We start from the raw sequence: 58611 nt of genomic DNA, 5'->3' as shown, positions 1-58611 counted from the left end.
GTTTACTGTTGTGATTCATCATGATAAATTAAATAAATATATTTTTGGACAATTATATAGTTATAAGATATGCTGACCCAGTGTTTTAACATTTAATAACTACTAAATTTTTAGTTTGTGCATTTTTTCAAAAAGGATTTATTATTCTTATTCTTAATATTGAAGAGAAAAACGATTTTTTAAATCTAATTGATGAACCATCAAACAGATGAAATATAATAAATAATTTACAGAAAACTAACTGGTGGAGGATCAACATCAAATGCTTGAAGATGGCATTTTATGTGTAAAAAAAGACAACACCAACAAACCAAGGGAACATTGCTCAACTCTGCATGGTGGTTGTTTAAGTTTTCTAAAACCTCAAGATACACATTGTTGAGGATCTAAACATGCAAGTTAAATAGTTTGACATATCAATGGTGTGTGTGAACACATCTATGATGTCAACGATGACAACGCAAAGTGAATAAGCCATTGTCATTGTTTTGTAGTAAATAAAGTTCTTGTTTCCTAGATGACAGGGAACGCGTCTCTGGGCAGTGTTGCCAAGACAACAGGTAAACTCACGACTGACAACAGACGGAAGCTCTCATCGTGGCAGCTCCTAGAGCCACTTCCGGTGGCAACACAAACTGACGTGTAAGAGGCAGTTGCCAAGGTTTGAGGCAGCTGTCAGTTGCCACAGCTTATAACTTATAACCTGATATTTATACGTAGTTTATGAATGTTTATCAGTGTGTTACTGTTGTGTTACAAACCACCTGTACCAGAAACTCGGTGTTTCCACTGTTTATGTGTGTATGTGTGTGTGTGTGTGTGTGTGTGTGTGTGTGTGTGTGTGTGTGTGTGTGTGTGTTTGTGTGTGCTGTCTGGTAGTACACACATATTTTAAGCATTTTATTGGCCCATGTCATGGTAATTCTTTAGTTATTGCCTACTGATAATTTATAAGATGTACCCGTGCCACACTTCAGACTCCTAACAGCGACACAGAATAAATAACATAATTATATTTTTGTCTAAGTCAAAGAAATCCAGTCTCGATAAAAAAAGAAGTTGACCAGTCTGCACCTAATGTAGATGAGCACACTCGGTTTCCCTAAAGATCAAGGAGAACAAGTTAAGATGTTATTTTTGTCCTCTTAAGAATTTTGTTCTCATATTGCTTAGCTTAGTAATGGTGTTTTTTGAATATGCATTTAAAAATAAGTTATATTACCGTTACATGACATGTTCTGCTGTCAAAACACTTTGGAGGACATCTTTTTTACCTTGCACTGTAACAATGTAAAACAAGTGACATATGAGATGTGTGACGTGGTTTTGGTGAGAATATCTAGATAAGAGTGAAATTATTGCATATTTTTCATAATTAAAATGTTACATTTTACAAAATCACGTTTTCCCAAACTAAGTATTGTAATATAGCCAACAGGAGACCCCGGATGTGGGACTTTTGTGAGACTACACATTATTAGTGTGAAGTTATTGAATATTTTTGTAATTTCTCTTTTCTATGTTGAACTGGTTCCTGCGCACTCATCTCACGGTGTCCCTGGGGACCAGCTCGGAGGACGACTCTTATTGATGAATCTGCTGGGAAGGAAGCCGCGGTTGTTGTTTGAACAACGTTTCGCTCATGAGTCTGATCCGGGAAGTTCGAATCTGTGAATATGTTTCGGATCTCTTCCAAACAGCGTGGCCCAAAGGCAGCTGCCCTTAAACCGTGTCGCATCAGAGGCAGCTGCTGTTACATCAGTGGCAGTATCTGTTGCCACCGGAAGTGCCTCTTCGAGCTACCGCTGCCACGATCTGAGCCTGTCCTCACCGTGAAGACATGGCGCAGCTGGTGAAAGTAAAGAGTGAACATGAGGAGTTTCATCGGGACTTGTTCTGCAGAATAAGGCACGTGTCTCATGTGGTAGCACAGCGGGGATAGATCACGTCAGCGGAATCGAACCATCACGTTACCTGAGGTGTCAGACGTGCGTTGGGTTCACGTCAGGTTACCTGCCATAGGGCATGTTAACGTGAGCTCTGCGGCTCTCCGCTGTACAACCCTGCTCGTTGTGTTTTATATGACATTGTTGTGTATTAGAAGTTGGGCTTGAATTCACAATGTAACTCAACTGCAGTACTAACACCACTTTGGAGCCACGATACGTGTAACTGTTTGCAGATGCTAGTGTTAATATTATGGGATATGAATGAATTTGAATATAATACACAACAGTGACACAACGTAGCTCTAGTGCACCGTGTTATTGTTGTGCCTGGTGTGTTTCAGCCAAGCAGAGGAGAACAGGCAGAGGGAGAACCAGGCGGCCACCAGGATCCAGAGCTGGTTCCGAGCCTGTAAGGTGCAGGCCTATGTCAGGTACAAGATGTATGGGGGGTGGTGGGTGTGTATTAGCCTAATGAGTCGTTGGTACTGTGTGCCTCAGGCAAAATTTCTAAAAAAAGAATACAAGCCTTAATAAACCAGTTACATATACCAGTTTAATGTTTGCTTTTCCCTCTGGGAGTTGGACAAAATTCCGGCCCGGAGTTCATTTTAAGGGAACCCCTGGTACTTGCTCACTCCCATAATTATCCCACTTGAAGAGCTTTGCAAATGGCCTGGAGGAATAAGTGTCGCTTGCACTCTGTGCTCCTTTCACACACACAGAGAAATAAATGTCTCTATCTCCGCGCCTGTTCCTCCGCTGTGACCCCGGCACCATTCTGCAGGGTCAGCAGACAAACGTCCAGACAGTAGGTTAATTCAGATTACTTTAGTTAATTGATCAATGCGTTAAGTGGATAATTAGCAACAATTTTAGCTGCCTAAGTGCAACTCCAGGGTTGTGCTATACCCACTATAAGCATTGATTTCCTGGGCATATAAATGGCCTTTTGGAAATTGATGGCCTCACTGGAGGCAGGGGATCGCAGTGGACTTGCATTTAGAGTATGTTTGAGGATGAATACAAATTCGCGCCACCCACTAAACGGGGTGAAAGGCTCATCGGACATGATCGAAAAGCCTGGAGGATCAGGAACATTCTGTGTGTGTGTGTGTTTGTGTGAGAGGATGTATTTGTAAGCATTATGTTTCCCTGATCTTTTAGTTGAGGTCCTTTACAACTTATTCATTGTTTATAGAACTCCTCACTCCTTTCTCCATTGGTTCCTCCCTTGTAAAGAGATCACTTTTCTTTTTTTTTTACAGCTGTAGTAATCTTTTGGTTATATTTTGCTTGAATTAATTACTGTATATCCTATTATAAAGAGGGATTTTGTTCTTTTAGCTTTTGAATTTTAGCAGGTTCTAATTTTTTAGTTTCTTAGCATAAACTCCCAAATGTTCAAATAAAGAAACCCACAGTTAAATTTACATCCATCTGCTTCTAAATAACTTTCTTCAGCGTTTTGCTCCATTTAAGCCACAGAAAAATAACCATCCAATCATCTCCCCAATATGACTTTATTACAGCCATCTGCACAAGAAAGCAATCATTATCCAGAAGATGTGGTGGGGCTTCACAGCAAGGGCACGTTTCAGACAAATGGTGAAGGTAAGCCACAGCCTGGAACGGCTATAGATATATTGATTATGTTATGATAGCATGCATTAGAATTCAATTGCTGTATTCCTAAGTCCCTGCGTCTGACCTTAAGAAAATGTAATTCACTCATTACACATTGGGAAATTAGCACTTAGGAAATATGATGCAATATGATAAGGAATTCCATCTATATGGCAACCGCAATAGAAAAATTGTGGAAAAGAAAGAGGGCAGGAAAGAGTGGGAGAGTTTGTGCGTGTAATGCATGTGTATGTTTGTGTGTGTGTGCTTTAGTAAAACAAGGCCCCATTTTTTTTTTTTTTTTTCATATTGCCTCCAACTGCTTCTTAATTGAACAGATTGTTGATACCGGATCCAATACCCAGCGCTCTCATGTATAATTTTCCCCTGGATTGAGTTTTGTAAACGTATCACAACAAGCTATTTATCATGCCTGTAAATTGACTGTTTGTTAAAGCATAACTGCCAGCCACTGTTTGGGAGGCGTTCAAGAACTGGAAGTGGTGGTTGGGGGGGTAGGGGCTTGAAATAAAGGATGAAGGATGTGTCTCAGCACACATATGGGCTAAAAAGAGGCTGTTTGGTCTCATTTGGAAAGCAGACGAGCGCTAATTTGAATCACTCAAAATTGCCACAGTGCACTATTTTGAATTAGCCCTGAGAGATTCAGTTTCAACCCCTCCTCTCTCTCTCTCTCTCTCTCTCTCTCTACCTCTCTCTCTCTCTCTCTCTCTCTCACTGTCTGTCTTTTTCCCCCCTCCCGCACTCTGGCAGACCCTATCGTGTGTAAGACGACATGCTCAAAGCCTCATCTCCAAACATCAAGCTGAATTTACAGCCTCCTTTCAAGTCTTTGTCTCCCTTCGCCTTCCTCTCTTCCCCCTCTCCGTGTCGTTATTAAAAAAGACATGTTGCGATAGGAGCCCATTTTATGGCCGACTCTCCGGTTTGCTCCTGAAGTGTGCCCCCAGTGGTCGGCCCGGAACGTTTGGTGTGCGGCGGCTCGTCGGCTGCGCTGCTGAATATCCTCTGGCCCTTTTGTTAGTCTCTTCTGGCAGCGCTGTCATTGATTATGAAATCCAGAGGAGAGCGTTTGGCCGTCATACATCTCCATTAGCTCGCTGCTTGACTACCATAGATTTTCTTGGCCCTTGTCTGCGTTGGTGTATTAAGAGAGTACCGTCCTCCCCTTGATACGGAGTCCCACTAACCACTCTCTCGCTTTCCCTCCTCTCTCTCTCTCTTCCCCTCTTTCTCTCCGTTCTCCTGGCTTTTCACTGCTCCTCTTGTCTCTCTTGCTCTCCTTTTCTGCCCCCCCCCCCCCCCCCCCCCCTTCATTGGCCCTATATGTGCTGCCTCTGTGCAATGTATTATGTATAAAGAGCTCTTTATCTTTGACGCCTGCTGTGGACAGATCAGAGGGCTGGGAGACAAGGTGTAATGCCATCTTTTCCTTTGTGTTCACAGGCGGCATATTTTATCATGAAGATGAATTTCTACGAGGAGATGGCGGTCAGGGTAAATATCACCACAGTGTCTTGTTTTAGCAAATGGAGTGTCGTGGCGGGGGGACTCTCCCTGTCTCTGTGTGTGCTGGGAACGGTTGGCCCCTTGAATATCAGCCCTTCATCACACAGTTTCATCGCTTAAATGTTTTATTTATAAATACTTTAATCTTACATACTGTTATTATTTTTCAAAGGCTTTTAATTGGAGTCAAACAAAAGCAGAGACAGGAGCGAGGTTAAAAGCTTTATTATGCGACTCGCAAATTTGGAATTTGACCAGTTCAAGTGGCGTTCTGCAGTCAGTCAGAGCAGGCAGGCGGGCGAAGCTTCAGGCTTCCTGTTACGGCGCAGGTAGTAATAAACTGATCCAGTGGTCTGATGAGACAACTGGGTGTGACTGAGCAGGCAGGAGAAGGTGATCCTCAGGTACACCAATCAGGTGGAAGACATGAGGCTGAGGCAACAAACAAAACGTACTCCAAACGAGACAGGAGTTGGCTGAATGATCTGTCAGAATCTTGTTGAATGAGCCTGTTGTAGATAGAGATAAAGAGTGGTGGCCTTTGCTGCTGGACGAATCCCAGGTATGCATGTGAGGTGGCGGCAAACCGGTCGATTGATGCCACACCCAGAAGGGAAACACACGACACACTCGGGCCATGACTGAGAACAAAATGGGGACAGACCACACACTCAAGGGCAGTGGAAAACACAGAGGAAACAAAAGGATCAGGCACTGGGGCTCCACGTCCCAACACATGCAGGTTTACAGAGTTTTAATGTTGTTTATGTTGACATCCCTGACCCGTTTCATTGGCAACATAATTAAAATAAAACGCAAAAGAAAGAAATTCTGATAATGCTAAATTATGCTTAGTTGATCCTCTGTAGTAACAACAGTGTTCACTTTTTATAAATTACCTTAATCATTCATTTTTTTAATGCACGGTGCTTGGTAAGAAGCCCATTACAAATCAAATCAAATATTACAAAAAATATTTTTCTTATCAGTGCTCATGGTCATCAATTGTTCCCTTTTCCCAACTCAGCTGCTACAACTCATAAATTACCGCAACATGGCTGTGACCGATTCTTTGGCATTTTTACACACGGATATACACAGAAACCTTATATTTTTACAATTCCTTATAGCCCACTCTTTTGCTAAACAGTTTCATTCGGCCTAAACCAGTAAAGGGTTTTATAGGCCCACAAAAAAAATCCACTATTGTTTATTGAAGACAGTCTGTCCCTGTTCGGTTGGTCATATTTTCACATCGGTGGAAAAGTCTGGAATTTTAAGGCTCAAGGTTTTACACTTAATATAAATCCAAACAAATAAAGCTGACCACCCTGTTGTTGTGTCACATTATAGAAGACACATGCATCCAAGAGTGATGTTTGACCCAGCTGTTTTAAGTCAAAGCATGAAAGGTGATATTACCATGGAGAGAAAAGTGGAAGCTTCTGAAGTTAGAGGTCTTTATTACCCACACAGATATAACCACAGTTTCCTATAGGAGTTTTAAGAGAAAATGAAATGTATGAGAATTGGATGTAAAGTGGCTCAGTGCTTTGCAGTGGCACAAGATACAGATTTTGGTCCCCATAACAATTTTCTTTGTTATTGCAGTTTGTGCATTTTTTCTCTGTTCTATAGGCTTTACAAATACTGTAATAAAACGGTATAGAGAAAATATTGCTCCATAGATTTTTCATATATCCTGCTAAATTTGTTTTACTGTGTGGGCTACCCTTTGCCAGCTCTGACTCTAAAAAGTCTGAGTCTATAGTCTTTGTTCATGTGTATGAAAATGAATTATATAGAAAGGGAGAGGAAGACCCTGGGCAAAAGTAAATGAAGGACATCTGTGATCAAGAAATATTTAATGCGTAAATAAAGAGAACGTGGGACGCAAAGGGAGAAACAATCATCTCAGATCCCCCTCATGACACTCGTCTTGAATCAATTTTGTTTCTATTCTTTTTTTTCTCTCCTCTCCTGTTGTCTTTATCAGGGCACGGTCGCTAACAGAGGATAATGTATTAGGGCCGTAATAGAAACCAGTGTTTACATAGCGCACCCTGGATTTGTATTAGATTCAACAGCATTGATTTCACTAGTCAACAAAGGTCAGCCAGAACTCAGGAGGCGGCAATTACTTTATTTAAAATTATCTATTGACTGGCAGATCAATGCTAATTCTCATTTTGCTCTTTGTTGTTTTTTTCGCCATCCTCCACTCCCTCTCTTCTCTCCTCGTCCCTCTTCTCATTGTGTGATTATTCTTTTACCTGCCATTGTTTTAATCTCCTAATTAGCCTGAAGGACATCCGCCCCCTTGCTTTAAAATGGTCCGCCGATGTGTCTGGGTGTGTGTACTAGCTAATCTGCAGCCTCCACAATCAATGTGAGCTCATACAGTTAAATGTATGAGGCTGTGACAGCTGTCTGTTCCACCTTGGACTGTCCCTCCATCACTCCAGAGGGAAAAACAAAAAGTGCCTGCATGTGTTTGCACTGTTCAAAAAGTTTTATGATTCTTTCTGTGAGAGAAGAGAGAGAGAAAAAAGCACAAATAAGGTCTTTGACATGAAAAGAATGCAAAATCCCCATGACATATTACTTTGATTTTGAATTTAACTTAGGTTTGTGTTTGTGTTTCATGTTAGTCACTGGAATTAGTTAAAATGTGAAACTATGGATTTCTTTCAACTTCATAAATAATGAAGTATTTAGTTGTAACCCTGTCATGCTCTAATTCCTCACAGATCCAGCGGAGATGGAGAGGATACTTTGTGAGGAAATATGTCCACAACTTCTATGCACGCCGGAGATATCTGGAAGGACTCTCCAGAAATAATGAACTTGTCAGGTAAAAAAAAAAATTAAAAAAAATGCTTCTTTATATGGAAGAGCAGACAGTTTACTTGTGGTTGTATTGAATTTTTGAAATGGATGTTGTACAAGTAAAAACTAAATGCTTCACTACTTCACTCTTTTTCCCATTTCTCATCTCCCATTTTTCATATTGTCTCTGTCTCACTTTGTTTAATATCATTTACCCTTCATGCGTTTATTTAAAATATACAGCGTTACCCATCGTCTACTATATGAACTGGAAGGGAGTCAGCTGGTACATGTCAGTCAGGATTGACCTGATTAGTGTATAGGCAATTGGCTAAAAGGTGTACTTGTGTACCCGTAACCTTAAAGAGTGTGTGGGTGTGTGAGGGAGAGAGGTGTAGGTAACATCTGCACTTCCATAGTGTTACCTAAGAGGGAGAGAATGGGGACAGGGGGAGAGTAGAGGAATGAAAGAGACTGAGACACATAGTGGTAGAGTGGAATGAAGAGAGAGAGAGAAGTCCTCTAAAGCGCTCGGGGCCAAGAGAGAGAGAAGTGAACGATGTGAAGAAATTAAAAATTAGCCTCTGATTTGAACCACAGCTCGTGCATTAATAAAACACCCCGTGCTCCAGGGCTTACTACTAGAGATACGCTATCTTTTATTTTTGACAAAAAAAAACGATCACGTTTATCTAATAGTCACATTTTTTATGTTCCTAATATATTTTACCAGGAAATATCTTTAGGCCTCTGCTAAAATTAAATGTAAATTTGTTAAAGTGCTCCTTGGATCACTGACTTCTCCCTCATTTCCCCACAAGCGTTCCACCTTTCCTCCACACTCCTTGCCCCTTTTAGAGGTTGGTGGCGGGGGGGTAGGCTGTTTAAGTCCATTAAGTGTTGCCACCTCAGTTTTATGTCACACAAAAACAAACACACACAAGGATTTAGAAATGAAACCACTGATGAAAGACGCAAAACATGATACCACTGATAAACAACATAAAGGTAGTCCAATTTCTTAATCAAACGACTCATTACAAAGCTTTTACATTTGTCAAGCGTGAAACTATTTTTGTGGATTATGTGTATTTAAACCAATGAATACACATTTTATAAAAACGAGAACATAAAGCTGTAAATTGGTATTTAAAATAGTATTTTACGTCTCAGCTTATTTTTGAAGATCAGCAAAAAATACTGCAGCCCATAACAATAACATGTCCAGGCAAATAGTAATGTATATTTCTATAATGTCCTCCACATCTCTTTCTACCTTTTCTACATGCTATATTTCTAGAACAGCTACATACAAAGAGCAGAGATGAACTAAAGAAGTAAAGAATTATGCGAACAAATTCGAGTTTACAACGGAATAGAATTTTACCGCTTTTGTTGTATAATTCCACTATGAATTGCCTGACACCTGCAGTCTCTTCATATATTTATATATATATATATTTATGTATATATGTCCCTACACACACGCCCCTCCTCCACAGCGGTTTGGGGTGTGGAGGTCACTTCACTTCTCTAGTTAATGACATGTTTATTTAGTGCGGCTGGGGTCACGATCAATTAACGCTGTGCTGGTATTTATTTAAAATATCCTCTCTGTGTTAGCCGCTAAGCCCTCGGATCGCACGCTGCCTGATCACTCACCCCGCAAAGGCCCATTTTTAATCCAGCAGCATGCTGCCTCCCTCTGTCGCTCTGTCTCTCTGTCCGTCCGACCCGCTGCATAAATTATTCAAAGTTGGACTAATGGTTCCCATTTAGTGCAGGCTGGTCGGCTGTGCATGGTAATGATATAGGAGTAATACATAGACTGCCGAACCTCTCTCACTCTCTCTATCTCGCTCGCTCTCGCTCTGTCTTTGACTCTCTGTCTCTCTTTCTCCCTTGTGTCAGATCTCCCCCGCACAAAACCATCTGTGTCATTTCATTAGGTACAGCATCCAGCTAATATGTGCTACTTACACCAGCCTTTCCTTCTATCCCCTGCCCTCAGCTCACCTCTCTCCTTCAATCTTTCCTCATGTCCTCCTCCATCCGTTTTGCTCTATACCTTTTTCTCCCTCTCCGCCACTGGTTCGCCGTGTCTCAGTGTCCATCCTCATCCATCCTTTCTCTCCTTCTGCATAGCCTAATGAAGTCAGGACCCCGGCGCAGTCCCCACTCTGCCACAGTTTTTCCTTGATACCCCAACAATTTATCACTTTGTCAGGGAGACACTTAAAGTTCCCGGGCTTTAATAAGGGCATTCAGTGGGACGAGGGGGGCAATTAGGAAAGAGGAGCGAGTCGGCTTTGCATATTTACTAAATGTGCTGGTGTCATCGCCGCCGCCACCAACACGGACTGTTGACTGCATGAATTATTCCTCTATCTGCAATAAACAGCTGGGTAATTATTACTGCCATAATCAGATAAATAATTCTTCCTGTGATGTCGCAACGACATGGCAAAATCGTTCAACTTATCCTAAAGAGCGGGAAAAAGGGAAGCTCGGGGAGAATTTACAGACTTTTTCCTTTTCTTTTCATTCCTCTCTTCTCTTGCTACGCTTTCTCTCTTTCTTTTTTTACTTTTTTTTCCTGTCTCTTCGTTCCTCCCTCTCTTGTGTTCCTCTCAAGGACATTCATGAAAGGAGAGCTGCTGTGGTGGAGAGAGTGCGGGCCTGCCTGTATGGCTGCCCTGCGATCACTCTCCGCTTCTATGCGTCAGTCTTTCTTTTTGCTGGTCTTTCTTTCTGATCCAGTTTGGGTGGAGACAAGTTCACTCCTTCAGTCTGATTGGATTTGTATATTCAGTGTGTGTGTGTGTGTGTGTGTGTGTGTGTGTGTGTGTGTGTGTGTGTGTGTGTGTGTGTGTGTGTGTGTGTGTGTGTGTGTGTGTGTGTGTGTGTGTGTGTGTGTGCGCGTGTGCTTGTGTGTGTGCGCGTGTGTGTGTTGAAGTATAATCTGGGTGCTGTGCTCTCTCTGCCTCTTTAGGAAATTACTTTTGAGAGTGAAACAGTGAAGAAAAGTACAGAAGATGTATGAAATTGAAAATCTTTCTCTCTTTTAGAATATTAGAAACATAGTTTGGGCATCATTTCAACACTGGATTGGTTGTTTGCTTCCCCCTTTTCAGTTGCACTAGTTTGACTACTTTAGTGAATTAGTTAATCAATCAGTAAGTCACTTAAATGGAAACTGTGTGTCATGAGGGTGTTGAAGGCTCAATACATTGAGCTGGTCACTGTCTAAATTGACTGGCTGACTTCCCCCTCTTTGCCAGCTATTGAATCATTTAATTGGAGCAATTAAAACAGCCAATCAGGTCAAGTCTCCATTAAATATTTAGAACCTGGCCAATTAGCTGCTCCGGTACTGGACCAGACGACCGCAGGTTTGGCCTGCTGTCCCACAATGCCTCACTTTCTGATATCCCATCAGCCCTTGACCCCCCCACTGTGAACCAGGGGGTAAATAATTGAGGAAGATGTGACAAACGTAGCTTTACTGTATTAGCCATTTTAATAAGTTAACAGTGCAGGGTGAAAATGTCAGTTAGGATTCCAGTTATTTGAGAGTAGTTCAAGTTGATTAGCTTGTCCAACAGTTCAGCAGCCATCTAACGTAATCCATAGTCTGCTCGCACTGCCTCATATCGTGACTTTATCAGAATTTAAATCAATGAACTCTTACAGAATAATGTCCACATTCTCAGTGTGTAATTGAAAGTAAACTTGAAAAAGTAATGGATTACAGTCGGGTTGTACCTAAGAACGGTTTTGTCAAATCAGATTTGAATGTTCAATACATTCAGCAATTTATTATTATTTTCCGCTTTATCGAACTGCCAGATTTTTTAACAGCATTTGGCAGAATGTTCAGGGTGACAGCGTCATTGGTGCAATTAAGTAAACAAACCAATTTATCCTTCCCAGCTAAAACAGGCTAACTTACAACCTTACAATGGATTTGAAATAAGCATATTTTGTATTGACACTAGATATCAAACAATGAGATATAGAGACACAGAGACTTTACTGTATTAAGTTGCTATAATTTGACTACTACGCAGAAGGCAGGAGATAACATTACCTTGGACCCTGAATTGTCAGTTACCTCTGTCCTGCTCAGTCTAAAGTTTGACTTGAAGAATCACAACGTTGTCTGACGTGCGTCCAACTGACAATTTAGTTTTGTCCCCTTTCTTTCTTTCTGTCGTCTTTTTTTTCACTCAGTCAAACGCACACACAAACACACAAGCAGAGAGCACTTGCGGCGTGCAGAAGAGGGCTAATGAGGGTTGTATGTTGTGGCGGCTGGTTGGGTCGACACAGATCGAGGTGCCTTCAGCCGTTACAAATCTGTTTGGCTTTTGTCCACTACACAGCAATTAATAACACTGGGGCTGGGGGCAGGGAAGCAAAGGTCAGCCATTCAGTCAGACATGCACACACACACACACACACAAACACACATACACACGAGTAGAGGTGTGTGCACATGATGCATGGACATTGATACACATACATGAACATACACACTGATGTAATCTCCCTTTAACACTGCATACATATACAAACTGGTTGTGACCTCTGGAAACTGCCTGTTTTGAAACAGTATGAGTGCATGAACCAACAAAAATAAACACACTTCATTTATATTTTAATATACGTATGCACTAATTGGTTTGTGAACCTGAATGTTGCACAATAAGCCAAAACTTAAAGTTAACCAAATAGGGGCCAAGGAACCTCTATATATAAACACATATACACAGAGACATACAGTACAGTCCCAGATCTATACACACAGTCTTAAATAACTGTGCTTTATATTACAGACACACACAGAGGCACATTTATAGACCTGCTCTCATTCTCACACCCTACACACACACACAAATACATGCACACACACACATGCATGCACAGCGCTCTGCATATTTAATTTATTTTGGAATTTAATCTGGTGCTGAGGAAGGAATGGGAATGCAAAGGCAATGACAAGGGTGTTGTGATTTCTTTATAAATGTCAGTAGCTGCAGAATGTGTTAACCTCACATTACAGACACACGGTGAACATTCCGATTTGTGATTTGAGGTTTTTAATTGAAAAGAGAAGTTGGGCAGAGAAAAGGGAGAGTAAAGAAAAAGGAGAAAGGACTAAGGATTGTTGATGAGCTTTGACTAAACTCTTATTGGAACTGCTCTTGTTGAATTAGATTGGTTTTACTCGTTGTTTTGTGTGTGTGTGTGTGTGTGTGTGTGTGTGTGTGTGTGTGTTTTCACATTACCATGGCATGTGTGTTTTAGTAATTGTTTCCACTTCCCTTTTTTAAGTTATTACCCCCCTGCAACAATACGGCTGTGTGATTGCGGAATGAAATTGCTGTGTATGGGCTTTTAATGCATCCCATTTAGCCAGATTCGCTTAACAGATGTCACAGACAGACCTGTCCTGGCTGCTGTGATGAAATATATCCATCATCCTCCCACTTACAGCCTCTCGCACTCTCATTTAGCTTTTTTCCATCCCTGCAGTCTCATTGCCTTGTTTTTCTCCCACAGCTTCTCTGTCTTTTCATGTCCGCACCAGTGTCTCTGTAACCGTTAGATAGTTATTTATTCATTCTAAGGAATCTCAAGGGAATTGACACATTTATGATTAAAAATGTGTTTTATATACAGTCTCACACATGCACCAACCCACCTTAAGTTTACATTGTACACATGTCTCTCATTTTAGTATACAGTTTTAAGATGTAGGCTAATATGAAATATAACTCTTTAAGTTATATGCAGTATTTATAGTTATATCGCATATTACTTGGACTTGTTTAAAAACGTTTAATCAAAAGGTTTAGTCTTATATTCTTATAGCAAGTAATGTAGAGCTAAAATTAGGTGCAGTATCCAATCAATAATTGTTATTTAGCAAACAAAGATGTGTTATACAGGGAACTATAACTCAAGCATGATTTACTAATTTAGTTTATGTTACTATAAAACAATATGTAAGTGTAATTATTAATTATTGTTACTTATTCATTGTTTTTGTGCTGTAGAGTTTGTATTTATTATATTTATATTGTACTTTGATGACTTTGCCATCATGTACATTGGAATTTTTTTTTAATTTAAATTGCATATTTGTTTATTGTGTGTTTTGCCTGTAGGAGGGACCTGGATGAGCTTGAGGAACTTCAGAAGAGAGAGCGAGATTGTCTGCAGGTCGTAAAAGAGCAAACAGACAGGGTTTACCAAGCGCACCGGTTGCATCACCTCCTCAGTACAAAGCAGGTTGGCTCTCACACAAATATCTGACCAGAGGCCAATATCTGACCCCATAACCCTAACCCTTGTCCATTAGTCTTGTGGACCGGATGTAGCCTTGAGGCTGGATGTTCCCCACCACTGCTTTAAACCTATCATAATTTAAAAAAAAATCTAAACTGAACAGTAATTGTATAGTTATGGCTCATGTAGAGTATTCATTAGTAGTTACTCATGTTACAAAATAATATCCACTTTATCCATTATCTGTAAGTGCAATATTGAATTTCAATGGTGAATGAGAGATCATGTCAGATACACACTTACACTTACAGCAAATTTGTCATTATCTGGTGTCACGGTGGTCGGTTAAAACGTTTGATCTCGAGAACTCAGGCAACATCACAGACTCACTAAACTTTGTACAAGGGCAGTCATGTAGACATGGCAGTACGTACGTGCACATGAATGCACATGCGCAGCTAAACATGCAGCGACTTAAACAGGTAATGAGGTACAACTAGGGAGTTGCTTCACAAACTGGCTGTAGTTTTGTGTGAGTAAGTGTGTGTCTTCATGACTCTTCTGATGTGCTGAGTGGATATTTCAGTGATTCCCCTGGCACAGGTGTGTGTATGTGTGTGTGTGTGTGTGTGTGTGTGTGTGTGTGTGTGCGTGTGTCTCTGTGTGTGTGTATGTGTGTCTCTTTGTGTGTGTGTCTGTGTGTGTGTGTGTGTGTGTGTGTGTGTGTGTGTGTGTGGCATCCACACATCTCTCTGACTCCCTACTGGGATCATAATGAAGACAAAGCACACTGGTCACTGTTGATTCAGCACCAACACTCCTCTCACTTTCTCTATCTCTCTCTCTCTCTCTCTCTCTCTCTCTCTCTCTCTCTCTCTCTCTCCTGCATACATATGCAAATGGCATCGTCATCATCTGGCTCACTACTTTTCTTCCTGCGAGTATCCTATGTTCTTCTGAGATGCTCACAGACTCACAACTTTAAAACGGTCAAATATGAAAATAGTGTACGCTGGAGTGCAGCAGAGTTTGCATTGGTTGTGTCATGTTTGATACTGCAAATGCTGGATCGGATCGGTTTGTATCATTTCGCATATGAACTATTTGGGATAATTTATGAAACATGGGAATAAAGAAAGAAAGTAGAAAAGTTTGTCTGTTCTTCCCCGCCCTCTGTCCATCTCTTTCTCCCAGTATATATCTCTCTCTCTCTTTCTCTTTCTCTGCATATGGCAGGGGACTCTTTCCCTTCGTGGCTTTGACCTTGTCAGCAGTGAATAGATGGCTCTCCCACACAGTTCATCCTTCCTCACTTCTCGAACCCAAGCCCACACACACATGCACGCAGGCACACACACACACACACACACACACACACACACACACACACACACACACACACACACACACACACACACACACACACACACACACACACACAGCTTACCAAAAGGCCCCAAGTCCCTCTGACAGAGATAGAGAAGGTGTGTTCCTGAGGTCAACATCATTGCTCTTCCCGTAGCTAGGTTGGTACTCTTAGGCATGTGTGTGTGTGTGTGTGTGTGTGTGTGTGTGTGTGTGAGTGTGTGTGCCTTTAGGAGTGGTGAGATTTACGTTTGTGTATGTGTTTGTGTGGTGTGTATGTCCCCATCCTTCTGTCCTCTCCCGTTTGAGGTGGATCTGTGCACTCATCTCTAATGCATTATGTAAACTGATGGTGAGCAGTAAAGAAATTTTGTTTTTTTGTAGTATGGTGGTTATTCAGTCACTGCACAATTTGAAAAAAATCCAATTGACAACAGTTTTAAGAAGTGATCCGCCCATCATGACACATCACAATGATGCATTAGTTCTTCTGTCAGCTTCATAAGATTGAGACGCATCAGTAAGAGATCAGCTCCTCCCGTTGTGTCTACACCCATTGGGACAGAAATTAGGGTCAGTGGAGTTGAATTAATATCTTTCAACTCACTTGACATTTAAAGTGCTCATTGCCCAATAATGAAACATTTACTAATTAACCAGTCTGTTAATATGTTATTTTAAAAGAGTGAGGTTTGGGTCGATATGGTGGGAGTAATTTCCCACTTAAGCCTTTTCTCTCTTCTCTCTCTCTCTCTCTCCGGTGTCCAAGTCTTTTAGAGTGGCCTAAATAACAAGCGGTGTTATTAGCATATAGAGTAGATACAGAGTCCTCCAACTCCAAGCTTTGGTCTGGTAATTAACTTACAGCCAAAAGAATCACTGTGGTTTGAAAAAGTATTAATGAGTCTGTCTGTGGCAAATCTCTACCTCACTTCAGAACAGCGGAGGAAACGTATTAATTGAACCTGTGTACACGTGTGTATTTGTGCTTTTGAGAAATGAGATACAAGTCAGGCCACATTTGAGACAGATGCAGTTGTCCCTGTAGTATTTTACCTTCGGTTGGACTAGTTCCCAGGTGTGTGCTTTAAGGCTCAGACAGACAGGCTGATGTTGATAATGCACCACAAAGTTGATTGTTTAGAACGAAAAAGTGATACAGATGTTCAAATAACTGTCTTTGAAGACCCTTACGGACACAGGTTGATGACAACCTTTTTGTCATTGACTCCAAAGTTTACTAGTATGTGAAGCTTTACAACTGTTGTCAATGGGAGCACATCTTTTTTTTTTTTTTTCACAGATTTGGGGTAATATTAACATATGAAGGGCAATAACAGGTGAACCATACATGAAAAACTGCATGAAGAAGTTATTAACAAAACTGATGTTTGAAATTACCTCAGAATATTGACCGTAACAGTTTAAATGACAAACTGTTATCTGTTTCCCTTTAAGCTGTCCCAGGAGCCGGCTGTTCTATAATTTTGCCTAAAATGGTTCCCCTGACAAACAAAATTACTTTGTGGTTTCCCCAAACTCCAAATGGACTTTAACACAATGTTGTGATCAGGGAGTAAAACACCCAGGAGCATATGTAGGAGCCACAAAATCCAGACTTTACAACTGCAGTGTCCTTGGTTTGAATCTGAGTTGCAACCTCTGGTTCATCCTTACTCTATTTTACCTGATACTTTCAGTTTCAGTTATTATTTCTAACATGTATATATAATAGCCAGTGAGACATACCTGTACACATCTAATCAAACCACATTGCTCATACTGATACACTGTCTCCCTCAGTCCCACAATGTCTGTGTTATACAGGGTTAACGTCTCTCCCTCTCTTTTTCTCTCTCTCTCTCACTCCAGTGCCCAGGGATCTTCAACTCTCCATCCAGGCGAGCCCCCCATGAGACAGAGCTGCTGCTGAGGCAGGTCAAGTACCAGGCCCCCACCAGACTTGTTCCCATAGGCAGGGCTGGTCTCTTGGGCATGCCGGACTCGACAGCCCCAAGTTTCCGTGGGAGTCTTGGATCCCCGAGGATCAAACCCACTAGAACCTGCTCCTTCAAGCCCATTTTGCCCCCCATTGCCAACAGGAAACAGCAGGTGAGAGGTTCAGAGCTATAGGACCATGACAGACACACTCAGGTGGAGATAGATGACAATTATATAAATGAGAAACTAGAATGACAGATTGCAAAACCTCTTGCAGATGCTTTATTCCTCCTCCTTTCCTCATTCTTCCCCCTTACAAAGTAATGTACTAATTATTAGAGCTCTCTAACGTTCCCTTCTTTCTTTATGGAGGAGGGTTCTTGATGAAAGCACGGAGCCTTTAAAAGTCCTTTTAAAGTAGAATGACATCATTAAAACATGGCAGACAGCTCTCTTGGGGGCTACAGCTCACAGGCGTTTAGTGTATTTCAGTGAGCACTATATGTGTGACTGTGTGCCTATGTGTCAGCCTCAACTGTAGCTTTACCACAGTGCACATACACAGCTCACGTTTGTGTTCCTCATCAATACTATGTCACCTATTCCACCGCTATGTTCTGTGCTGTGATAGGCACATGTGATTTGGATGTAATATTACTTTAGTGTGGAATTCTGTAAGTGTATTGCCTTCTACCAAGGAGGTCATGTTTTTTGTTTGCTTTTCTTTTATCCAATCGTATTTTTAGCAGGATTATGCAAAAAAACTGTCGGACATGTTTGGGTCAGGAAAGAGCCCATTAATCTTCGGTGCAGATCCGGATCAGGGGGCGGATCCAGGATTTTTTTCCCTTCACTTTAACATTGTGAGATTAGGTGTTTTTTCAACATGTTAATTCCTCGGATAATAATTCATGAATCTTGATGAGAAATTCAGGCATGTTTGGAGGACTGATATTTATGAGTGATTGAAATGTGGTTTCATAAAGGGACTGTAGGCTGTTGGCAGAGGTATGCACTTGTACTGAGTGCCCTTCTAATGTTAATATAGAATTTATTTTTAAGGTACTGGCCAATTGAAGCATACATATAGTGTATAATATGCATCAGAGAGACAGACATTATTAGAAAAATTTCATTGAAGTTTTTTTTCTTGATAAGTGTTGGATGCATTGTTGACTCACAACTCACCTTGAATGAATAGAACTGTTATTGTTAATGTTATTGTTTTCCCAACAATGACCTGCTAATTAATTCAGTCCTAATATCAAAACCTCTGTATGTTCAGCTGGTGCAGTAAAGAGTTGCTGTCAGCTTAGTATTTATCTTATTACAATTTACCATAGTCAGGTTGTGCATCTGTGTCAATGCAGGTGTTAGATTTTGTGCGTACTCATGTGTGTGTGTGTGTGTGTGTGTGTTTCAACAATTTGATGAGGAGTCACTTCAGCATTTGTGTTATTTACGCTCTATAGCTCTTTATGGCAACGTGCTTTCCCTATTATTAGTTTCTAGCAGTGTAAAACATACAGTAAGTGAGCAGAAATGAGGCATGGATTTGTCTCATTTTATTAGCTGCACTTCACGCACGTACACACACACACACACACACACACACACACACACACACAGACAGCTGGCTGTAGTTTGAGCTAGTTCATTAATGATGTCAGGAAAGTCTCCTTGTGCTGACATGGAGGAGAATACATCACTTACGTTTTTACACAGAGGTCTTCCTCCGCCTCGGCCTCCCTGTGTTTCTTTTGTTTTATGTCTGTGACTCGTGCAGGAAGTCCCCTTCTCTTTCTTTCTTTCTATTCCCCTCCCCTCCCCGCTCTCCCCCTCCGCCTCACCCCCTCCCTTCCCTCTTGTGATAACTATCTGGTGGTGATGGATAAGGTTGAGGTGCTGGCTGTAGAAGTGGTCAGGCCAGGCCACCGATCCTGTGGCGATAGGAGCAAGGACAGGGTCCTTGTCCCTTCCTCTTTACCCCCCCCCCCCCCCTCCCCACCAACCACTCCCCCCATCCTCCCTCCTTGTTTAACAACAACAACTGAAGGTCACCTCAAACAAAGCAACAACATTTAAATTAATCGAAACTACATAAAGTTTACGCATTTCTTTAAAAAAAAGAGTGTATACCCTACAACTACACAAGTTTAGAGGATGCAGTTTGTTGCTTATATTCACCAGACAAATAAAAGTTTCAACATTTGTTTGGATATTCAACTAAAATGTCTTTACATGAAGGATGGTTGGCATTTCACACAGGCTGTTCTCACCAATGGAAAACAAGAACCCCATCCCTGCTTTTTGTCCAGAAATAGAATGAATAAACATAAGATGAGATAAGAAGAGGAGATTTGCATTTCTACACCTTTCTTATAACTGTGGCAATGTCCTCAGCTTTCCTTGACTTATTTAAAAATCACCGCCTGTTTTTTGGAAATTACAAAAAGCTTTCAAAGATTTCAATTTGTTTTTTCTTTGAAATCACTTTAACATTTACGTTTTGTGACAGTAACCATAACATGTTTCACAAGTGTTCTGTGTCTTAAGAGCAATCGTGTGACAGTCACAATGGAGTCCTGAGGGGATGCAGCGGGGGAAGCGAGGTTAGACATGGATTGGCCCCAAATCGTGTTGCTAAAAACAACCCTTCTCTGTCTTTGTAACTTTGATCTATCAGGAGGCATCAGAGACATCACTCCAGGGAAGGAGTCACAATGTCAAGAAGACGGAGGAACATGACAGACAGCTGTTTCAAGTTTAACTGACGTTTTCTGAGATTTGGTCCCAAAACTCTGTGTGGAAGTTAGAGAGGAAACACAATATACATGCATCTCCAATTCAAGCATTCAAAGAAAGAATCAAAGATAATGATGATGTTCTTTTATCTTTGTAATTTTATTATTAATAAGTCAACATAAAATACCAAAACCAACGATGTGTTTAGTCTTTTAAAGTCTAATTTATCCCTGCATCATTTAGCACCTCTTTGTTGTCAAAGGTTCTTGAAACACATAAAAACAATGTAGGTTACATATCGTTTAACTTTTCTCGTGGGTTATTTTTCAGGCACTAAGTAAACTACACATTCACTGACATTTTCTACTCTTTGATGAGTCTTCTCAATGAGCTCAGTGCTGTGATGTTGACAGAGCAGAGGAAGTAAAATGCAAAGACAATGACAAAGAAAATGAGAATAAAGGATTTTATCAATGGGAACAGGGACAATTTAGTCTTATGCAGATATGCAGCTCAATGTGTATTTATTTCCTATTTTCTCCATCTTTGTTCATTCTCTTCCCTCTGCAACCATTTCCTCTGACATGCTTGGTTTGACTCTATTTCTCTGTCTCTACACATATCATTTTCCTTACCCTCTCTCTTTCTCCCTGTCCCTCTACTTCTCTCTTGGAGAGATGCGGTGGATTGGCCCCTGGTTTAAGCAATAAGCCATCACTACCTGTGGGAGAGGGATCAGTGAAGGAAGGAGGCGGGGTCTGAAACAGAAGGATACAGTGATCATTATCTGATTCTTGTGTTTCTCTGTGTGTGTTGGTGTGGTTGTGTGTCTGCACAGGGTCTGTTCCAGCAGCCAGGGGAAATGTGGGACCAGTGTGTGCGTTGCCCTGACCTGACACTGCGTCTACAGAAGTCTTACACTCAACTGGAGGAGGCCCAGAAACAGCTGCAACGTCACAAGTCCACAACACTCAAGGGTGGCACACTGTGAGAACGATGTACACAGACACACAAAACACACAAATTGTACTATAAAAGCATTTTAACATACATTTAATGAACATACATTAAGGGTTTAAAAGCTTTTCTTTGGTTATGCGTTTTTCTTGCATATGAAGCAAGATACAGATGCCTGTGAACACAATATATGAACTCAACACAGTCACAGACAAATTCATACAACATTAATGGACAAATTCTTATTATGAAAACTAATGGGTGTCTGCCAGAGGATTATTTCCAGACTGCCTTATATTGTGTTTTTTAACAGGGCCATAGTCTATCCATGGTTTATTTCAAGGCTTGGTTTTAATTAGGGATTGTGCATGTGAATGTGCGTGTCCTCACTAAAACACTTGACTATAGCCTCATTACCACTCACAGGCTTATCTATTTTGTGTGTGTGAAGTGCTGTTAATAACCCTCCATTTGATCTGTCTCTCAAAATAATTTCCCTGACTTCAGTATAAAAAACCACCCAGTTATCTAGCCACTCCAACATTTATCAGTAATTTGTCACAGAAATTATTAAATGAATACATTTACATTTTTAAAGAAACATGCATTTCTGTGTTTTAACCAAGACTTTCCTTTTTTCTATTCTTTTTTTATTTTCTGCCTTTATAGATTCATGAGCAACCTGGTGATTAAAGACTAACCTGAAATTCAGCCTTGAACCTTTTGTTGTTTCTTCTTGTTATTCTACGATCAGAGAAACAGGAAGAATGAACCACAGCAACAATTCCTTCACACAGCCAGCCTGCACGAGCGCTTCAAATCGCAGATAACACACTGACTCAAACAGGAGGTGGGTTTAAAACTACAAACACAGAAATTATTAATATAATGGTTATTGCACATTTAGTTATTGGATCTACCAACGAAAGTCATCGTTACAGGCCATTTACCCATTTCTTTCACATCTAATGTAGATGTGGTCCACCTGCTTTAACGGTCAATCTATAACCGACCGCTGTCTCATATGGTCAAGATTGGTGACTGAAGACTCACAACAACACATTTTGTCTGATGTTACAATCATTTTGCTTGTCAGTCTGTCTAACAGAGCTATTGTGAGTCACTTCATTTACGGTAATTTAGCTGAAAATCTATTTGACTGTGTTGGGATTTTTTTCTCTTATTGTCATCTCTTGTTAATGGAACAACCTCAACCATGTGATCAAAAGTCTGAGAGAAGCAGAATTAGTGGGCTAAAGGGAAGGAACAGGAGTTTAGTGTCTGGTCTAGGTTCGTAAGAATACTAAAATAATTTAAAATTGGTTACACAGTTAATAAAGATGCTGGTCTTCATCTTTTTGCATCACATTCATCAGGATTATTTTAAATCCATGTCTGTAGCTTGGTCATGAGGCCAGCTCATACAGCACCTTTCAACCTGAGGCAGACTGATAGCAGTCATGGGTTTATCCAGGGGGTTGCCTGGGATTCGCTCTGAAAGGTTTCTTTACTAAGAGAATAGAGGAAACACTGAAGCGGGTCGGCCTAACCCTTTCAACTTGAGTTGAACAAATTTGTCAAAAGTGACAGCAATTTAATAAATCGCCGCTCTCCATCACACACATATGCACACCCAGTCACACACATACACACAATTCCCACTCATGCCCTCCACTGCCCCCTCTCCATGTATACGTAAATGAGGTATATGCATGTGTGTGTGTGTGTGTGTCAGTATGGTAGAGGAGAATGTGTGTGCGTGGGCCCTGCAGTCTGGTCCAGGCATTAGGTAATTGACTGTGTCTTTGCTCAAGGCCTTTCATGGATCACCGTCCTTTATTAGCTCACTTCCCAGCACTCACACACACACACAGCAAGTTTCCCAGCAGCTCCACCCCAACCTCTTACCACCCACCGCTAGCATCCAGACCCAATTGCCCGGAAACGAGGAGTGAAACAAGAGAGAGAGAGAGGAGCAAGGGAAAGGGGAGAAAGCGGCGACAGGAGAATGAACTAACACTGCCCCAGGAAGTGGAGATAAATAAGTGAGGGGAGTGAGTGGGCGGGTGAATGGGATCTCCTGCAGCTGACAACAGTGGTTGGGGGAGTTGGATCAGTTTGGCTCAATGGATCTATGCTGTATTTGTTTATTACACTATTGATGGAACACTTGTAAGGTATTTGAGCATGTGTGATACATGAATTTTTTCAAGGGAGCCGCTAAAGTGAAAGGCAGTAGGTGTAATTTAGCTCACAGAATAATAGTCATTGTCAATCAAAGTGAGAAACTGTCTTTTAAAGAAATGGGCACATAGGTTCTCTGTAGAAACAGATTATTACGACCACTTTAAAATTACGTTTAATTATGTTTAACCATGACATACCATGACTTGACATCGAAGGTCCTGTCCATACGCCTGCTGCTGCTGGGATGGTTATGGTGGACCAGAATATGTGCAATTCTGACCATGTCTGACAGCAGTGAGAACAGGGGGCTTTGATCTTGAAGAGTTGTAGCATTTATTTACTGACAGTGTAAACTTTTGATAAATTGTGCCGCTCGTTCACAGCTAAACCATCATTTTAAACATAGTGAATGTTTTTGCACATAGAGACATTCTTGATTATTTAAGTATCTCCCTGATAGATGTTACAAAATCACATATTTTTACTTGACATAACAACATCTGCACACACAAATGACAGGCCACCCATCCGCCCCCCCCCCCCCCCCCTCACTCCTTGTGCTGGCTGACCTCTATTTCCTCTGTGATAACTTTGCTGCTGCGCAGGAAGTTGTTGAAGAAGATAATCAAGATAGTTATGTCAGCTCTCAGCTCGGTCATGTCATGCTGCTGTCACTCAGAGCTCATCGGAGTTCAGCTCCCCCCACCCTTGTTTCTGTCTGTCGCACATTCTTTCCGTAGCCCTCTCTATTTACTCTCTCTTTTCTCTCGCTCTGGTAATTAGTGCATTAGTCCTATCGTTGGCATCACCCGCAGCTACAGCAGCAGCCAGTAGAGCTTCTTGTCACAGCTCAGAGGGCCAATGGAGTGGACAGCTCAACCCTGGTACTCATCATCTTCTTACCGTGCCCAGCCAGCCTCCCCCCAGCTACATTATCTAGCTGTGTTATCCAGCCATGCTCCTAATTATTTCCGAGCCCAGCCACAGCCCTCTCACCCAGTCCCTGCCACATTACCTAGGCCTGCTTGTAATCATCACCTAAAGCTGCGCTTCAGCCTTCGACACAGCTCGTAGCCTCATCATTAGCATACCCCCGTTTTTTCTAGTTTCAGTCCATAGCTCCTTGGCTTGACCATCACAGCTCTTGGCAGTATGTACACAGCACCCCCACTCCTAACCAAGCCCTAACAGCCCATGAGTCCTGGACCTTTATTTACCTTAGCCATCTGTGTCACAGTAAGAGAGTCCATCAATGCCAACGTGGCCCAGCCGGTCAGGACACACACGTGTTCACTCATAATCACGTAACCAATCCCCATCTCTCCAGAATCCCAATGGCCTTAGCCAATTGCATGGTACCGACTGAACTTGACCCAACTCTACTCACCCTTTTTTAATTCACAATTTCCAAACACTGCGTAATCACTGCCTTGCCTTGGTTTTCTAGTTTCCACAGCAAAGATTAGCTTCATAGGTCTGTAATCAGCTGTTTAGTACATTAACTGATATGTACAATGGCACATTAAGGCCATGGTCAATTAAAACAGAAAACATAAATATGCTGTACAATTATAAAGTCATACATTCATGGGGAAAATTCGAATCAAAGCCACAAATGTGTGCGAGTTTCTGCATCAGGAGCTACAACCCAATAGAAAGCAAGTTCTATACAGTTTTTCCAATGGTTTTTGAATTTCTCTTTGAGTAACCTTTATTTCCTCAAGCCTCTGAATCAGCTCGTGTTTGCAGGTTTGTCGCCCACTCTCTGCCTGTCACGCTCACAACGAGAAACATCTCTCCATGTACACTCATGGTCATTTTCTATCTTTCTTTGACATGGTCTTCTTTCTATATTTAACGTTTTTTTAATGCTTCCTCTCAAAACCCTGCCCTCTTTTTAAAATAGTCTCTGCTCCTGCTCAAAACTCTTTGCAAAAATGTCCTGTACTTCAGGTTGTCTCCCTCTCTCCGCAGGCAGCCTGCCTCTATGCACTTGAGAAACTTTTGCTGTCCTCCTGGATTTATGTAAAATGATCCGGTCAGAATTCCACCCAACAACAGAATACGGCAGATATGACGTTGACCAATAAAATAATCACCCCCTGATGCAGCCGAGGTTTCCTTGGCTCCGTCCTGCGAATGCCATTCCCTCTTTGCCCTCAGCCTTTGCCAATCAAAACCTTCATCGCCTCAATAAATCTTTTTCACTTGCACGTACGTTAGGTTCACCCATTTAACCATAAATGATTCTGGGCTAAAAGCACAAGCACATTTCCTTCTTGTTGAATCTAATTGCAGTAGAGGAAGTATACTCGTAGGATTAGATCATCTACTGCAGGTTGTTCAGTGGCAGCACAATTCTTTTTCTTGAAAACGTACAGCTTTTTTCATATAATAGTTTTCCCGTTGCCCTGCTCCATAGTATCTTTTTCTTTACCTGCATGGCCCTCTTATTGTTTAAACGAAACCAATAACTTTAAATGTTCAGGAAGGTACTCAGAGGTTTTTGGCTTCTGCACTAACAATGACTAATTGAAACCGGAATTTGGGAAAGCCCTCTCTGTCCATTTTGTGGTTGTGTTACCAGCTATGTCACCAGCGGAACTGCCTGTAACCACAGAGGATTGCTAATTAGGGGGCTACGTGCTAATCAAGTACACTACAGTGAGTGGTCACGTCTGTGTCTGTCTGTGCTCCGAGCCTTTCCTTCCCCTCGCATTAGCCTGGCTCCCGTCACGACTTTCAGAACAAGCATCTGAGCAGAATCATCTCTAGCTGCCACACACCCATAGACACGTTTGCACAGGCATCCCTGCCATCCTCAACACATGTAACTAGACATATACAATGCCTGCCTATGAATACATGCATATACACAGACCACTGCATATATATAACGTTGCCTCAGGATTGTCCTTGTTACCGCCTCCCACCACAACACACACTCAAACGCACACCCCCTCTCACACCATGGTGTCCTCCCAGCTACTCTGGTGTGGCTTTATGATTGTCATTATTGTGTTGTGGGTGCGAAGCTTCAGGCAACAGGGACAGGAAAAGTGTGTCCACATTTTTCCACGCACACACCAGGCTCACTCTTAATGGCCTCAGCCATAATGTTTCAGAACGATCCATACGACTGATGTATGAGGGATCTATTTAATGGGAACTGTATTCATTAGCAGTTAATACCTTAACTTAAATAGGCCATAAGTAGAGACAATGGAAGTATGGGCAGGGGCAGCAAATGTGTGAACCCGTATGTGTCCAACTTTTATGTGTGTGTCTGTGTACGTATTTCATATGTTGTCATGTCCTTCCATCTATCCAGGTCTTCTGCATTAGTGTCTAGGTAACTGCAGTAAGAGAGAAAGAACGCTAATTCTCCATAACCATTTTATGGCATGTGTAAAACTCTGCAGCCCCTTCATTTGCACAGCCGTAAAACATTCCCCCCGCCGCACTCCTTCCTACTCAGGACCTCAGATTTATCAATTAGCACAACACTTTGCTTCCATTACAGTGGCATTTTGCACCGTGACGCCTGCATGCAGAGTAACGATGAGAGGCGAGTGCACACAGCATGATATCAAATGGACAGTCTCAATTAAGTGATTAGCAGTCATATTTTGGTGTGACTTAAGATAATTAATCACATTAAACTATTTTATTTATGTTCAAAGCTGTTGGACCTGACTCGACCAAATTAACTTGGGTCACTTCAGACCAATTTTTGTACTTAATTGTATGAATTTGTGTCAAACGCCTGTTTAAAACCAATAAATAAGAATGGTGGAGGCAAATTAACATAGAAACAGATTCAAAACTTCCGCCTTGTGAAGGATTTAGTAGAAGATTATGATACATTTTTTGGGCTTGGATTCAACTTTTAGGCCCAAGTCAATGCCTTTCCAGCTGGAGTCTAAGAGGAATTATAAACATGACAACTAACAAGCAAGCAACCAAAAAATGTAAAACTAAGTAATTATTGTCTGGTGTTTTTTTTTTTTAGAAACCAAGGAATTTTTACTAATTATTCTAATTGTCTTTGGTGTTCCTGTGAACGTTGATGGATGCACCTAAGAGGCCGAGCTCTGCAAGTAAAGTCTCTCGATCTAGAAAAATGATAACATTAGGCAATGGAGTTGTCTAGAGCAACGTTTCTGCTGCGAAGAGAGAGAGTTTAGATGTATTGTACTAAACTGTGTCAAATTATAACAAGTAAATTAAAATCCTAACGATGAAATTATTGTTTGTTGAGATTTGATTGTCTTGACACAATAATTAAGAAAACAAAACCCCAGTCAGAGGAAAATGCAGCACTACACTTTTAAAATGGACAACAATGTTGCGTTAAAATACAGAGATGGCATTTTAGTCAACCTATCAAAAAAATTCTCGTGGGATAAGAAAATATGCTATATCAGGATACAACAATAACCCAAGATAAATAACTTCAGATAAATGTAGAAAATGCTTTGTTGTCATGGATATTCTGAGTGGAAGTCAAGATATAGATATTTAGATAGTTTCCTCTCCATGTGTACGTGGATGTAAGAGAAAGCAGTCAGACAAGCAGGATAAGGATGTCTGTGCTTTATTGGACCGCCTGTCCCTGTGCAGATATGCTCCACTGAACCATACTGTATGTAGTGTGGTATAATCACCACCTCTCTCTATCTCTATCTGCTGCCATCACTCTTTCTTTCTCTCGCTGTCTTGTTTATTTGTTCTCCTTTTCTCAGCCTTCATCTGCAGTACCTAGCTGCAACTTTTTTCAGCCCCTCTGACCCCCACCCTGTTTCTCTTGAACTAAGTGTGTGTGTGTGCGTGTGTGTGTGTGTGTGTGTGTGTGTGTGTGTGTGTGTTTGTGTGTGTGTGTGTACACGTGTATCTGTGGCTGTGTGTGCGCAGCCTATCAAATAGCTGAGTGCACAATACTCATACACAGACACACAGACTTAACTTGAGGAACATGACAGGCCTCTTATACAGCTGTGTGTTGGCGATTGAAGTCAACACTGCTGTGATATGCAAATGGGTGTGATGAAGCTGCCATGCAAACAGACCCAGAGGATGCAGCAGACAGCTGATACACGGACGTACGTATACGTTTCCCTATCTAAAAAACCTAAAGAATACATTTTCAGATTGCAGGTAGATGTGTTTTGATGCTCTTGGGTTGCCTGTGTGCGTTACACTGTTCTGTTTGTCATGAGGAATCAATGTCCATTGTTGTTCTGAGAAACTCTTTCTATAGTTATTGCAAATAAGCTTCCCACTCCTAACTGTATCTGTGGACATTATCTATCCATTTTAACTCTGTGTGTGGGAACCGTCTCTTTCCCATTTTGTTAATGTGTGTCTCTTAGCAAACTCGGTTTTGTACACCTGGTAAACAGCCCGATGTTTATGTGATAACCATACCTCTACCTATGCTGTTAAACGGTTGATATATGGGCATGTGTGTCTTATTGCAGGCTCATTTGCTCACTGGCCAGCACAGGGAGTGTGTGTGGGGGGCTGGGGTGGCAATGGGATCTGGAAAGGGAAGCAGTCACAAACACTTAAACCTGCAAATGGCCTTGATGTCCTGCGCTAAGCAGCCTGTGTTGACTGATGAGCCTGTTAACCCTGGCTGAAACAACTCCAGCACGGGGGATTAGACAGCAGCGTTGGTCCCGGCCGTTCCTGGCCCATTTTGCATGGGAATTGTGCATATTTAATCTAAGGTGTGCTGAGGTGCAAAGACAAGCCCCCCTCTTCTCCCTTTCTCATTATAGATGTGTAATAGCACCCTGAGGCAGGGGGGCCTTAATTCACCAGCCCCAGCCCCAGTCTTAATCTTACACTCAGCCCCCACCTTCCCCCGGTGCCTACCATCAACCCAAATCAAAGTCCTGGTCCCAGCCCTCTTCCCAAGCTTTGTCTCTCTTAGTCCTGTCATACTGTTTCCCTTAAGGTGTCCCCATGCTTCAACCAAAGTGTGTCAGATGATCACACAATGTGTGTGCCTCTCCAAGTCTGATAAACGGCAGTCTGGCGATGTTTGTAATTTTTCATAATGGCCATTGTCCATTTGAAACTGTACCCTATTGTCTCCAGAGGAGTTTGCTTCATGAACACCACAGGCTTTTAGCCTATAGCCTGAGAAATATGATCCATGAAGTCCAGTTTGAGTAACAGATTAATCATTTGAAAGATTATCAGACAGCAAAACACTGCACAACAGTTTGTAATACTCAAAGATAGGATTTATAACTTTGGAAAGTGAACAAGGCTGCAGCGATTTCAACTGTTGTTGCAATAGTTTATTTAATATTGTGTTCACCTTAGAAACTAATGCAAGAGGAATGGGCTAGATGACATCACATAGATGCAGCAAAAGTTGAGGTGTCCCTATTTTTGTTTAAAGTTTCTACATAGAGGCCCTGACGCACCCGTCTGCACGGCAGCGAGCAGCTCAGTCAGTCCCAACAGAGGAAAACTGAAAACGTATCTACAGGCAATGAGAAAAAGAGTCAACTACCTATTTCAGCTGGATGACCCACATTTAAACCTGTAGCCCTCTTGTTTTTTTTATCGATGCAGTTTTGAAAGTAACCACAGATGAACATGTCATTTGTGGCATTTACGTCTTCCCCAAATTTTCTGCATGGATGAAATACAATTATAGCCTCAACTATGCAGCCCCACCTATTGACTGTAATCAGACTGGTACATAGAGTAGACAGGTCTCGCTATCTGAGACCACGTCCTCCTTAGTTAACTAACATCCATTGCCATGTTGCTTGGTTAGCTAAGGCACCAGACCAAAGATTCTAGCATTAGCGTGAAGTTGCTCACCATAAGCAGCTCAGTGATGCTTGCTTGTTCGGTGGCGGCGACTTGAATAACTGTTAACCAGTTAGCTTTCATTAACCAAGTAGTGATTATCTTTTAGCTGTCACCATCACCTCGGCCCGACACTTACCAACTGTAGCCACTCATTCCTTCTGTTTCTGTGTCCTCGTCCTGAGTGGCGGCTGCTTTCTGTTGAAGCAGAGTCGGTCCTGTGTCCTCATGTTGCATCGGGCTAGTTGTGAATTCTGCATCCGTTCCCTGATTAATGCGATTGAGTGTCAATGACAGGAGCTCTCTGAAGCATCTCTCCGTCTAATTCCATCTATCACTCCATCTCACTCTCTCTTTCCTCTCATCCCCTTTCTAATCCAGCCAACACTTCTCTCTGCAGGACAGAACAATTAATGTGCATTCTCATTTACTCGCTCTCTTACCCTTATGTTCCCCCCCCCCCCTTTCCCTTCATATTCCTCTTCAAACAATGTGGCTTTTCTCAAGCATCTCTCGGGCACCATACTTCCACTTTATGAGAGAAGAGTGTGCGTAGGAGTTGGTGTGCATGCAAGAGGGACCCCAAGCTGTGTGTGTAATTTCTTGTTTGTACATGGTTCCAAACATCTTTGGCCACTGCAGAGCAGGGGGGAGATATATGGAGAGACAGAGAGGTTGAACAAGACAGAAAAAGATTGAGAGAAAAGGAAAGAGAGGGGGGAGATGGGAAAAACAGGATGATAACAAAAGCAGCTCGGATTTCACAGACGCATATTTCATCAATCATGTGAATAAGTCGTGGTGATTATGCATGGCGGTGGCAGGCCGAGGGGGGGCTGATTACCATACACCATAAAGGCTGCTTTCTTATCTCACACACACTGATTAGTTTCTGTCTGCAGATAGCCTCTCACTCCTTGCTCACACACACACACACACACACACACACAAATACACTCTTGGGGTGCATCTATCTCTGGAACACACACGCACACGCACGCTCATACGCACACACACATTCACTGATAAACACATACACACATAATACCGGTAAATTCCTAGGTAGCCAACATCGAGTTTAGCAGTTGACCAGCCCTTGAATCAAGAGCCTCACATTGTTAATTGGTTTGACTTAATGAATTGTGCGTTATTGGTGCATTTGAGTTCAGAATTGCACAAATGACAACCAAGCAATGTGACACGAATGCAGTCTAGCTCATGAGCAGTTTAATGAGATTAACCAAAGAAGGACTTGATGTCATTGTGGCTGTGGTTCAGCTATGCATAGTCAGAAAGGACTTAAAACAAAGTTCTACAGGTGATATGAGGAATCTATTCAACCCCTTAAAGGGAAGCTTCTGAAAGATCATGTCAGTACAACCCTGCTCTCTACTCTCTACTCTCTACTCTCTACTTTCTCACAATATGAGAAAGTAGAGACTGATGCATTAGATCAGTTGAACTAAAACATCTAATATGATAACAGCAGCAACGTCTAAAAACTATACTTTTTTGTAGATCTCAGTTATCAATTGTGTAATTTATTGACTCTTGATAAAGATGTTGTCTAATATTGAAAATCAAGTTTAAATCAGGGTTTGATGACCATTTTGTGAATGTCTTTTATTTAATATTCAGTTTTTGGTTTTTAAGTCAATAGGCTATATATTTTCTCCATTGCATTTCCAACAGAGAAAAAGGACAGAAACCCAAATCATAATTGAGCAATTCTAAAAAGAATGCTCACACGTTTGATTTAATTTAAGAAAAAGTTTCTCTCAAAAGAAAGGAATGTTTTCTAGAGAAGCCCTTTTCCACATCTACAGCTTAAATTTATACCAACAAGCATGTTTTTCTCCCTTTGTTAAATACATTTTTTGTGTGTGTACCGACAGATCTCTGTGACACTGAATCCAAATCATCTCATTATGTTATTCCCCAGCTGATTTATTGTGCACCTGCACTGTAGGACATTTGCTGTGAACTGTGGCCTTTACATGACGCAAAACAAGAGAAGGAAAAGTGAGACGGGAGGAGGTGAAGCTGGGGCGAAATTAGCTCCCTATGAAAGGCCTCGCTTTGTGTCTCAACCAGGGAATTAGAAATTACTCTTTTCTCTGGTGCTTCCCTCTCTCTCTCCCCCTCTCTCTCTTTCCCTCGCTCTGATATATAATGTAAACTAATTTGGTAACCAGGCTGGAGCTGCGTTGTGCTGTCTGAGTGCCTGCATGTGAGAAGTGCGCCTGGGACGCATTAGGGCCTCCTGACAGGGGCCTGGGTGAAATAAGTGAAATTAATGGAGCTCCTTTCATGTCGGACAAGGCCGCGGCACCCCTTTCACGCCGCGTACAGTCACAGAAAAGTCAATACTTTTTTATTACTCCTCGCTTGCCCTACATTCCCCGCTACAAGTGCTCTGCTCGCTAATTGGTTTCAGTTTGCAGTGAAAGAGAGAGAGAGGGAGAGAGGGAGAGGACTCCATCCCAAAGAACACTGAAGCAAATAAATCAATCTCATATTTTTTTCTCCGCGCTGTCTTTTTTCATTGAGCAACATCATGGCAGAGAGAGGGAGAGATAAGAGAGAGAAATAGAGGAGAGAGGGTAAATGGTTGGTTAGAGCACGCCTGGTCCCCAGGGAGCGTAATGATATCTGGGAGCCTGTTAATGGAGACGAGTGGTTAAAGTGGTCTGGGGCCCTGGCCAGGTCACCCCTGGGGGTTTCTAACCAGCAACTTCACTTCAGTTGGCGTCGTGTGCTGCGGGCTCAGAGGCACAATGGAGCATCCCAATAATATACAACTGACAGATTGGTGAGATGACATTTATCTCAGCTCTTGTATGTGTGTGTGTTCAGGTGTGTGGTGACGTTGGAATGAGTTCAAGTTGGATAAAGGTGTCTTTAGCGACATTTGCATTTTGATACGTTCCCTAAGCCACTGACGTCATTAGTTTCAGTGCGTTTTGTCACTTTTTATGGTGCTGACTTATTGGGACATCTTTTTCAAAATAAATTGATTTGCAACAACGTACACATACTCCATGTGGAGCTTTTAAAATTCTAAAACAGTTGTATATCAAGAAGAATATAATTGTATAAGTTTGTGTGTGTGCATGCGTTTGAGTGTGTACTATATGTGTCTTGTCTTTCAGTGTGGTGTTCACTTTTGTACTAAGCTTAAGTGGCAGTGGGGTTAGCCTCTTTCAGAAACACACAATCCCAAAATGATGTGACACTTTGAAGCCCCCCCCCCCCTCCCACCTTCTCCCCCGCCAGCCCACCACCTTCTCTACACACACACACACACACACACACACACACACACACACACCCACACACACGCACACACACACACCAATTGGCCTCGAGTTAAAGGGAGGTTCCACCAGTCTCGTTTTCTTTCTGTGTCCCAGCTTTCACAGCTCAAGAGTACGGGCCAGGGCAGGTTTGGGGGGGCTAAAAGAATGTGTGTACGTGTGTGTACGAGTGTGTGCATATGTGTGTGAAGGAGCTGTCACAGTGGGCTGGCATCACCGTCCACTTTGCCATCTCTTCCTCGGCCTGACAAGTCCCTGCTCCCTACCCTGTGGCCAATACACACACACACACACACACACACACACACACACACACACACACACACACACGCAGTCACACACATTATCTCCCTGTGTCTATCTCTGTCTCACTCCCACACGTATGATACATGAACACACAGATTGCAAACTCACATGTATTGTTCAAATGACTAAATTCGTAAGCACACTAACACCTATCCAGATGTGTAGACAACGACATGGTGCATATTACACAGTGTGTGTTTGACAAAACACGCAGTGAGCTCTGGTCAGTGATGGTAACACATCACGTTCACGTCAATGTTTCTGCAAAATGGAGCTTTCATTTCAAATTCAAACTGGAATTTGCTTCCTTATCGTTTGTGTGGCAGGGTTTCTATTTGTGTGGCATCACTGTGGTCATTGTGTGTGTGTGTGTCTGTGTGAGAGAGAGATCTTCTCGGCGTCAGATCGCGGAGGGGTTTTGTTTGTTACAAGGACAGGCTTGTCCCCGCCCCCAGGCGGCGGCATTACGATGATTGTCATGGCGATGGAGTGTGAGTGACAGGCGGGATCACATGTGGTAGCCGGGGAGAAGGAAGCCCGAACCGCCCCAGTCCCTGACATTAGTTTGTCCTTCATCAAAACTTTACACTCGTTTATAACTACTCACTCCCACTGTTGGCAAAATGTCTCTCGTTTTCTTCTTCTTTTTTTCTTTTTTACCATCTGTGTCTCTTATCTTCTCAGTTCTCTTCCTCTAGTTTGTTTCTATTTCTCCTGCTCTTTTTCTCTCATTTACATTTCATTTAATATCGTAATTCTGTATTTCCACTGATCTCGCTCACTCGCTTACTCATTTACTTCACAATCGTTCTCTTCATCTACCTCCAGTGCCAAGTTTTATTTATATTTACTGTGTGTATATATATAGAGGAGACAGGGAGAGAAAGACGGAGAAATGTGTTATTTTTATTCCTCTGGCTCATATATACAGGGACACACACGGACAATACATTAACTGAGCAACCACACATAGTTTTTTTAACAAGATGTGTTTCTAGATGTCAGCTTGTGTGTGTGTGTGTGTGTGTGTGTGTGTGTGGGTGTGGGTGTGTGTGAATGCGTGTATATGTGTGCTTTTTGGTGAGAAAGCTGGAGTTTTTTTGTGCGTCGCAGCAGAAAAGGAGGTCAGGGTTTGCACGGAGACTCGGGTATTCATCATTAGTCTGCTGCCGCTGCTGGTAATGCTGCCCGTTACAGCCGTGATTAAGAGCCCCGCTTAGTTCCAGCAGCCGGTGCAGATGCACAAACACAAGCACACTTGTGTAGTACCGACACAGCTTTGGTACCTTTACAGAAAACTCCCTTTTACACCATCGCCCAGGTCAGTGTGCATTCATGTGTGTGTGTGTGTGTGTGGGGATGTTGTTTGTACCGTGTGTGGCCCTGAGCAGGCTTTAGGGTCTGATGAGAAACCTGTCACAGTCACTCATGAAAAGAGCAATTCACACACACACACACACACTTACACACACACACACACACACACACACACACACACACACACACACACACACACACACTCGCAGCAGGAAGTCATATTTGGGAATCATGGTGGATTAATTTACATTTCTATTCCCATTTATTAAAGCAGGAAACGTATACCACCCACCACATTGCATCCAGACATCTCCAATAACACCAACCAATTCAACCTGACCCGATATATTCACAGTGATTAAGAATATTATATATTCTATCAAGCATATAAGCTGCAGATCCAGCATGTGAAGGGAAGGCCACAGAAGTAAATGTATTCATTGACAGACTCACTGATTGATAACATTATCAGTACCGATGGCTCTGTTCAGATCATGTGATCCGGTAACACACGTGTAACACTGACCTATCACACACTGGACCAGGACCCTGAGGCTGAAGCAGCTCAATGAAGTTCTGCCTTCATTCATGTTGTTATTTACATTTGTGCTTTTCCTCATCTCATATAATTGTTTTGGTCTTGTGTTTGGTGTTGCATATTTTCAAGTGGGGGACAGCTTGGGTTTGAACAATTAGACCAAACAAACAGAAATATTTAATGTCCCTCTGTTTTCATTTTCTCTCCTCCCTCCTCCCTCCTCCCTCATCCCTCCTCCCTCCTCCTCTTGTCCTCTCTGCTCTGCCTCTCCTCCCCTCCAGCCGCTCAAGACAGTGTTCTCCACCTACGTCTGTGGTAAGTTCACTCGTCTGCAGCATCACAAGGAACGGAGCGCTGTGCCTCCTGCTGGCCTGAGAAAATGAAGGACGAAGTACAAATAAAAAGAATGCTTATTGTCTTAATCGTATTTTTTTTTTATTAAAGTGTGAGTTGTAGCTTTGACCCATCGAACACAGATTGTCTGTTTTGTCCTGATGACACGCCACTGGTGTTAAGTACTGCAGGAGCATGAAGTATCATCCAAGTGTCCGTGAGCTCCGACTATCAAATCCGACTCGAAACGGTGACATTTAGCAGTTCTACATTTACACGCACACAACGCACACACTGCACAAAAGTTCTCACCCAAGGGTACGCACAGGTTGCGGTAGCATCGCACCTTCCGATCGCAGACATTGGGGCTGAAAACATGGTGTAAATGATGCGGCTTCAAGTTGCCTTTGAATGTCGGGGCTTACGGACACTTGGATGACGCCACAGGAGCAACCAAAGCCAAGTGAGAAACCAATAACATAAACGGTTCTGGAGATATGTTGAGCCACAGACAGAGACAATTTCTGGAATTATTAGAATAATGGCAATGGTGTGCGTCTTTGAGAACCATAATTATCAACTAAGTATGAACTAAGCAGTGGCTGATTATGCAGGGTAGCATAATAATCCATCCATCCATCCCTTCAGGTGCTGACATTGGTCATTGGTGTTTGGGGGTACAGGTCGTCAGCCTAGGGCTTTAATCTAGAGACAAATATTCGCATCAATAGGCAATTTGAAGTCACCAGGAATGCAATGCAGGTACAGGGGGACATGATAAGTCTACATAAAAAAGGCTCTGACTGGACTGGGAAACATCCATTTGATATCTCAGAGGAGGCAAGAAACACATTCAAGTTGAAACCAGTGAATTTCCACCATGTTTGAAGACTTTTATTCATGTATCAATTGTTATCGTTCTAAAACTTATCTTGAATATATCCGTCACAAATGTACATCGTCCTTTTTATACTGAAACATTTATAAAGACTTTTGAAGCTTATGTAAAGTGAGAAACTAAATTATTTAGACCAACGCTGAACTTGTGTGAAGACTACACATGACAGCTCCTCCTCCCAGGCCCTGAGGCAGAACTTCGTCATGAAGTTGTCTGTTTTGATGGTGAAGTATAAAGTGAGTTCAAAGTCTGAACTGATCGTCACTCTCCATCTCTGGCACAGACGTGACACTCACACATGACGCAAAAGTTTTATCATTAAATCTTGCAGTAAATTCCCGAGCCCGGACACCACTCCTCCGTCCTCACTCACCTGGTTTTCCTTTCTTTCCTCTGGGCCCGTCTCTTTTCTCCCCTCCTCTCCCTCTCCTCCATGCTGCTGGCATTCCCCTGGGCCTGTGCTATAAGGCGTGGAAGAGGAGCAGAGACAGAGCATTTAGTAATGGCTTCTTAATGGGCTTGTCGACAGCCACATTAGAGCGCACAGGCAGCGGGCGAGGCCGGGCAACGATATGCCAAGCCAGATGCCGTGCCAGCTGTGGCACTCTGCTCTCTCACTCATGCTCTCATTTGTAATCACATTTCTCATACGGATGGACGCCATGTGCGTAAAGGAGAGAAAGCAGACAGGCAGGCACGTCCCCTCCCAGTTCCTGTCGGTTTATTCTATTCCTCTGCTCGGCTCTGTGTTTCCTCTTCTTGTTTCTATCACTTTCTTCTCCACACTTTTAATTCATAAAAGAGTTCTCACTATTTAATTTATTGCAATCTTAAAAACCTGCTAAAACATTGAAAAATAGGTTATTTGGGTAAAGAAACACAAACTAATTCTCAAGTGAACTATTTTGAAGTACTTGTGTGTATATTCATTCTTATTGCTATCTTATCATCCTGTCTCTAAATTGGTTCTTTTATTAAGTTGAGCTGATTTCTTACAGATGGAAGTTAAACCTAGACTATAAAAATAAATTGTTAATCTTCCAGATTTTAGGGTCCATTAGGGGTAGATTCTCAGTCCGATTTACTATCTGTTGAAAGATGTATATCCAAAGAGGATATGATACATAGATTCATTGAACCTCTTTCAACAGTAACAACTAGAAGGCTGCATTGATTTTGCATCACAGGGTTATAAAAATCTGATTTAAACAGGAAAGAAAAAACGAAAGAAGGATGTGAAAACATGAGTTAAATTTAAGAGCAGGGACGGAAGTTTAGCAATTGAAGTTTAGGAACTAAATGAACAGGAAACTGATGCAGGAAGGAAAGAAGGAAGAGTATGATGAAGTAAATGGAAAAGGAAGCCAGAGAGAGGGAGGAGTGATTAAATGAATAGATGGATGATTGAATCAATTAATGAATGTTAATGTGCCACACTGTAACCAGGGACCGGAATGTCATTGCCAAAGGTCTTATAGGTCTCCAGTAGGGGGAGCTATGTGTCATTGACTCCAGTCTGTGTCAAAGACCTTCATCAGTACAATAGTGTGTGTGTGTGTGTGTGTGTGTGTGTGTGTGTGTGTGTGTGTGTGTGTGTGTGTGTGTGCGTGTGCGCTGCAAAGACTGAATAGTCAGAAGGTGGTTCTTTGTTTCCCCATCTGATCTGATCTCGTTGCTACCAAACCAAATTTCCCTGCGTCAGCGATGATCAAGTGTGATGAGGACGCAAAGAGAATGAGGTGTGTGTGTGTTGTGTGTGTGTGTGCGCGCCTGTGCATGAGTGTTTTGTTCATCTGTGCGTGGCTAGCCGTCCATATACATTGTGTGTGTTTATGTATTGGCAGCTGATAGTATTTTAGGAGTTGAAGTCCATATACAGACTGGTGGCCCTTTACACTATATCGACAGCTGCCAATTGTCACTGCTATGACTGACAGTTCTGTATTGATGGACGGGACCTGCTGACAGAGAGATGGAGGACAAAACAAAACGAGACAGAGGACCATTGGTAGAGAGCGTAGAGGGGAGAAGAAAGACTGTCTGAGCACACTGGAACTTTCTCAAGGTTATGGGAAGGAGAGAAGAGAGCTCTGTCATGGAGGGTAAGTTCTCCCTAGAATTCCAAAATTGAAAATATTTCATAAACCAAGGTTTCACTCACTTACCCATTGTGTGGATAGTGGTGATGATACTCCATGGCAAGGGCTCGTACCACTGCGGAGTCAGGAGAGAGAAGAGCCTTAAATCAAGATGAGGAGGGGGGGCAGTTGTCCAGAGGATTTGACCATGGACTACAGGTAAGAGGATGTGAAGAGGATGCACTCATTTTTTCGGCCTCTCTCCTTTATTGACAAGACTCTCTAAGCGAGAAATGAGGAGATAGAATGGGAAAGACGTTCAACAAAAGGCCGGGTCAGAACCAAACCTGCAGCTGCTGCAGGAGTCAAGGGTGTGATCTGCTGTAGGCTGTATGCAGTGTGGTGTTAAATCGATTCTAAAGAAGCAATACAACATGTTTTGTCACAAAACCTTAAGGTTGACATTTTGACTCACTGATTAGCTGATCTTCTAACAAAAAAAAACTCGGCTGGTGACTCTGCTGAAAAGGAAAACATTGTTAACCTGTTTTTTGTTGTTTTCTCATTGTTGAGGAAGTAGTTTTGGACTGATCTGACATCTTTGTGTCTTCTGATTGACCTTCGCAGCCTTTCCTCAACACATACACACACACACACACACACACACACACACACACACACACACACACACACACACACACACACACACACACACACACATCTCACCAACAAAATATATTGTACATACACGCACATGCACTGCACCCTCACCTCAGGAAACTTGTGGCTAATTCCATTAGTGGGAGGAGAGAGTATGTAAATGAGGGGAGACAGCTGGTGGTGAAGGGAGGTTGATGGAGTGAGCCTGGGGGCCCAGAGAGATACACCCACACACCGGGGGAAACGGAGGGGGTGGGGGGGGGGGGGGTAGTACTGTATTTTATTATTGTACAGCTCCACCTAAATTCCCTTTTTTGCACCAACAAAATAAGAGAAGTTTACATGAAGTGTTAACAGCAGTCGTTCGTTATTCTTAATATAAGCTTTTTTGTAACTTATTTTTTATTCCGTGTCCAAATCACATTGCACACGGTACATGGAGGAAGTCAGTCCAGCGTGTCAAAGTGGGATGAGAAAGATGATTGTGGAGATAGATGGAGTGATAGATAAAGGGAAGGGAAGAGGGAACCATGACAGATGCTGTGTTTATCATTCAGGAACCTCTTGTGATGCTCACTGTTCAGCTCTCACACACACACACACACACACGCACACACACACACACACACACACACACACACACACACACACACACACACACACAGGTGATGGTCATAATCCTATTGTGTATCTGCAGTGACCACAGTACAGGACTCTCATCACCTGTCACCCCACGCATGCATGCACACACAATATAATCCTCTCAGTAACTGTGATGGAATTTAGAGGGGATTTAATTTTTCATTAATCTTAACAGCACGCTGTGAATCATGGGAGCAAAAACTAAGCTCCTGTGTATGTGTATATGTACAAATACACACTTTTTAAAATTCTTTTTCAATACTTTGATCCATCTGTTATTCTGCCGTACCAGTATATACATTCCCTGCATCCATTGTTCTCCAGAGAGATATATATCATTCCTTTTTCTCCCTTCTGGCATTTTAGCATTATATCATAAAGAAATTAAAATGAAAGCTGCCTATATGGGGCTGGAAAATGGCTGTGGGGGAATGGCTATAGATGGGAGCTGTGAGGGTAAAGGCTACTAAATGGTTGGCGAGCACACGTCACACCGTGCACAGGAGCAGCATGTAAAAACTGTAATTGGGTGGTTTCGCTCTTTAAAGTGAGGTATTGTTGGTTGAATGTGATGTACTGGGTGATTGACAGGAAATGAGAGAGGAGGCTGGGCAGTCTGTCGTATCGCTAATGTGATAGGCAATGCCTTGAGGATACACACACACACACAGACACACACACACGGGCACACACAGACACACACACACTCAAAACAGAGTGGCTCTCTTTCTGTTTCCCTCCCACACACACCTCAGTTTTCTCAATCTATCTCCATTTCAATCTCTTTCCCCCACATATAAACACTTGTGTCATTCTTTAATTCACTCTTTGACACACACCTATATACCGACTCTCAGTGTTTGGCTGTGTGGCGTTTTACTGCGGGTTAATAATGAGAGGAGAGGTGTGTGACCCTGTCAGAAGTGTATAAAACTGACCCAAAGAAACCAGACAGGGGCCAAGACCCCCCCAACCCCAGGGGCATGGAGTGTGGGTGTGTGGTGTAAAATTGAGAGAGAGAAAAAAAGGTGTGTGTGTGTGTGTGTGTGTGTGTTCATCCCCATCTTCTCATGGATGACATATGTGGGATCATTTACATGCTATTACCTTTCTACTGGATAGGAGGCACTGCGCACACACACACATGCTCACACACACACACACACACACCAACACACATAGATCGGTGAATTGGCCTGGTGTGATGCTCCTGTCAGATGTCAGGATGCAGATGGGATGGGATGGAGGGGGGTAGGTCACGTCTGTTACACACTCACAATCGCACACACACACTCACACACACACCTGTCTTGCCCCCCTAAGGTGCCCAGTTACTAAGAGAGTTGTCAGCATGTCTGCGTGAAGCTTCGACTGTTTGACATCTGCCATCAACCCCCCAAAATACACACACACACACACACAACCACACACACACACACACACACACACACACACACACACACACACACACATGCACACACAGTGTATCTCCCCTACCACCTCGTTTCGGAACAACAGAGCATCTCCCAGTGATCAACATTTAGACACAGTCATCACTTAGTGGTCCCAGCTGCCAGAGCACATACACACACTCCTCAGGAGAAAGAGCATGAGAGAGACGGGATGTTGGAGAGATTGAACCACAGGCCAGAGACGAGTTTGGCCACAAAGAGAGAGGAGGTATAGCCCTCTGTCCCTGTGTGTGTGTGTGTGTGTGTGTGTGTGTGTGTGTGTGTGTGTGTGTGTGTGTGTGTGTGTGTTTTTGTGTTATCAGCTCTCTGTATTTACACTCACTGTGATAGAGAGACAAGTCTACATTTGTCCCACTCTCATACAAGATAATGAAGCTGTCATTTTCAGACAACTTCATTGGAATGGTACAGGAGCACAGACTGCTGCTCAGGGACACACACACACACACACACACACACACACAAACGTACACATGCACACAACGCTGCCAGCTATCCCCCTGGCCCCCGTTAAGCATATGTCAAATATAACCATGTATAGAAATTGAGATTGTGTGACATATGTACAGCTGGCTGAATGGCAGAGACACAAAGCATAGAGCAACACACACACACACACGCACACACACACACTCACCCACGCTCATATCTTTAACATGCTAACAGACAGACAGCCCTGATAGCGAATAAAATCAAATCAACCTTGAATGGCAAAACCCTCTGTGAGCACTTGTCTCCTCTTTACAAGTCAATTTCGTATCCTGTAGCTCACGACAAATCTAAAGAGATTTGGGAACGAGGTAGAACCAGACGGCAGAGGGAGAGGAATAAAGTGAGGAAAGTGAAAGAGAGTGTGACAGACAAAGAGGGACGGCAAACCTTCAGGGGGATTGTGTGTTAAATTGGGGTTGAAAAGTCATAACAGTACCATCGTCTCATAACTACAAGTGCACTGCGCTGCACCACAAGATTAGACGGGATTGTTATTCTATCCGACAGCTCAGTGGGATAAAACACACAGCATTACTTAATGATGTTGTGGGTTTGAGCTCTTTGTCTTTTGTCAGGCTGTCAAAATTAATAAGAGTTTGCCTTCTAACAGCCTGTGTGGTTTCTTTGTCACACTCAAGGCAGACGTCTTTTTTTGAGTGTCAACACTAGTTTCATGTCATAAATATAATATGATCAATTTATTATTAGTTATTATTATTACCTCTGACAAGGAGGTTAAGTCGCTGTTTGTCTGACTTTTAGCAGGATTACACTAAAACTCCTACCGATTTGACTGAATCTCTGTGAAGTGTAGGCCTAAGGAGAACCCCTTAACGTTTGAATCAGATTCAAATCAGGGGATGGATCCAGGATTTATTTTCTCACTTTCTTTCGCATATAGAAATAGGAGTTTTTAGTTTTTGGTGAATTTCTCGAGGAATAATCAAGCGACAAATAATCAGGCATACATACTATTTACTTGGGTAAGGCTGTCGCTTTTTCCAAAATCTGGTTGACAGAATTTGACACGATACGCAATTTGTTTGAATTGTATTTGAATAGGTCTTTGAGTCTATGTCCCATCCACTAACATGAAGGAGGTGAGATTTATAACCTATACTGCAGCCAGCCACCAGATGGAAATCAAGAGAAGTTGCCTTCACTTTTGGGGTCATCATGTCATCATTATATACAGTCTATGGTACGAACCGATAGTGAACGCTCTCCACTATGATATATTATTAATAAAATATGACTTTTTTCTTTGTACCATTTATGTATTGCCACCTATCCTTAAATAAATAGTTAGACATTTAAGGAACTACATCCTACATTCTTGCTATGAGATACACGATATGATCAATACCTCATGAGTAGTACAAACAAAATAAATAGCAATGTTGAACTGCACTACTTTGATACTACCTGGAGATAGAGTGCAAAAAGAATGGCCACACATGAAGCTCCAGAACACTAGATCCTACACTTCCCATCATTTCAAAGTCTACACCTATTGTTTTTACTGGAGTCCCAAGCAAATATTAACCTGATGACATCACCGGGGATATTTGTCCAGAATCTTCAAAGAGCTACAGAAAACAGGACACAGCAGTTTTTACAGGCAGAGAAACACTTTCATCTAGATGAGTAAACAAGTCTTCTGTGCACAATCAGTACACAGCCCCTTTTAATTGTTCTAAATAAACAGGAAAACTTCTGCACTCTTTGTCTTCTCATTTTAACGAACTGGACAACGGGAGGAGACTCAGACCAGGAGAGAAACAATGAGAGGCAGATCTGTGTCATGTGTGAACGTGAGTGAATGAGAGAAAAAAGAAGAAGAGAACAATCAGGGACGCAGTTCCGTTTTTTTTATCCAATCATCCTCATACCCACTCATCTCTGTCTATTCAAAGAAGGACATAATTACAGCTTTGAGTATTTAGCCTCATAATTTACTCGTTCTGTCACATTATTTACAACTCCCGCTCTCTCTCTCTCCCCGTCTCTCTCTCTCTGCCTCCCGTCTCTCTCTCTCGGCGGGGGTTCATTCACCCCTATAATCTAGTCTGTTAGGTCCAATCCATATTCCGAGTTATTATCACTCTCATTTGCTTATTAAGTGAGCCCTTGTTTTCTTCAAATAAAGTTATAATTAGAGATTTAGTGTCGGCAGCTTGAAATACTATCTCCTCTTTATGGAATCTTGGGTGGGATGAGAGAGAATCGTGTTTTATCATACTCGAGGAGTTAATGAGGATGTGCACAGCTTGATATTGTGTTTGTATGTGTGTGAGGGTGTGTGCGTGTTTTCTAATTATGTCTCTGTGACAGCTCTCTGGCCTCCAAAATACCCATACACTGTATACCCTCTGTTATTTTGTCTTCCCACTGATTTATGTTAATGAAGCACCGCACAAAAGAGGGAATATATTAGGTTTTGCTTTATGTTTTGCTTGAGATTAAACAAAAGTAAGATTATTTAAAGCCACAGTGATTTAACTCCTCAGCATTGTTTTCAATTTTTTATTTTATAAGAATTCTTGCATATAAGGGAGTATTATGCACAATATAATACACTCTTTAGTAGTGTAGTTAGACTTTATTATATTCATAGGAGAATACTAGTGCATCAGACCTCATTCAGTGTTCGCAGCTTTGAATATCAATCACCAATACTTCCCGAGGATGATCCACTGATCCATTCTTACCTTCGCGTGACCCACCCCGTGGGCCCGGCCCCGTCTTTGAGAAACCACAGAGTGGAGTACATTAAGACACGCCCCAGCAACACACTGATTACATATGCTAGCTACGGTAATGAGCTGAGCTGGACACTGGAAGACTGCTGCTGTTTATGGCAACTCATTATCTGGCCCATTGACCAGAACTGTTCCACACATCATAGAGTCCTGTGTCCTCTACATCTACTCGACCATCACTCTCTCTTCTTGTCTGGATGGGGGGTTGTAATGTGTGTGTGCATGTCTCTGTGTGTGTGTGTGTGTGTGTGTGTGTGTGTATGTCAGTGTGCCAGTTGGCGGTTAGTTGAGTGGACTGGTTTGTGTGTATGTGAGAGGTAAGACGTGCTTGCTGGATGGATGGATTGATGGATGGATGGAAGAGGAGATCTGTGCGCTGGTGTGCGCGCATGTTTGCTCACATGCGTGTTTACATAATGAGAAGTTAGATGATTCCTAAGCTAATGATCTCACACCCGCGCGCGCAGCATTACACACTCATTTGGGTAATACTTGGTGCTGTTAGTTTAATTTCGGAGTGTGTTTGTGCGTTCCTGTTTTTGATTATGTGCTTTAGTGTCCCGCTCGAGAGTGTGTGTCTGTGTGTGCACGCGCATGTTACTATGATCGCCTGCCAAAGTAAAGTGTTTGCAGCCGAGAGAGACAGGGGCACTAAGCTCAAGGGCACATTTGTTTCAAGCTAATGATAGAATGTAAATGGAGCAAATTTCCTCTGCAAGAACAGAAGCTCGCTTGCTTAACACACACACACACACACACACACACACACACACACACACACACACCCACACACACTTTCATACTTTTGCACATACACTCACATAAAGATACACTTTTTCTCATGCACACACACACACACACACACAAACACTCACACACACACCGAGCGGCATCATGTTGATGGAGTGCAGAATCTCATTACACATCTAATAGAATAAGTGTAGTGTGCGTATGGGGAGAGGAGAGGAGCAGCCAACCTGATTAGCCTTATCACTTTATTATGCCGCTCCGCACGCAGCACACAGGACAATTGCATTAGAGAGGAGCAGATGAGCTGAAGGCAAGGAGAACTCAGCAAACACAGCCTTAATTGATTCCTCACCAAATTAGCAGGGACAGGTGGGGGGTGGGGGGGGCTCTCTGGCTGGGTGGCTGCTTGACTGACTGGATGCTTAGTCGGGTGCTTCGCTGAGCGACGGACTTGTTGACTTGTTCAGCGGTCGGGCTGACTGAGTTACGTTGAGAGTGGTCGGCTGTGAACCGACTAGCTGGCTGCATCAGAGGCCTCTAGGCCGGGTTGAAAGTGAGGAGAACTCAGCAAACTGTTTAATGCTCTCATCGATTCCTCCACAGATTAGCAGGGAGAGGTGAGGTGACGACCTCAGCGACCCTCTGGCAGACTGGGACTGAGTGATTGTGGGATGGTGGACTCGTTGACTGACGGGACGACTGTCTGACAAATGTGTCACTAAGTGGTGGTTCAGTAACAACGCAGCCGTGTATGCTACTTACCTCGACAACTGAGGGAAAGACAGCAGCCTATCAGTCTGTCCCGCCACTATTTATCCAATATGGGTTAATTTGTCACTATGATCCTCATTGTTTTGATGATTATTTTGATTGAAAACTAGTTTCACCTGCTTTAGTTATGGCCGTGAATCATCCATTCAAAATATTTATTCAAGAAAAACTAATTTGATTTATTTAGCTCATCTATATTCTGCTAAATGTTAATTCACGTTTTTTATTTATTTTAATTTTTTGTGAATTCTATGATAAGGAAAAAAATGAATAGCAATCACAGCAATAAAAATATAATATGAGACCAATGCGACTCAAAATAAGTCCAGTTGAGAAGTGGATTAGGATGATGAAATATATTCTTGGACTCATAATAGTGGTAAACCTCTAGAAAAGTAGCCTGAAGAGTTTATATGTTTATAAAAGAAGTTGTACCGACATACTTTCTCAACTGTGCTCCGTGTATTTATTCCTGGATAGAAGCCTGGTTGCTGGGTGCTGCGTACGGGTGGGCAGAATGACATGGTGGGTGTTATGGGAGGGGGAGACATGGGGTTGGGTGGGTACACAAGGGGTAGAGAGTTTGTCTTTGTCTCTGTAGGTACGCCCAGGGGGATTGTGGTATAGTGGAGGTTAATGAATCTGATTGGCTGCCGGTGGGTTTTCTGCTGCTGCTGCGGTTTGCACACTCGCAGAACTTCACGTTCTTTATTTTGCCAGGTCTGCCTTCGACACAGTGCTGCATGAAGGACAGAGTGGCTGGCAAAAAAGTGGGCTAGGTTTTATTAAAAGTGGGAAATGGGCCGGAACTTTGATTCCACTCTGTCCGAGAGCTGAATTACAGATGTTAATACGAAGAGTTTGCATGCATGCAGACACACAGACACACTGGCACCTGAAACACGGCAATGCACAGAAGCTTTGGCTATTATCATTATTTTAGAAATAAAAAAATACAAACATTCCCATAACCTTTGACTTGACAGTGGAATATTTTAAGTAATAATTTTCACTAGGATTCACTTTGCTTCATTTTTATTGATCTTAATCCGTCTATGATCTTTTTTTTCTATCTGTAAGGTGGATTTGGTAAATCAATAAAACGCAGTGTTAGAACTTCACACACAGCTTTAATATTGACTTGGCTTCAGTAATCACTGTATGTGTTACTGTGCTTCATGCTCTCTGATTGCAACTCTTCAAATACACACGAACACTGATCAATATTCATATATTTATTTCTATATTTCTTATTGTTAACATCCTTTTTTGTGCTTTCTATTCATTTATATGTTGGTCAGTTATGATTCGATATATGTTAAACCTGTGAAATTTACGCGTATCAAGTGCTGGAATCTTCCTTTCATCTAATATCTGAGGACAACTTTTAAAGTGGCTGCTTGAACTCATTACACATTGATGAAAGCCAATTTAAGATACAAATAGTATATCTCTATTATTTTTAAAGGAAAAGTTTTATGTTCCATATTTTCTATTCAGCACCATTATGTCGCTCAGGTCATTGTAAAAAAACAAACAACTCAAAACTTTGTCTAATTTAAAAAAAGATTTCTGTTAATTTGATTGTAGTAATCGGAATGTATTACTCATAAGATAAAGAACATATTTCAGTATTTTTATTTAACATTGAAAATGTAAATAGTATGCCCCATACTGCTGTAAATTACAGTGCGCCTGCTGCTGACTGCTGTGTGCACCAGTACAACCAGCATGCATGTTAATTGTTCTTCTCTGATCTCTCTGATATCTGGAAGAAAACAAATAAGACAAGTCCTGAACCAAAGAAAAATCAAAGTTTGTGTCTCCACATACATCTGGTTACTTCTCCGTATGTGAAGCTATGTGTGTGTCTACACACAAGTGCACGTATTCCATCCATGTGTGTGTGTGTGAGAAACTGTATGTGTGTGTGCTAATGAGAGTAGGGGGGAGCGGGCCGTCGCAGCAGTGCGTCCTCTGCTCTCCCGGCAGGTCACTAGCGACAGATGTTCTCAGCATATGTGGCGAATTAATTAGCCGCTAGTAAACAGAGGGGGCTGCCGCCATGAGCTGCCGGTCTGTGCTGCCGCCGAGTCGCAGTGGGCCGCCTTTTGTCCAAATTCCTCTCCTCTCTCCATCCTCCTCTGGTACATAGTTACAGGGAGCATCATTCATTTTGATCAGTGCACCCATAATGAGTCGGGGCCACGTGCAGGTTTGAGTTTCGTGTGTGAGTGTGTGTGTACTTGTGTTTCCAGGGGGTGGGGCGCATGTAACTGTGTGTGTGCTCATGTATGTATATTCTGTGGAGCAGTGTCTGATGAGTTTGGAGCCAGAGGAGGATGGCGGTTGTGTTTGTGTGCATATGGGTATAGATATCGTGTGTGTGTGTGTGTGTGTGTGTCAGCACCCCATCATTTGGACATGGCAGTGAGCCTGTTTTTGTGATGAGGGATCCCCTTGATGACCTAATTGGTTGATTGGGGTGCTTCTGCGTGTGTGTGTGTGTGTGTGTGTGTGTGTGTGTGTGTGTGTGTGTGTGTGTGGACGTGCCAGGGCCTCAGCATTCCCAGAGCTGGGAATGTTTTCAGAGCCTCAGAAAAACTTGGCATAGAGTGGAAACACTTTGAGAGCTGCTTGGATAAACACACACACACACACACACACACACACACACACACACACACACACACACACACACAGCAACACATCCATCTCATTCACTCAGCAGGCACCAGCAGTGGATATCCAGCAGTTTCTTAGTGTGAATCACTGAAAACTGTTGGGGGAATAAACATTAACATTGGGCTCTTAATCAAATGTTTAGATATAAAGACATTGTGACGTCTGTTCAAACTTCAAAGAAGATAAATCAGAGTCACACTGTAAAACTTTTGAATCAATTATATTTGTATTTTATACACCGAAAAAAGTCTGTGAGCAACAGTGTTTGTGTTAGCGCGCGGTTTGGTGTGTGTGTGTGTGTGTTTGTGTGTGTTTGTGTGTGTGTGTGGCAACAGTAATGAAGTTGTTAGTTAAAGTGGCCCCCACCCCTTGGGACTGGCTTAAGCTGTGTGTGATTGCTTAGGGATCGGGCAGATACACACACACACTCATCATTATCCGCACACACACTCACACACACACACACACACACACGCACACACACACACACACACACACACACACACACACACTCAGAGTCATTACTCCATTACGCACATGGACTATTGATTTTCTGCCATCTTTCCATCAGGTGAGAGCTTGCCAGGGAATATGGGAATGAATGCCTGGCTAGGAAAATCAAACTGTCACTCCTCCTTTCCTCTCTTCCTCCCTTCCCTCCTTCATTACAGACAGATGACAGGTCAAAGCTGCTGTCGTTCACTCCGTTGTTTTTCCTCCATCCGTCATCGCTCAATCACTTCCTGCTCTCGTACATCCTCATCCAGCACATCTCCAGATTACTTTGTTGCCCTGATCATACCTCTGTTCCTCCTTTCCCTAAACTACCTTCCCCTGTTTCTTTCTCTACCTTTGCACACTTCTCTCTCTTCCTCCATTGAAGTGATGGATTCGGTCCTCTTGTTTCTTTTCCCTTTCCCCCTCTTATCATCCTTCTTTCCTCAAGTCTCCAACACTCTGAACGATCAATCCGCTGGCACCTCCTTCCTCCATCCATCCATCCCTAAACCCCTTATTCCCCTCTGTAGTTCGCGTTTTCCCGTATTTCCTCCAGCCCCCCCCCCCCCCTTCCTCGTTCAACTCCTTGCAATCACTTATCTCTTCTTTTAATATAATTTCTCTCCTGCATCTTTCTTTCCCCTCCCCTTCCTTTGGTCCAGTGAAACATTTATGTCACTTTTTAACCAGACAGATCTCTATGCCCTCTCTTCCTCTTTTCCTTTTCCTTCTTTTCTTTAGTTTTTCCTTCCGTTATTATCTACCTTCCTTTCTCAGTTTAAGTCCTCATTTCCTCCTCACGTCCTTTCCTGCCTCCCCTACCTTCCCCATCCTCGCCTCCTATCCTCCCTCCTTACTTCCCCTCTCTTCCCATGCTCTAACCATTCCCCAACCCGTACCCCTCTCTCTCTCTCTATCTCGCTCTCTTTTCACTTCCTGTCCTCCATCCCTCCCTTCCTCCCTTTATTTCTCTCTCCCTTCACCTCCCGTGTCTGTTCCCTTCTCACCTCTTCTCCCTGAGAGGAGGATATGGGATCAGAGGATGTAATTCACTGACAAGGGTATCTATATTTAATATTAATGGGTGCATAGGACCCTTCACTCTCCCACTCACACACATATGGACACACACATGCTCAGTGCCAAATAAAGAGTGATCAGAGGCTGTGTGAGGTGCTGCGTTGTACCCCTCCAGGATAGATGCCTCGTGGACGCACACGCAACACACACACACCTACCCGCGTAGCACTCGGCACTCCAGGATGGATGTGGCATCATTAGGCAGAGGAGTGTGGCCGTTCTCAGCAGAAACGGCCACGCTGGCGGTACACATCAATCTAGCACCGCACGCTCCCTCAGATACTGTCTCTTACACACACACACACACACACACACACACACACACACACACACACACACACACACACACACACACACACACACACACACACACACACACACAGCCACTGAGGAACAGAGGAGAACAGTGAGGGTACAAACATATACTCACACACCACGGGCCTTGTAATGTATCTGCCGCTATCTCTCCCGCTTTGTGTTTTTTCTCAGACACACACATACAAACATGTCCACTCACTTACTTTGTCTAATTTATTTACTGTTGGAAAGTGCCACCAAGGAGAAAGGGACAGAGAAGGAGAAAAATAATGTTCATCCTCTTTATCATCCCTCTTCTCTTCTCTGCTCTTCTCTTCTCTTCTCTTCTCTTCTCTTCTCTTCTCTTCTCTTCTCTTCTCTTCTCTTCTCTTCTCTTCTCTTCTACTCTCTTCTCCTCTGATCTAATTTATTGTACAATAAATTAGATTAGAACATTGCAAAATATTAAGACCAAGCAGATGATGAACAGAATATGTTCAGTAAATATCCAGGTACTGTCGACACTGCATGTTCCACCTGGTGAATTAAAGAGTTCAGTTCTTTATGGTTTAACAAGAGGAATTTCTTCTTGCAGTCAGAGAGCTTAAATCATGAAACAAAAGCTCAATGAAATAGAGCAATACAATAACAACTAAAGACATTGAGTGCTGTACTGTACTGGAACAAAAAGCCACAATAGCTCTAAATCTTAATCTATTGACACTTGTGTTATAAGTAGACAAACATAACTGTCTACTTACAGCACAAGTTTAAAGTCATACCAGTAAAGCACAGTATTGGCTGTTACACTCAAATGTATTAAATCCTCTCCTTTTTTCAGCGTCATGGAACATATGCTCGTTTCTCCCTTCATACAAATAGCATAAAATACACTGGTGTATGAGTTATATTTATATATATATTCCTTTACTATAGGACTTCAAGGACATACAAGCACTTTTTGTAATTTGTTTTTATTCACATCGCACCTTTTGTTTTCTTTAAAGAAGTTTTGAGAAGTATATTGAAACATCTCCCTTGTAGAAAAATGGCACAAAAACGTGATAAAGCAACATACTGGAGGAAGTGTGTGGCTACAGCAGCATTTTAACTGCTGAGCACCAGTGATACGTGGCTCAAGGGGAACATAAAGGGAAGCGCTCCTTCTCTCTACATTTATGGTAATATTCTACTTTTTGAATGACATTTTCTGACAACATTCTCTCTATTCCCATCAATTTGAATATGTTCATCACATCCCAATAATCTCCATATCTGTTGTTTTTACCTGAGGCATATGTGTTCAGTGATTCAACAGTAATATGTTACAGAGGAAAAGTCCCACGCGCGCCCACTTTAATATGGTGATTTTAAAGTTTAAAGTTTCGTACCAGCGTATACGCTTCAGGTGTTTCTGGGTATTTTAGTGTTTTCTGCTGCTAATGATCTCCATATCAGAGTTGTTGAGAATAACAAGCATCTACTACAGATACCATCTGCCTGCAGGCTACACACAGCCTTGTGCTTAACTGTCTGTGTTGTGTGTGTAAGTGTGTGTGTGTGTGTAAGTGCGTGTGTGTGGTGTCTCCTTGGCTTCCATTGATCTGTGGGTATCATTCTGTATCACGTAATAGAATGTGTTGGGACAGGGGTGATATTTAAATGAAAGGGGAAGTGTGTGCACATGACACAAATATCCACCTATTCTGTGTGTGTGTGTATGCGTGAATGTGAGCGCGCGTGTGTGTGTGTGGGACGAGTGCAGAGCAGAGCTTCTCTCCGCTCCTCCAGCCGACAGACGAATAGACGGCCCTATTGGGAATCAATGGTAAAACTCAAGCCATTGAACAACTGTCCGCCTTTTCAATTGTATCCCGTTTGAGAAACAATTTGACAATAACGTCAGCCTGAGAAGAAAGACACACAGTCGATACAAAGGGAGAGCCGTGTGAAGGACAATTTAGAGAGCGTCATCATCTATATGTGAGTGTGTGTGTGTGTGTGTGTGTGTGTCTGTGTTCTTTGTCCCAGTGTGTTTTTGGACAGTACTGACAACAGAGTATTGTATACCCTTCACTGATAAACAGCTTCCAGAGTCATTAAAACAGAGTTAGTGTGTGCATGTATATACACATACGCACACACGCGCACACATACACTCACACACACACAAACGCGCAGTCAGGTACATCGAGATGAAACTGCATGAGACCAAAGACAAATGTTTCAAATAGAAATTTAATCACAGCTCAATGTATAGCTGAAACTCAATTTTTCTATATCAAGTTTAAACAAGGAATGGATTTATTCAAATAGTGAAATGATGAAGGTATTAAATGAATATTATTGAACGCTGTAGGTTGGTAGATGAATATGAAATCGCCACACACTAAGAGTCTTTATCTTGTGAGAAACTGCTCATGAAATCTATTTTAATGAAAAATGATATGGGACATTTTTGCCTTACCTGACTGCCAAGTTAAATCTGAAATCCTTTACCAGTAAACAGGATCAGTGGATTTTATAGTTATGAAAAATAGATATTTGAAATTATAATGCTCGATGGGGGATTTAAACACAAAATAGTGTATATAGATTTTATAAAGTCAGTTAAAATGAAAGAAAGGGATTCTCTGAACCTGAATCAGATTTATGAAAATATAGTTCATTGTGGATGAGGTGTAATCTAACAGTACAAATACGATCTCAGATGATCTCAAACTTTTTTGTGCACTCTTTATAATTCATGCACAGTTTTCTTTACAGACTCACTGTATTGTTTCACTGTCCCATTCTCTTGCTGCCGTCCACTTCTCATCCTACACAGGACCTCAAGTTCTAAAAGGATCTTTCATGGAATCATATGCATGTGTGCAGAAAACTGTAAATGCCCCTATGTTTGTGTCCATATGACTACCTAAGGATGTGTGTGTGTGGTTCAGTCTGTGCGTGTGTCTGCGTGTGTATTTCAACAGTGTTTGCATTAGTGCTTTTCAGAAACGCACACTTAAGTAACCATTAGTCAGAGTTTTTGATTCTTGACACTCAGGCGGACACATGCACACCGCAGTGTCTTGTCTTAAGTTATTTGCTCAAATTGTGTGTGTGTGTGTGTGTGTATGTATATGTGTGTGTGTGTGTGTGTGTGTGTGTGTGAGGTTGATTAAGGCAGGGGTCCCAAGGGCTCTTCCCCCCTCTCATCCATCAGTTTGATAAGTCCCTGAACAGGCAACATATTGCCTGAGACACAAAGACACGACCAGAGGTATCAATTTACAACTGTCACACGCACATTGACACAACTACATACTGTCAGGTGCATGTAGGTTGACCACCACGCAGGGTGTAACACATACTGTAACACACACACACACACACACACCCACACAAAGCCGAAGACATCTGAGTAAAGGGCGGAGGTGAAGGGGGGAAGAGGAGACTAAAGGTCTGTGTGTGTGTTTTTGGGGCCGTGCTGAGCTGTACAGAAAAGTGTTCAAGAGTTTTTCACAGTCAAAAGAAATATATATATATATGAACCTTCCACAGCAGTTATATTGTGCAGTTGTTTCAAACTGAGAGAAAGTGTTACACAATCAATAAGAAAGAAAAGGTTAATAATGTAGCTTCGGTATCAGTTTATTCATTTTGTTTAATCAATTCAATCGTGTCTCCTTCATTGTGTGTTTTATCCGTCTGTCCTTTCACCATGCATCTTGTTCTCCACAAATAAACCCTCTCAAGCTGTGACCAAAAGTGTAATAAATTAAATCTTGCAGTTCCCTCAGGTATTGTAAGTTTATTTATTGGTCCCTGCACTGTAACACCCAGAGCCAGACTGGTCCTGTCCGTCTCATTAGCTGTGGACAGAGCGGCGGCCCGCGTGTGCACGTGCGCGTGGATCAATAACCTTCCTAGAGGTGTGGATGGTGAGGGGCAAGGCCAGGGTCAAGGTCAGCCGCCTGGTGTTAGGGAAATAAGTGGATAACCAGATGAGAACGAGTGAAAGAGAGATTAAAGTAAATGAATTATGGAGGAGAGACAGAGGGAAAAAGAAACAGAGATATTAAGTGTAAGTGGCATAATATATTCTCATTAGCCTTATTGGATTATTGTGGGAAAAAAGAAATCCATACATGAAAATATTTTAAAAAAAATATTTAGATGTCAATGATAGTTGTTAAATGAAATGTAAATGAAGTGAAATATTATTTTCTAGATGTAATGCTAAAAAAACATTGTGCTATACATGTGCTCTCACAGATTATGAAACAAATGGTCTCACATTGTCTCACTTTAGGAACAAACGCATTTTTGGAAAATTGTAAAATGTTTCAGAAAGAAAGATTAGATGTTTAGGTATTTTAGCACTATTAATAATATTTGTTGGCATAACTAAATTTATCTACATAAAAATGCAGATATATTGTGAATAATCTGTATATTATATACATATTCAGTGTACCACACTGTCTGCACACTGTGTGAGAACAAATTGGAAAACACCATTATTTTTATACTACTGCTTTTTTTGATGTATCACATCATTTGGGTTTCCGTCACTGCTGACAAACTTCTTTTTCCAGTATAGTTTCATCTGTCAACCACACACACAAACACACACACACACACACACACACACACACACACACACACTACAGCACATACTTCTCGGTTTTGCTCTCTTCGTAATTGAATCAAATTCTCCGCCCAAAAAAAGGGTGTCAGCATCTTCTGTTCCCTTTTGCTTTGCCACTGAATGTCCTTTCTCCGTCACTCTGTTGACTGCAATCATACAAATGAGTCCAGAGGCCGGACGGAGCTGACCACACCTTCAGTCTTCACAGAGAGACGACAGGGAGGAGTTTACATCGTTCTGTCTCTTTTCACCTGTCTCCCCCTCTGACCGTCTCTCTCTCACATGCTAACTTTGCTTTTCCACATTGCATAGGCACATCAAATGAAGTCGTCCCCCCCACACACACACACACATGTGCACACAGTCCTATTGTCATGATAATGGATTTTGTGTTGTTGGCTTTAGGGTCAGGAGGTCAACATAAGCTTCTTAATGGACTGTGAAATAACCCTAACTGCATTAACCTCCCAGATCTCACATCTCTCTCTCACAGACACATACACACACACAGACACACACATGCATTCTCATACATATACATGTATACATGCATACACACAGACACCCGATCACACACACACACACACCTTGCTCCCCCTCCACACATAAACACACACTGGAGCTCAGATGCGATTGGATTGGTGTTTAATTGGCGGGGCGATCGCACCTTGAGGAGGGCGAGAAGATCCTTCAATCAGATGGAGTGATGGAGCGAGGGATGAAGAGGAGGGAGGAAGGGAGTAATGGATGGATGGAAAACAAATGAGCGAGCCTAAAAAGAGGACACTGTTGAGTCACGCAGGGCCGCGGAGCTTGTCCTGTGCCTGGACTCTGGTGGAGCACACACACACACACACACACACACACACACACACACACACACACAGAGCTTACATTAAGATAATGTGCTGTGCAAATACTGCTTTGCCTTTTAGAGTGTATTAGAAAGTGGATGATGTTAAGTTGGTATATAGGGAGCAGGCGAGAGGCGGCCGCTGGCTGCGTTTGACCTCAGCCCGGTGTCATTCTCCATATGTTCTCCTCTAATACAATTATTCCTCTGTGTCTTTGCAGACGACAAGTGACGAGTGGTGCTATCCATCCATCCATCTATCAATCCATCCATCTAATCATCTAATTTCTTTGTTTTTGGCTTCTATGGCCCATAAGTACAGTTCCAATTTTCAACAGCGTGAAACAAAAATAGAATAAAAACTAAAAATGTTGGCAGATTTAAAGATGTTATATTGACAACCAGACTGAATCAATTTTAAATTTCCCCTTCCCTCTTCTCTCCTCCCTCCTTCTCTCCTCTCCACTTGTGCCAAATGGGTGTCTCCCTGAGTGGGGATCACGGAGGATTTTGGGGGAGATTTAGCCGCGCGTCTTAAATCAGTCTTAATTTTTGCTCTCTGCCATTAAAGAGCCGCCATTAAGCTTTTCTCTCCTCGCCTCATTTCCCTCTTCCTCTTGTTTCACTTTTTCAATTTGTATGAGAGGGGGAGTTCACTCCTCATAAAATTTCACTTTGGCCGGCCTATCATTTGCATCTGAGCCAATAAATAGCAATTAGCATTAACAATTAAACCAGCCAGTGGAACCGCGGGCAGCTCCCTGAGATGGCCTGATGGATGGGAAGGTGGTTAGGAAGGAAGGGAGGGAGGAAAGGTTTAGCGTGCTCGTGTGTGTGTGTGTGTGTGCGCGTGTGTATTTGTGGCTACTTACATGAACTCTCACAGGGCAATCCAGTATATCTTGCACTTTCATTTCCTTCCCAAAGCTAATTTATCTACTGTCTCTGTGGCCTAATCACAACACACACATATGCACTGTGGGCAGAAATGCCAAGCTGGCACACCAGTTGGTGCTCAGATATCCTGCAAATTCTACTTGTTAATTACTCTCATTAAATAACAACTGTTTTCAGTGCTCCATATTGTTTTATAGTTCTGCTCCTCAGAACCGCGTCCATAACTAGAGCTGCAGTCAGCAGAGCGTGCAGCTCATCCAAGGCACCTCAATCCTGCACGTCCGTCTCCGTCTTGTAATAGGAACAAAAAGGAAAAGGAAGTTATATGATCATCTCCAACAAACTATTCTAACTCTTATATCTCACCACCATGAATATATATGAGTTTTAGTAACGAGACCAATATATGATTTCTAAAGTAACTGAACTTTTTTTTTAAATGCTCTGACCTCAAACAGTTGAGGAAAGCTGGAAAGATTCTTGGATCTGCCCCTTTGTCAACATTAATACCCACATTTGATGAATTATTCACTGGTCCGTCCCTCCACCACGTTTGGGACATATCAATCCAGTTTTGTATGTAATCCCTCTGACAAATTAACAAACATTCACATACAGGTGAAAACATCACCTCCCTGATGGAGTTAAAAATAGGATTTTAGATCAGCCCCGCCTGATAGTGTGCGTTAATCTATCCTTGGGTTGACACATTTATTTATTTGTTTTATTTGACTTGGTGTGTGGTGTGATGTTCTCCCGTGTTGATCCCCAAGGGGAGATTTGTCATTTTGGAACATGTTGGAAGTGTACCAACTTTTCAAGTCAGTCCTTTGCTTACGGTTAAAAATGTATATTTTTAATTATAATTTTACTTTAACAAAGTAGACAAGTATAAAAGGGCCCAAGCACCACACAGTTCAAAACCGAGAGCTCAGTGAACCATGACACTGGGATGTCAAGAGCATTGTTTACATGCATGCGCATTAAATGCATTTTTTAAAAAGAAAGTAAAATGTTAATAATTATCATTTCTATATTCTGTATTTGTTACTTAATTGAACCACAAGTTAAGGAA

General features: G+C 42.2%; 1 protein-coding gene across 1 annotated transcript; it reads left to right on the top strand.

Moving 5' to 3' along the window:
- Positions 1–1798: 1798 nt before the first annotated feature.
- Positions 1799–36134, top strand: spata17 (spermatogenesis associated 17). The gene is made up of 10 exons (XM_053423307.1): positions 1799–1908; positions 2291–2380; positions 3479–3560; positions 5040–5090; positions 7853–7956; positions 14105–14228; positions 17463–17702; positions 21115–21263; positions 21988–22083; positions 36014–36134. The coding sequence occupies exons 1-9, from the start codon at positions 1841–1843 to the stop codon at positions 22061–22063; spliced, it is 984 nt and encodes a 327-aa protein (XP_053279282.1). The 5' UTR covers positions 1799–1840; the 3' UTR covers positions 22064–22083; positions 36014–36134.
- Positions 36135–58611: the final 22477 nt, after the last annotated feature.

Source organism: Pleuronectes platessa, chromosome 1 (genome assembly GCF_947347685.1).
Source record: "Pleuronectes platessa chromosome 1, fPlePla1.1, whole genome shotgun sequence".
Lineage (NCBI taxonomy): Eukaryota > Metazoa > Chordata > Actinopteri > Pleuronectiformes > Pleuronectidae > Pleuronectes > Pleuronectes platessa.
The sequence above is the reverse complement of the archived record's forward strand: the minus strand, read 5'-3'. Positions and strand labels throughout refer to the sequence as shown.

Excerpts from the sequence above, each read along its gene's own strand:
- spata17 (XM_053423307.1), top strand. The coding sequence starts at position 1,841 with ATGGCGCAGCTGGTGAAAGTAAAGAGTGAACATGAGGAGTTTCATCGG. Across the intron at positions 2,381-3,478 it reads AAGGTGCAGGCCTATGTCAG|CCATCTGCACAAGAAAGCAA; the intron begins GTACAAGATGTA and ends ACTTTATTACAG. Across the intron at positions 21,264-21,987 it reads ACACTCAAGGGTGGCACACT|AGAAACAGGAAGAATGAACC; the intron begins GTGAGAACGATG and ends TTCTACGATCAG.